This window comes from Aegilops tauschii, chromosome 2 (genome assembly GCF_002575655.3).
Source record: "Aegilops tauschii subsp. strangulata cultivar AL8/78 chromosome 2, Aet v6.0, whole genome shotgun sequence".
In the NCBI taxonomy this organism is placed as follows: domain Eukaryota; kingdom Viridiplantae; phylum Streptophyta; class Magnoliopsida; order Poales; family Poaceae; genus Aegilops; species Aegilops tauschii.
This window is the reverse complement of record NC_053036.3, coordinates 385,293,881-385,365,969: the sequence shown is the minus strand read 5'-3', so window position 1 is coordinate 385,365,969 and position 72,089 is coordinate 385,293,881. Positions and strand designations below refer to the sequence as shown.

The 72,089-nt window shown below is 46.1% G+C and overlaps 2 protein-coding genes and 1 pseudogene across 7 annotated transcripts; 2 read left to right on the top strand and 1 right to left on the bottom strand.

Annotated features, from left to right (window-relative positions):
* Positions 1 to 21,785: 21,785 nt before the first annotated feature.
* On the top strand, positions 21,786 to 26,415 carry LOC109747108 (uncharacterized). Of its 6 annotated transcripts, none has more exons than XM_073508629.1 (7): positions 21,788 to 22,867; positions 23,504 to 23,570; positions 23,730 to 23,839; positions 24,621 to 24,703; positions 25,259 to 25,334; positions 25,402 to 25,517; positions 25,992 to 26,415. In XM_073508629.1, exons 1-2 carry the CDS (start codon positions 21,968 to 21,970, stop codon positions 23,522 to 23,524), a joined length of 921 nt encoding a protein of 306 aa, XP_073364730.1. In that variant the 5' UTR covers positions 21,788 to 21,967; the 3' UTR covers positions 23,525 to 23,570; positions 23,730 to 23,839; positions 24,621 to 24,703; positions 25,259 to 25,334; positions 25,402 to 25,517; positions 25,992 to 26,415. The 6 variants fall into 6 exon arrangements, with proteins under 6 accessions (XP_073364728.1, XP_073364727.1, XP_073364730.1 ...); XM_040399106.2 differs by having other exon boundaries at positions 25,986 to 26,415; XM_073508628.1 differs by having other exon boundaries at positions 24,611 to 24,703.
* Positions 26,416 to 26,641: 226 nt separating this feature from the next.
* On the top strand, positions 26,642 to 30,007 carry LOC109747138 (uncharacterized). The gene is made up of 3 exons (XM_040400403.3): positions 26,642 to 28,270; positions 28,471 to 28,700; positions 29,459 to 30,007. Exons 1-3 carry the CDS (start codon positions 26,788 to 26,790, stop codon positions 29,990 to 29,992), a joined length of 2,247 nt encoding a protein of 748 aa, XP_040256337.2. The 5' UTR covers positions 26,642 to 26,787; the 3' UTR covers positions 29,993 to 30,007.
* A 3,689-nt stretch (positions 30,008 to 33,696) lies between these two features.
* LOC109747129 (UPF0481 protein At3g47200-like) lies at positions 33,697 to 36,067 on the bottom strand (annotated as a pseudogene).
* Positions 36,068 to 72,089: the final 36,022 nt, after the last annotated feature.

The following is a 72,089-nucleotide window of genomic DNA, read 5'->3' as shown; positions in this document are numbered from 1 at the left end:
TGTGGCGTAGGGTTGGCGACGCGGGGGTGGGTGCGTACGCGGCTTACGCGGTTACATAGGGTATAGAGTCATGATTTTTTTCCTCCCGTTGCAACGCACGGGCATGTTTCCTAGTAATATATAATGGCGGTTGCTAGGCGCCATCCCGATGTATGCGGACCAAACAACATCCACATTGATAACCATTAGATCATTAGAGGCTCGACATCTTATCTCATCCTCAGCACGTCACTCTTTTTTTTAGAAAATTTCCGTTCTATTCATCTTCAATCGTGGCAGTACAATGAATACCAGAAATAAATAGAAATTACATCCAGATCCGTAGACCACCTAGCGACGACTACAACCACTGAAGCGAGCCGAAGGCGCGCCGCCGTCATCGCCCCTCCATCGTCGGACTCGGACACAACTTGTTGTAGTAGATAGTCAGAAAGTCGTCGCGCTAAGGCCCTGGAGGACCAGTGCACCAGAATAGCAACCGCCGCAGATGAAGAATATCGTAGATCAGAAAGATCCAATCCGAAGACACATGAACGTGGACGAACAACGACGAGATCTGAGCAAATCTATGAAAGATAAATCCGCCGGAGACACACCTCCACACGCCCACCAACGGTGCTAGACGCACCGCTGGAACGGGGGCTAGGCGGGGAGACCTTTATTCCATCTTCAGGGAGCCACCGCCGTCTCGTCTTCCTGAGCAGGACACAAACTCTAGCAAAACTGAAGGAAACCACTAAAAACAGAGCCCTCCCTCCGGCCCTTGCCGAGATCCACCACGCCCCCATGGCCCTAGGGCCACCGGAGAGGAGGCGGACCTGCGGCGGCGCCGGCGGGAGGCACAAACCCTAGTTTTTTGTGGAGGAGGAGGAGGCGGCGGCTAGAAAGGCTTTCCTCAGCACGTCACTCGCTGCATCGCCTCTCACATGGTCATGGTCTGCCTGTCACAGCTGCAGCAACTCCGTCGTGGAGATGACCGGTATGTGCATGGCTCGGGTTAGCAAATCATGCAACCTCGCAGCAACGCCGCTCTTGTAGTATTAAATCCGGTGACCTGGCAGCAACGCTGCAACCGCAGAGCATCGTAGCGACCAGGTCATCGTCGCGGCATTGCCGTGCCACCATTGCTACGGCCAGCTCGCTGGCAACCATCGCTGTTGCAACCCCATAGTCGCAGCGACTGCCATTGCTGCAACCAAATGTGTCGCTTGTCACCACTATTGCAACCCCCATCGTAGCAGCCAACATTGCTGTAGACGGATTTATGCGGGTCACCGATGCTGCAACCACCCTCGTTATAGCAGTCGGCTCGCCGTTGGCCACCAGTGCTGCAAGGCCTACAACTCATCATTGTAGCAGCCAGTGTTGCTGTATCCAGCTCGCTGTCGACCATTGCTTCAAATCCCCTTGTCGCTGCTTCGTCGCTTCCTCACCTTACTCCGCCGCTGACCTCGCAACATCTCGCTGCCGTTCTTCTTCGGACGATGTTGCAGCATCGTCGGCCCTTTGGTGTGCTGCTTAAAGCTTGTAAAATCCCTGTAGCCGTTTACAACAACCCGCGTCGGCTGGCTGCCGTGACAGCCTCCCATTGCGACAACACCGGGCCTTGCTCTGTGCTAGTCGCCAGTATTTTTTCTCTCCTCCGACATGTAACAACAGTAGCTGCTACAACAAAAGGGTTGTTCGGTGACGGTGATGGTGGGAGTGCGGCCTTGTAGCATGGTGGTGGGAGGGGGATGCGGCAGCGATGGGCAACGACATAGTACATGCATAGTGGTGGTCCGATAAAAGGAGATGGCAAAGGAGATTCAGGAAGAAGACGTGTGTGGACGAAGATAAGATAAGGACGGAGGAGACGTGAGTGGTCCCACGGGACGCATGGTGGACAGAAGAAGCGGCTGCCGAGCGACTTGGGTGCATCTGGATGAAACGAAGTGTTTTCCATATATAATGTATGTGTAACCAACAAAGTGGAATAGCCTAGGTGGATATTTTCTTAAGGATCTCTACTCCTAAACTGAGAGTTGGTAGCCTTCCGTTCACGGTTTATTTTCATCTAACTACTTTTTGTCTCACCTCCCATCATCTGGTTTTTCTCCCTCCCATTAGAAAACCAAATCCCATTAAAAGGGAAGATCTTGTTTGGTGCTTGCCTTAATTCATGTAAATAAATAGGTAATTAAGAATTCAGAAAGCTCTATCTAAAGGGGGATTTCGTAGCCTCTCTTTCATGGTTTATTTTCATCTAACAAATTTTTGTCTGGGTTTTTCTTCTCGCTTCCCACCATCCCGTCCCACTAGATTTTCTCCCTCTCATTAAAAACCTAAATCCCATTAAAGGGGAAGATCTTGTTTGGTGCTTGCTTTACTTCAATCATGTAAATAATAGACAATTAAGACAAACATAAAACTTTCTTGGTAACCCTATGAATAAAAATTAGATATCCCTCAATAACCAATCGCTAATCCCACGCACTATGCTATTTATTATTACCATTATCTTTACTATTAGTTGACAATCACAAGTTTTCTAATATAAAAAATAACATATTTTTAGTTATCAATGTATGCATCCGTGCGCCCCTGAGGACGGACGTCGTGTGTGACACTATGTTGAACGCCAGGGCCGGGCCTAATACCGGCGCGATGCACGACAATCCGGGTCGTGGATCACGGCGTCGAGGGCAGCCATGGTGGAAGGCGGGTCATCGAAATGCAACATACAAGCATTAGTGGACGCAATCATATTATATTTCTTGTCAGTCAAACAGAGAGTCAGACAAACTACATTCTCAAATCAAGTGCATCCATCAAAATATCAAGAAATCCGTTAAGAAAATGTGCCCTACAATACTCGGTAGTCGTCGTTGTCGTTCATAGTGGCCATTCATGCGGAAAAAAGGGAAATCGACATTGAATAAATTCGGAAATCAAACCATCAATGGAATGAATTAGCTTGATAGTTAATTACTTATGCAATTAATTATGCCATTCAAATCGGTTTTTTTGCACCGAATGAATTTGGAAACCGAGTCATTAATACAATTCGTTGATTAGATTTCATTTAATTATGCCTACCGATAATTAGAAGTATGGATTTTTTCCACTTTGGCAGATGATTAATTTATTTGATTGACAGTTAATTAGGCATATTGAGAATTATGTATGCCATTAAGTGTTTATGTTATTAGTTAAGCAAGCAATTAATCATGTTGAATCATTTTGAATGCGCTTATGGGAAAGGACGATTAACAGACTCTCAGTGACATGGCCGAGCACCGCTTGCAAACAAGGACAACGGCGGTCACCATGTGCTCGGAACATGGGTGACCTTGCGTTCACCAAAATGGATGATGGTCATGCTCTACAGGATGTCCACACGCTGATAGTTGCCGAAACATTCACAGGTGAGGATAGCACGACACAACATTGGCCAGATGGTTCATGCTATGGTAGAAAGAAAGTGTATTTCGAGAATAAGAAGGAAATAATGTAAAAGAAGGGAAAAAATTAAAAACAACATAGTGATCCATGATGTTGGAGAAGAAATGAGTATTCCAAAAAATAAAGAGAAAAAATTAAAAAAAAGTATTGTAGAAATAGTAACAAGAACTAAAGCTGGCGAGGAAGGATCAAAAAGATAAGGGGTTGCTGATGAATGCACTGGTTTTGACGTGGTGCTGGTTGGCGCCGACGAAACTGGTCAGTGAAGAGGTTAGGAGTAGAAGATGCAGGGAATGATGGGGATCGAAGAGAAGAATGACAATTATCCCTTCTAGCAATGGATGATATGTGGGTTGAAGGTGAAGCTCATTGGTGATAAGGAATCCGTTCAGGTGTCACTCGCCTCCCACGTTAATATGCATTTGCAAAATTGAATGGACATTCGAGAATGATCTTTATAATTATTTGTTGTTATTTCAATAGTATATGTGTTAGTTTACCCATTCTATTATACTTCAATATGAAAATAAAAATAATTCTTATTAAAACGCATGACAAAGGTAGGTTGGCGTCATCTGGTTTTAACTGAGGAGGCTCTAGCGAGAAATGTCCCACGGCGAAAAGCAGAACGACAAGGGGAGGGCCTGACAGGAAAACAGAAGGATGTGTCGTGGGGTGAGGTTCTTGTGTTGAACCGGTGTGTTGGAGATAACACAACGGATAGCCCGTACCAACGCACGGACATTCTGCTAGTACAAGTAAAAGGGCTTTCGCTCGATCTGTCAACATGTCAGTTTTTTCGCTTTTTTAATTGGCAGCTAGCCCATTATTACGTGTATAACCAATAGGAAAAAACACGAGCGAAAAACAAATACGAGGAAACAAAATCGGGAGCAACTATCTGAGGAGCGCTCCTTCAAGAGCGTCCCAAGGGACACTCTTAGGCGCCGCCACTCGGCATGTTCTCAGTCGTCGCCACGTGCCGCTCCTTGGGTGTTCTCTCCGGATTTATTTTATTATTATTTTTTCGCATGCGTTTATGGTTTTTTAGATGACGTTTTTTGGGTTTTTTTGGCGTTTTGGTTTTCCACCGGTATTTGTTAGCTTTTGGACAAAAAAAACTTGCGTGATAAAACACATTTTTTTCCTTCCACCAGAGGCACAATTTTGCTTCCGTGAGAGGCACATATTTGTTTCCGCGAGAGGCACGGACGTGCCTCTCGCACAAGAAAAAATAGTTTTCTTCCTTCTTCAAGAGGCACGGTTTTGATTCCGCAAGAGGTACGGATTTGCTTCCGCGAGAGGCACGGTCATGCCTCTCAGAAACGAAAAAAATGCATTTTTGCCCTCCCTCAAGAGGAACAGTTTTGCTTCCGCGAGAGGCTTGCCTCTCCAAAACGGAAAAAAAAGTTTTGTTTTTCTTTTACCTTACTCAAGAGGCACGGTTTTGCTTCCGCGAGAGGCACGATCGTGCCTCTATAAAACGAAAAAAAGGCGTTTCCTTTTTTTTGGGCCTCCTCAAGAGGCACGGTTTTGCTTTCGTGTGAGGCACGGATTTCCCTCCGCGAGAGGCACGGTCGTGCCTCTAGTAAAAGGAAAATATAAACACGTTTTTTCCTTCCGCGAGAGGCACGGTTTTTTCCCGATTTTTTTTAAAGATCTCGATGTGAGAGATCCAACGATGAAAATGGTTTAAGATTTGGATGCATGGTTTAAGACATAAAACATTTTGAAATAACGGATCTACGAAAAAGGGGAAACTGTCGGGTCGCAACAAGTGACCCACATGCAATGCGCCACTTTCCGCAACCAGGAGAGGTGGGAGTGATTTTTGAAAGGAGCACTCCTTAGAGCAACTCCAATGCGCCGACCAAACGGACACTCGGTTTGTCTGCTTTTTGTCCGTTTGGGTCGGCCAAGCGGCCAGGCGCGTCCGCTTTCTCATATAGGTCGGCATTAGTGCCCAACGGGAGGCAGACCCAAATTTGCGCGCATAGAAAAAAATGAACTACACATGACACAGATACTAAAATAGGAACTTTATCTACAATAAGTGGCCGGTCAACCTCCGGCCAAAGTCCACTTCAAACTTAATTAAACATTCATAAAAACAAAACAAAATTGATGCCCGCTGGCAGACCTAGACGTCGGCCTAGCCCTTGCCATAGTCGTCGTCATCACCGCCGGTGAGGTCGATGAAGACGAGAGTCGGCCCAGCCTTACCAAAGGCGGCTTGATTGGCCGCCAGGGCTGCCTCCTGCAGCGTCTACTGCGGCAGAGGCAATGCGGCGACGCGGGCGCGCTCCTCCTCTTCCTCCCGCTCCCTCTACATGCGCCACTCAGCGTCTGCGCGCTCGTCCGCCTGCCGGCGCTGCCGCCAATGTCCAAGGTACATGGCCTCCTGCGCCGGCGTGGCACCAAGCCAAGCGCGGGGGGAGGGGGGCTGACAAACTCCTGCACCTGGCCGATCCACACGTACCTCTCGGCCGGCTCGGGCGCATGCGTCGTCGCAGTTAGCCGCGGCGGCCACGACGGTACCATGCAGTCGTCGACCGCAGAGAGGGCCCTGGCCTCCTCCATCTCCTCCTGGTAGGCGGCCTCCTCAGTTGTTGCCACTTCGTCCTTCCGCCGCTCCTCCTCGATGGAGTTGGCGAAGGCCTCGGCCAGCACCGCCTAGTAGGACGCCTCGGCCTCCTCCTCCTCTAGCTTGATGACGAGGGAGGCGGGGGGTTAACGTGGTGGTGCTGCACGCCCAGCCGCCTTTGCTCCTCGTGTTCGACGACAAGCCAGACCTCCCAATTGGGAGAGTCTGTGGCGTACTCGGGTATGCGCCGCTGCGCCGGCGTGAGTTGTGCCCGACGCCTGCGCACCTCCTCCTCGTGCGCCCGCTGTATCCGCGGCACTGATACGTCCATTTTGCATCATGCTTTTATATCGCTATGTATTGCATTATGGGCTGTTATTACATATTATGTCACAATACTTATGCCTTTTCCCTCTTATTTTACAAGGTTTATATGAAGAGGGAGAATGCCGACAGCTGGAATTCTTGGCTGGAGAAGGAGCATATATTAGAGAACTATTCTGCACAACTCCAAAAGTCCTGAAACTCCACGGAAGTCGGTTATGGAATATAATAAAAATATTGGGCAAAGAAAGCACCAGAGGGGGGCCACCTCCTGTCCACGAGGGAGGAGGGCGCGCCCTACCCCCTGGGCGCGCCCCCTACCTCGTGGGCCACCTGGGAGCCCCCCGATGACCATCTTTTGGTATAAGGTGTCTTTTGCCCTGGAAAAAATAAGGAGGAAGCTTCAGGGACGAAGCGCCGCCGTCTCGAGGCGGAGCTTGAGCAGAACCAATCTAGGGCTCCCGCGGAGCTGTTCTGTTGGGGAAACATCCCTCCGGGAGGGGGAAATCATCGCCATCGTCATCACCATCGATCCTCTCATCGGGAGGGGGAAATCATCGCCATCGTCATCACCATCGATCCTCTCATCGGGAGGGGGTCAATCTCCATGAACATCTTCACCAGCACCATCTCCTCTCAAACCCTAGTTCATCTCTTGTATCCAATCTTTGTCTCAAAACCTTAGATTAGTACCTGTGGGTTGCTAGTAGTGCTGATTACTCCTTGTAGTTGATGCTAGTTGGTTTATTCGGTGGAAGATCATATGTTCAGATCCTTTATGCATATTAATAACCCTTTGATTATGAACATGAATATGATTTATGAGTATTTACGTTCGTTCCTGAGGACATGGGAGAAGTCTTGTTATAAGTAATCATGTGAATTTGGTATTCGTTCGATATTTTGATGAGATGTATGTTGTCTTTCCTCTAGTGCTGTCATGTGAACGTCGACTATATGACACTTCACCATTATTTGGGCCTAGGGGAAGGCATTGGGAAGTAATAAGTAGATGATGGGTTGCTAGAGTGACAGAAGCTTAAACCCTAGTTTATGCGTTGCTTCGTAAGGGGCTGATTTGGATCCATATGTTTCATGCTATGGTTAGGTTTACCTTAATTCTTCTTTCGTAGTTGCAGATGCTTGCGAGAGGAGTTAATCATAAGTGGGATGCTTGTCCAAGTAATGGCAGAATCCGAGCACCGGTCCACCCACATATCAAATTATCAAAGTAACGAACGCGAATTTTCCTTTATGTAAGAATTTGTCCAGGCTTGTCCTTTGCTACAAAAAGGATTGGGCCACCTTGCTGCATCTTGTTTACTTTTGTTACTTGTGACCTATTACAAATTACCTCATCACAAAACTATCTGTTACCAATAATTTCAGTGCTTGCAGAGAATACCTTACTGAAAACTTCTTGTCATTTCCTTCTGCTCCTCGTTGGGTTCAACACTCTTACTTATCGAAAGGACTACGATATATCCCCTATACTTGTGGGTCATCAAGACTCTTTTCTGGAGACGTTGCCGGGGAGTGAAGCGCCTTTGGTGAGTGGAATTTGGTAAGGAAACATTTATATAGTGTGCTGAAATTTACTACCACTTGTTACTATGGAAAATAATTCTTTGAGGGGCTTGTTCGGGGTATCTTCACCCCGACCAGTAGAGAAAAGAATGGCTCCTCAACCTACTGAACCTACTGAAATTGTTTACTTTGAAATTCCTTCGGGTATGATAGAGAAACTGCTAGCTAATCCTTTTACAGGAGATGGAACATTACATCCCAATATGCACCTAATCTATGTGGATGAAGTTTGTGGATTATTTAAGCTGGCAGGTATACCCGAAGATGTTATCAAGAAGAAGGTCTTCCCTTTATCTTTGAAGGGAAAGGCATTGACATGGTTTAGGCTATGTGATGATATTGGATCATGGAACTATAACCGATTGAAATTGGAATTTCATCAGAAGTTTTATCCTATGCATCTGGTTCATCGTGATCGTAATTATATCTATAATTTTTGGCCTCGCGAAGGAGAAAGTTGTTGGGGATCGTAGCAGAATTTTAAAATTTCCTACGCATCACCAAGATCCATCTATGGAGTATACTAGCAACGAGGGGAAAGGAGTGCATCTACATACCCTTGTAGATCGCGAGCGGAAGCGTTCCAATGAACGGGGTTGATGGAGTCGTACTCGCCGTGATCCAAATCACCAATGGCCGAGTGCCGAATGGACGGCACCTCCGCATTCAACACACGTACGGAGCAGAGACGTCTCCTCCTTCTTGATCCAGCAAGGGGGAAGGAAAGGTTGATGGAGATCCAGCAGCACGACGGCGTGGTGGTGGAAGTAGCGGGATCCCGGCAGGGCTTCGCCAAGCACAAGCGGGACGGAGAGGTGCTGCAGGGGGAGAGGGAGGCGCCAGGGGCTGTGGTGCTGCTGCCCTCCCTCCCCCCACTATATATAGGGACCCCTGGGGGGCGCTAGCCCTGGGAGATCAGATCTCCAAGGGGGGGCGGCGGCCAAGGGGGAAGGGGGGTGGCTTCCCCCCCAAGCCAAGTGGGGCGCCCCCCACCCCCAGGGTTTCCAACCCTAGGCACAGGGGGAGGCCCATGGGGGGGCGCCCCAGCCCACTAAGGGCTGGTTCCCTTCCCACTTCAGCCCATGGGGCCCTCCGGGATAGGTGGCCCCACCTGGTGGACCCCCGGGACCCTTCCGGTGGTCCCGGTACAATACCGATAAGCCCCGAAACTTTCCCGGTGGCCGAAACTGGACTTCCTATATATAATTCTTCACCTCCGGACCATTCCGGAACTCCTCGTGACATCCGGGATCTCATGCGGGACTCCGAACAACTTTCGGGTTTCCGCATACTAATATCTCTACAACCCTAGCGTCACCGAACCTTAAGTGTGTAGACCCTACGGGTTCGGGAGACATGCAGACATGACCGAGACGCCTCTCCGGTCAATAACCAACAGCGGGATCTGGATACCCATGTTGGCTCCCACATGTTCCACGATGATCTCATCGGATGAACCACGATGTCGAGGATTCAATCAATCCCGTATACAATTCCCTTTGTCAATCGGTACGTTACTTGCCGGAGATTCGATCGTCGGTATCCCAATACCTTGTTCAATCTCGTTACCGGCAAGTCACTTTACTCGTACCGTAATGCATGATCCCGTGACTAACTCCTTAGTCACATTGAGCTCATTATGATGATGCATTACCGAGTGGGCCCAGAGATACCTCTCCGTCATACGGAGTGACAAATCCCAGTCTCGATCCGTGCCAACTCAACAGACACTTTCGGAGATACCCGTAGTGTACCTTTATAGTCACCCAGTTATGTTGTGACGTTTGGCACACCCAAAGCACTCCTACGGTATCCGGGAGTTGCACGATCTCATGGTCTAAGGAAAAGATACTTGACATTGGAAAAGCTCTAGCAAACGAACTACCTGATCTTTGAGCTATGCTTAGGATTGGGTCTTGTCCATCACATCATTCTCCTAATGATGTGATCCCGTTATCAATGACATCCAATGTCCATAGTCAGGAAACCATGACTATCTGTTGATCAACGAGCTAGTCAACTAGAGGCTTACTAGGGACACGTTGTGGTCTATGTATTCACACATGTATTACGATTTCCGGATAACACAATTATAGCATGAACAATAGACAATTATCATGAACAAAGAAATATAATAATAACCATTTATTATTGCCTCTAGGGCATATTTCCAACAAAAGTATCGCTCAAGCTAGGGGGAGGCTTAAGTCAATGTTATATTCATGCCCCAATCATGAGCTCTCAAGAGAAATTATTATTCAAAAAATTTATGCTCGGCTTTCTCTCAATAACCGATCCATGCTCGATACTTCTTGTACTGGTTCTTTTATGATGAAGACTATTGAATTCAGATGGGATTTATTGGAAAGAATTAAACGCAACTCTGAAGATTGGGAACTCGACGAAGGTAAGGATTTAGGTATAACGCCTAAGTTTGATTGTGTTATTTTTTATGGATACCGATGCTTTTCGCGAATTTAGCACTAAATATGGACTTGACTTTGCGATAGTAGCTTCTTTCTATGAATCATTTGCTACTCATGTTGATCTCCCTAAGGAGAAGTGGTTTAAATATCACCCTCCCGTTAAAGTAAAAGTAGTTGAACCTATTAAAGTTTAAGAAAATACTATCACTTATAATGTTGATCCTATTGTTCCTACTGCTTATATTGAGAAACCATCTTTTCCTGTTAGAATAAAGGATCATGCTAAAGCTTCAACTGTGGTTCGTAAGAGTAATGCTAGAACATCTACGCCATCTGAGCAAATTAAAGTTAAACCTAGTATTGCTATGGTTAAGGATCTCTTGGTCGATAATATTGATGGGCATGTTATTTATTTCTGTAATGAAGCTGCTAGAATTGCTAGACCCAATACTAAAAATAAACATAGACCCGTTGTTGGCATGCCTGTTGTTTCTGTTAAAATAGGAGATCACTGTTATCATGGTTTATGTGATATGGGCGCTAGTGCTAGTGCAATACCTCATTCCTTATATAAAGAAATTATGCATGATATTGCACCTGTTGAGATAGAAGATATTGATGTTACAATTAAGCTTGCCAATAGAGATACTATTTCACCAATTGGGATTGTTAGGGATGTTGAAGTCTTTTGTGGGAAAGTTAAACATCCTACTGATTTTCTTATTCTTGGTTCCCCACAAGATGACTTCTGTCCCATTATATTTGGTAGACCCTTTTTGAATACTGTTAATGCTAGGATAGATTGCGAAAAGGATATTGTTACTGTTGGTTTAGGGGATATGTCTCATGATTTTAATTTCGCTAAATTTCGTAGACAACCCCATGATAAAGAATTGCCTAGTAAAGATGAAATTATTGGTCTTGCTTCTATTGCCGTGCCTCCTAATGATCCTTTAGAACAATATTTGCTAGACCATGAAAATGATATGTTTATGAATGAGAGAAGGGAAATAGATGAAATATTCTTTAAACAGGGACCTATATTGAAACACAACCTGCCTGTTGAAATTCTAGGGGATCCTCCTCCACCCAAGGGTGATCCCACATTTAAGCTTAAACCATTGCTTGATACTCTTAAATATGCTTATCTTGATGAAAAGAAGATATATACTGTTATTATTAGTGCTAACCTTTCAGAGCAGGAAGAAGAGAAATTGTTGAAAACTCTGAAGAAGCATCGTGCTACTATTGGGTATACTCTTGATGATCTTAAGAGCATTAGTCCCACTCTATGCCAGCACAAAATAAAACTGGAGAAAGACGCTAAACCGGTTGTTGATCACCAACGACGGTTAAATCCTAAGATGAAAGAAGTGGTAAGAAATGAAAAACTAAAGCTTCTGGAGGCAGGTATAATTATCCTGTTGCTGATAGTCAGTGGGTAAGTCCTTTCCATTGTGTCCCTAAGAAGGGAGGTATTACTGTTGTTCCCAATGATAAAGATGAATTGATCCCACAAAGAATTGTTACAGGATATAGAATGGCAATTGATTTCCGCAAATTAAATAAAGCTACTAGAAAGGATCATTACGCTTTACCTTTCATTGATCAAATGCTAGAAAGATTATCCAAACATACACATTTTGCTTTCTAGATGGTTATTCTGGTTTCTCGCAATACCTGTGTCAAAAGAGGATCAGGAAAAGACCACTTTTACTTGCCCTTTTGGTACCTTTTCTTATAGACGCGTGCCTTCTGGTTTATGTAATGCACCTGCTACCTTTCAAAGATGTATGACTGCTATATTCTCTGACTTTTGTGAAAAGATTGTTGAGGTTTTAATGGATGATTTCTTCGTTTATGGAACTTCTTTTGATGATTGCTTAAGCAACCTTGAGCGAGTCTTACAGAGATGTGAAGAAACTAATCTTGTCTTGAATCGGGAGAAGTGCGACTTTATGGTTAACGAAGGCATTGTTTTGGGGCATAAGATTTCTGAAAGAGGTATTGAAGTTGATAAAGCTAAAGTTGGCGCTATTGAAAAGATGCCATGTCCCAAGGACATCAAAGGCATAAGAATTTTCCTTGGTCATGCCGGTTTTTATAGGAGGTTCATCAAAGACTTCTCTAAAATCTCTAGGCCTCTGACTAATCTCTTACAAAAAAATGTTCCTTTTGTTTTTTATGATGATTGTATAGAAGCATTTGAAATACTTAAGAAAGCCTTAATTTCTATACCTATTGTTCAGCCACCTGATTAGAATTTACCATTTGAAATTATGTGTGATGCTAGTGATTTTACTGTAGGTGCCGTTCTAGGGCAAAGAGTTGATAAGAAATTAAATGTTATCCAATATGCTAGTAAAACTCTAGGCAGTGCCCAGAGAAATTATGCTACTACTGAGAAAGAATTTTTAGCAGTTGTATTTGCTTGTGATAAGTTCAGACCTTATATTGTTGATTCTAAAGTAACTGTTCACACTGATCATGCTGCTATTAAATATCTTATGAAAAAGAAAGATGCTAAACCTAGATTTATTAGATGGGTTCTCTTGCTACAAGAATTTGATTTGCATATTATTGATAGAAAGGGAGTGGAGAACCCCGTTGCAGACAACTTGTCTAGGTTAGAAAATGTTCTTGATGACCCACTACCTATTGATGATAACTTTCCTGATTAACAATTAGCTGTCATAAATGCTTCTCGGACTGCTCCATGGTATGCTGATTATGCTAATTACATTGTTGCTAAATTTATACCACCTAGTTTCACAGAACAGCAAAAGAAAAAATTCTTCTTTGATTTAAGACATTACTTTTGGGATGACCCACAGCTTTATAAAGAAGGAGTAGATGGTGTTATTAGACGTTGTGTACCTCAGCATTAACAGGAACAAATCCTACGCAAGTGTCATTCCGAGGCTTACGGAGGACACCACGCTGGAGATAGAACTGCACATAAGGTATTGCAATCCGGTTTTTATTGGCCTACTCTCTTCAAAGATGCTTGTAAGTTTGTCTTGTCTTGTGATGAATGTCAAAGAATTTATAATATTAGTAGACGTCAAGAAATGCCTATGAATTATTCACTTGTTATTGAACCATTTGACGTTTGGGGCCTTGATTATATGGGACCTTTTCCTTCCTCAAATGGGTATACACATATTTTAGTTGTTGTTGATTACGTTACTAAGTGGGTAGAAGCTATTCCAACTAGTAGTGCCGATCATAACACCTCTATTAAGATGCTTAAAGAAGTTATTTTTCCAAGGTTTGGAGTCCCTAGATACTTAATGACTGATGGTGGTTCACATTTTATTCATGGTGCTTTTCGTAAAATGCTTGCTAAGTATGATGTTAATCATAGAATTGCATCTCCATACCATCCACAGTCCAGTGGTCAAGTAGAATTGAGTAATAGAGAGATTAAATTAATTTTGCAAAAAACTGTTAATAGATCTAGAAAGAATTGGTCCAAGAAACTTGATGATGCATTATGGGCCTATAGAACTGCATATAAAAATCCTATGCGTATGTCTCCCTATAAAATGGTTTATGGAAAAGGATGTCACTTACCTCTCGAACTAGAACATAAGGCATATTGGGCCATTAAAGAGCTCAATTATGATTTCAAACTTGCCGGTGAGATAAGAGACTATTTGACATTAGCTCACTTGATGAATGGAGAACCCAGGCCTATGAGAATGCCAAATTATTCAAAGAAAAGGTTAAAAGATGGCATGACAAAAGGATACAAAAGCGTGTGTTTAATATAGGTGATTATGTTTTGTTATACAACTCTCATTTAAGATTTTTTGCAGGAAAACTTCTCTCTAAATGGGAAGGCCCTTACGTCATTGAGGAGGTCTATCGTTTTGGTGCCATAAAACTTAACAACTTCGAAGGCACAAATCCGAAGGTGCTGAACGGTTAAAGAATCAAACATTATATCTCAGGTAATCCCATAAATGTTGAAACCAATGTTATTGACACCGTAACCCCGGAGGAGTACATAAGGGACACCTTCTAGAACGTTTCAGACTCCGAAAAAGAATAGGTATGTGGTACGGTAAGTAAAGCGACTCCAAAACAGTTCTAATAGCAGTTTTCTCTGTTTTGCAATATTTAAAATAATAGGAAAATAAGAAGTAGTCCGGGAAGGACACGAGGCATCCACGAGGGTGGAGGGCGCGCCCTACCCCCTGGGCGCGCCCCCTGCCTCGTGGGCACCTCGTGTGCTCTTCAGACTCCGTCTTGTTGCACGATACTTCTTTTGGTCGGTAAAAATTCATTATATAATCTCCAGAAGGTTTTGATCACCGTATCATGGAAAAAGCTTCAATTTTTGCTTTGAGTTGTTTCTGCCGCAGATTAGAGCAATATGTCGTCCCCCTCCTCCAACAATGTGAGCGACGATGCTTGGCTAATGAAGATAGAGACAAAGCGAGAAGAAATCGGGGAAGTCAAGGAAGGTGACAAGATCAAGGAGGTCGCGAAGGAGAAAATTCCAACAGAAGAAGGAGAAGGCTTTGCTCAACCTTACTACAAATATCTCACCCCAACTGAGATTGAAGCTTTCAAGATGATTGAGCTAGCTCGCATACAAAACAAGTATCTCACACGTGAAAATATTTTGTTGAAGGAGCATATCACTGCACTCAAGGGCATTATCCGCAAGCTTGAGGATCTCCTACGCTCGATGTGCGACACCCCGTCATCAACAACTCCATCATCACCACCTCTGAAGAAAGAGACATAATCACATGGGTATGGGCACTCCCCTTGGCAACTGCCAAGCTTGGGGGAGGTGCCCCGGTATTGTATCACCATCACACTCCTACCTTTACCATTTTTCTTAGTTCGATCCTTTTGGTATTATCTTGATCTAGTATAATAAATTTTAGTATGATCTAGCTTTGAGTTTTGTGTTGATCCTTATCTATGTAATCAAGTCCGTGAGCTATATAATAAAGATTAGTTTTGAGTCAAGGGCTTTGTTGTCTTACTATGATCTTGAGGTGATAAAAGAAAAAGGAAGAATAAACAGAAATAAAAAGGATCATATTGATCTTATGGAGAGTAATGACTTCACATATAAAGAGTATGATGAATAAAAGTTGTTGAGAGTTGACAAACATAGTTTTGGTCATCGTTGCAATTAATAGGAAGTAATAAAGAAAGAGAGGTTTTCACATATAGATACACTATCTTGGACATCTTCTATGATTGTGAGCACTCATTAAAGTATGATATGCTAAAAAGTTGATGTTGGACAAGGAAGACAACGTAATGCGTTATGTTTTCTTATATCCGAAATAAATTATATTGTCATGGATCATCCAACATGTTGAGCTTGCCTATCCCTCTCATGCTTGCCAAATTCTTTGCACCAAGTAGAGATACTACTTGTGCTTCCAAATATCCTTAAACCCAGTTTTGCCATGAGAGTCCACCATATCTACCTATGGATTGAGTAAAATCCTTCAAGTAAGTTGTCATTGTTGCAAATTTCTCTTTAAATATGTATGATCTATTAGTGTGGAGAAAATAAGCTTTATACGATCTTGTGATATGGAAGAAATAAAAGCGACGGACTGCATAATAAAGGCCCCTATCACAAGTGGCAATATAAAAGAGTTGCATTAAGATTTTGTGCATCCAACCATAAAAGCACATGACAACCTCTGCTTCCCTCTGCGAAGGGCATATCTTCTATTTTTGCCTTATACCTTATACAAGAGTCATGGTGATCTTCACCTTTCCTTTTTACAATTTATCCTTTGGCAAGCACTGCGTGTTGGAAGGATACTGATATATATACCCAATTGGATGTGGGTTTTCATAAAGCATTATTGTTGACATTACCCTTGAGGTAAAAGGTTGGGAGGCGAAACTATAAGCCCCTATCTTTCTCTGTGTCCGATTAAAACTTCATACCCATATATTGCGTGAGTGTTACCAATTGTGAAAGACTAAATGAAAGTTGAAATATGTGAACTTGCTGAAAAGCTCTTATATTGACTCTTTCCGATGTTATGATAAATTGCAATTGCTTTAATGACTGAGATCATAGTTTGTTAGTTTTCAACGAAGTTTCTGATTCAAACTTTACATTGTGAATAGATTGTTACTTCAACATAAGAAATCATATGACAATACATATATGTTGCTATTCTAAGAATGATCCTGATGCCCTCATGTCCGTATTTTATTTTATCGACACCTCTATCTTTAAACATGTGGACATATTTTTTGATATCGGCTTCCGCTTGAGGACAAACGAGGTCTAAGCTTGGGGGAGTTGATACGTCCATTTTGCATCATGCTTTTATATCGATATTTATTGCATTATGGGCTGTTATTACATATTATGTCACAATACTTATGCCTTTTCCCTCTTATTTTACAAGGTTTACATGAAGAGGGAGAATGCCGGCAGCTGGAATTCTGGGCTGGAAAAGGAGCAAATATTAGAGACCTATTCTGCACAACTCCAAAATTCCTGAAACTCCACGGAAGTCAGTTTTGGAATATAATAAAAATATTGGGCGAAGAAAGCACCAGAGGGGGGCCACCTCCTGTCCACGAGGGTGGAGGGCGTGCCCTACCCCCCTGGGCGCGCCCCTCTGCCTCATGGGCCACCCGGAAGCCCCCCGATGCCCATCTTTTGGTATAAGGTGTCTTTTGCCCTGGAAAAAATAAGAATGAAGCGCCGCCGTCTCGAGGCGGAGCTTGAGCAGAACCAATCTAGGGCTCCCGCGGAACTGTTCTGCCGGGGAAACATCCCTCCGGGAGGGGGAAATCATCGCCATCGTCATCACCATCGATCCTCTCACCAGAAGGGGGTCAATCTCCATCAACATCTTCACCAACACCATCTCCTCTCAAACCCTAGTTCATCTCTTGTATCCTATCTTTGTTTCAAAACCTCAGATACATGTGGGTTGCTAGTAGTGTTGATTACTCCTTATAGTTGATGCTAGTTGGTTTATTCGGTGGAAGATCATATGTTCAGATCCTTTATGCATATTAATACCCCTCTGATTATGAACATGAATATGATTTGTGAATAGTTACGTTTGTTCCTGAGGACATGAGAGAAGTCTTGTTATAAGTAATCACTAGCACACATGCCCGTGCGTTGCAACGAGAAAGAAAAATAGCATGCATTCGAATTTAGTGGGAATTGCATATGCAAAACGCATTATCTCCTCATTGTTTGTGTTTAAATATAGAGCAGAGCAAACGCTCCCTGAAAGAGTAGCTCTTGTTTATCCACATAACTTTCTACCATCAATTATAAGTAGTGAAGAGTCTGTGCACATCGCGGGCAGCCATCATAAAATATCTTATTTCATGATGTACAAATCTTGTAATAATCAGTATTATATATACCATCTAATTTTGTAACTTTTTTATGAATTCGTTCTAGCTAGCTAACAAAATCACTTTGAGGTCATTACAAAAAAATCATAATTTTTGTGTTCAGATATGTCCCACCAGCCTGCCCCACCAGCTCATCCCACGCATCAAACCCGGACACCTAGAGCTCATCTGACCAGAACCCCACCCCCTTCACGATCGCGTCTCTCGGGTTCTTCAGCACTTATCCGACAACTGCGGGGCTGGTGGTGGTGACGCTGTCCGATCGATGTGAACATGAACAACTTCAGGCCTTTAGGGTTGCTTACCAGGAGCAGTTCAGCCCCAAGACCGAGGACGCCGTTGCTGGTAACGGGCACAGACACTTCAAGGACGCGCTCATCTTGCTCATCTTCGGCAGGTAAAGTAAACAAATACGGACGGATGGGTTCTGGTTCTTCTTCCCGTCATGGTTATACATCGTGCGTATGCCCTATGTAGATGAACATCGCCACGGACAGCATGAGGAGCCGCCACCGGGCTCAGGTGGCGTTCATTGGCGCTCCTGGCATCTCTCATTGGTCTTCAGAAGAAACGTCCCCCTCCTCAAACTCGATCGCGGCGTCAGCAAAACTCGATCCTGGCACCGCCGATAGCTCAACCTTATTGCCATTGGAGGCGGTGGTCCGTGGTTTCCACATGGCGGCGAGCGTTGCCGGGTTCCTGATTGCGCGCAGCGTCTCCCACATCTTCTGGCAGGGGTGGTGTGCGCTGTCCGAGACGCCGTAAAGCTTGGTGGTACAGTCGTCGTTGCCATGGTCGACAGCAAGGTATGGCAGCAACGACGCCGTCTCCATGGATGCGTGCCTGCGTGTTGCTCGATAATATGTCACACATCTCGTGATGGCCTTGTTTTTTCCGTCGTGTGTATTCATAGGTGCCGTGGATGAGCCGATCGATGCCGAGTAGGTCCCATGCCGCTATATAGGTGTATTTTTCCTAACCGCTTCGCTCCACGAGAAAAGCGATCGTGGAGGCGATCGCATCGGAGGCCAACTCCACCGGCCGCCGCCGGACCCCGCCTCTTCCGTTTGGCCACTCCGGCCACGCGAGGAGGTGGGGACCACGGTGCTTCGACGCCGGCCTGTAGTTAGGGTTTGTCTAGTGTCTTCTTAGAGCGCCGTTGGGGGTGGTGGAAGCGACGCCCGGGCAAATAAATCTGCCTCAACTCTACTCCCACATCGGCGGCGACCTTCATGGCGGCGTCTCGGAGTTGATGGCAACGTATGTTGTTCGGTCCTGTAGATCGGCAGCTTGGTCTTCTCGTCGTTCTTCAAATCTGGCGATGGATAAAAGTATTTCAGTTTCTTCCCCGATGCGGTGTTCTACACTGTTGTCGGTGAGGGATCTGGACGGAAGTGTGTCCAAGCGCGGATGGTGTGGCGGCGGCATCTTCCCTGTGGTGGAATTGTGTTCTGGGGCTTCGTCGTTGCGACGACGTTTTCTCCAACGTCGGAGTAGAGCCCGGGAGGTCGTCCAAGAGTACGCACATACTGCTGTTTGCGCATGTCATAGCTGGAAGATGGTGTATCCTGTGCTGGTTTTGTGGTTGGAGGCTGACAGTTCTGGTTTCTTCCTCCGACGTTGTAGTTGTGCGGGGATGTCAGTTCTGAAGCTTGATGGCGTGTCCGGGGACATGTTGCCCCGGTCTGATTCGTTCAACGACAATGGTTTTGCTTCTGGCAAACGACTTTGGAGGTCCGTAAAGCTGTTGATCAGCGATGGAGCCGCGTCGAGCTCGGGTGTAGAGGTGATCTGTCTTCCGTCCCTTTGGTGGTCGCTTCGGTGGTGTCGAAGGAGGGAGATAGGCGCTGGTTTTTTGCATAGGTTTATCCTATCTTTTCAGGTCTGTAAGGTCGGTGTGTAGGTGCCTTGTAACTTGATTTCATCTTATAAATAAGACATGTATTATCATGAAAAAAAGGTCCCATGCCGCTCACGGATTCCATCTAAGGTGTTGGGAGCTTTTTGTGGGTTGGTTGGCTGTTATGCCGTGTGGGTTTGTTAGATATCCTGGTTTTGTGGACTGTTTTTCTATTGATTTTTTAACATAAAGATGTAGCAGAGGAGCGGCTTGGACGTAGCTGAGTAGGACTCTGTATGAGAAAACCAGATTGTTTGCCATAGTGTCGTACGGACGAGATCGTACCAAAATTTGCGAGAAATTCTTTTAAATCTCAGCCGTCAATCTTTATGGTTAACATAAAATCAACGGATATAAAAGGATGACTTATGGAGAACTATGAAATCCTCCGTCCTTTAATATTAGGTAAAGATGTGAATTTGGTATTCGTTCGATATTTTGATGAGATGTATATTGTCTTTCCTCTAGTGGTGTCATGTGAACGTCGACTACCTGACACTTCATCATTATTTGGGCCTAGGAAAAGGCATTGAGAAGTAATAAGTAGATGATGGGTTGCTAGAGTGACAGAAGCTTAAACCCTAGTTTATGCGTCGCTTCGTAAGGGCTGATTTGGATCCATATGTTTCATGCTATGGTTAGGTTTACCTTAATTCTTCTTTCGTAGTTGCGGATGCTTGCGAGAGGGGTTAATCATAAGTGGGATGCTTGCCCAAGTAAGGGCATCACCCGAGCACCGGTCCACGTATCAAATTATCAAAGTAACGAACGCGAATCATATGAACATGATGAAAACTAGCTTGACGATAATTCCCATGTGTCCTCGGGAGCATTTTACTTTATATAAGAATTTGTCCAGGCTTGTCCTTTGCTATAAAAAAGATTGGGCCACCTTGCTGCATCTTGTTTACTTTTGTTCCTTGTTACCTATTACAAATTACCTCATCACAAAACTATCTGTTACCGATAATTTCAGGGCTTGCAGAGAATACCTTACTGAAAACTGCTTGTCATTTCCTTCTGCTCCTCGTTGGGTTCGACACTCTTACTTATCGAAAGGACTACGATATATCCCCTATACTTGTGGGTCATCAGGCACCGCTGGCACTGGAATCTGCTGCGGATCGAGGTGCTAGTGCTGCGGCAACGTGACGTCCGGGTACGGGAACGGTTGCCTGAAGTCCCAGTGCCACCGCGCTTGGTGCACCGGGATGTGCAGACGCTGCCAACCTGAGTGGGCAGGCGCCGGCATTGGAGGAGGAGGAGAGGATAGGAAGAGTACGGGAGGATGAGGCGTCGGGGGTGAACTTCCCCTTGCCCCTGCTGGAGCTACTGCCGAAGAACCCCATGGCTAGGGTTTGGGTTGTCGCCGGCGAGGAAGCACGAAGGGGGTGGTGGGGGCCAGATGTAGACGGAAGTGGATGAAGCCGCCCCCCTCCCCGGCACATGTGGATTAAAAAAGGAGCTGGTGTCGGTGGTCCTCATAAATTTGACCGCGGGCGGTAGTTGGGTGGCCACCAAGTGGGACCGCGACAGACACCAAGGGGACGCGCAGCGTGTCCACCTCGCATCCGCGCCGACGCATTTGAAGTGCAATTTTGGGCTAGAAATGGGTCCCCGCGGACGCGAAGCTGATAGTTTTTGGGAAATGATCGTGGCGTTGGGCCAGCGTTTTTTCTGCAGCGACCCAAATGGATGTGGGCGGATGAAATGGGTCGTCCGGTTGGAGTTGCTCTTAATTAGTGATTTTGAAAACAAAAATCGTGACAAGCATGGAGAGAAGGAAATCCGGAAAAAATGCAAGAAGCGCTGGTTCGGATCAATGTCGGGAAACTCCCGAGTTACCACAAGTGGCCCGCATGCAATGCGCCACTTGCCGCAACCGGAAGAGCTGGGAGTGATTTTTGAAAGGAGTATTCCTTAATTAGTGATTTTGAAAAAAAAATCGGGACAAGAGCGTGGAGAGCAGGAAATCAGGGAAAAAAGAACCAAGAAGCGTTGGTTCGGATCGAAGTCGTTTGGTATATATTATTTCCTTAAAAACAGAACGGACGCTAGTTACTTAGTATAAGAAAACCAACATATTTCTCGACCGATTCATAGTCGTTCTCCGTTATTGGATGTATATATAAAAAGCGATCCAGTGGTCCGGTGCCTGGCTGAGCGTGAGACCGTACGAAACCCCCTAAATTACCACTGAGCGTGAGATCAGGCGAGCGAGCGGCGGCGGCGGCAGTGAAGCCTTCTCTTCTCAACACCCCAGCCCCCAACCAGGGATCCACAGCCGGAGGCGGCGGAGTGGAATTCTGACAAGAGATGGAGGGGGGACTCAGGAAGAAGACGGAGATCAAGTCCGGGAAGATGGAGGCCGGCCAGGGGACGGAGATGGAAGGGGAGCTCAGGAAAGAGCAGGAGAGGATCAGGAAGCTTCGGGACCAACTCATCAAGAGTTGTGAATCCTCCACGGACCCGGCGACGCAAAGGATATTCTTGGATCAGCTGGATATACTCTGGAGGGAGGAGTACGCACTCCGCACGAAGATGAGTAAGTCCGGGATGGAGATTCAGAGGGCTCCCGGTTCCGATACCGATTCCGATTCCGATTCTGGCAATGAGATGGGCAGTTCGGGGGTGCACCCATACCTCATAAGGATGGAGTGGAGACTGAGGAAGGAGACGGAGAGGGATTCCAGCAAGGGGACCGAGATGGAGTCCGGCAAAGAGCAGGAAATGGAGGGGAAACTCAGCAAGGAGCACGAGAGACTCAGGAAGGTTCGGTACCAACTCAACAAGAGGTGCGACTCCACCAAGGACCCGGCGACGCAAAGGATACTCTTGACTCGGCAGGAGATACTCTGGACCAAGGAGCAAGCACTCCTCACGGTGATGAGGCAGTCGGGGATGGAGATTGAGAGGGATCCCGATTCCGATTCCGGCAATGAGATGGGCAGAGATTCGCCCCTCATAAGCATGGAGTGGGGACTCAGCAAGGGGACGGAGAGAGATGCCAGTGGCAAGGAGATGGGTCAGATGGGTCATGACGACTTGGTTGTTGCTCTTTCTAGCCACCTTGAGGTGCTTAGGAGGGAGATCTCGTTCCTGAGGACAGAGGTCACGTCCCGGGGCAATGGGTTGGCTGGAAATGGAAACAAGGCTGATCAAGAGCACATCATCATGTCTAACCTGTCCCTCGATGACACTCTACTCAAGAAGAAGGTGAATTTGCCTTACCTCGGTTGGGTGCTAATGATTCTAGCTTAATGGTTGATGAGGTGGCAGATCCAACTCTGAGGCTGTAGGAAACCATCCATCTCTGTGATAAACGTGTTTAGGTTTTATGATGAGCTGTAATGTTCTGCATGTGCAACTTCTTTATGTGTGTGTGTGTGTGCATTTTTGTTGAACTTGATGCTGTTGCTACTCTTGTTAAATTATCATGCTTGTCATTTTGGATTGTATGGAAAATAAAAAAAGGAGTCATAAGCAGTGAGTTATGCACTTGTTTTATTGAATGCCCACAGTATGTAAACATGCTAGCGTGTGTTACGTCATACATGGTTTACTTTAATTTCTGATATGTTGATCATGTCCTTCCCTTTACTAGATTATTAGCTTAATTTGCTTACTTATCTGCTAGATATCTTCTTCTCTGCTTGATAAACGTTTCTTGTACTATGTATAGAAGACTAAATAGCTCAACTCTAAACTCTGAATAAATAAATACCTGATCCTGTTACTTCATTCTTCACAACTGTCAGTGATGATGGGCACCCTGCTGCTTTGTTTTGTTGTGAGTGGCTGATACTTCTTCTCCGAATGAACTATATACATTCATAAGTGGTCCTGGTGCAGGGGGCGAAGGAGAAGATCTGATCTGGTGGGGAGGGACAAGGCCTTGCTCGAGTTGCTGCTGTTCATGGTTGGTTGCCCATCCAACACTTCCTTTCTTCATGTGGTCAACACCTTACCATAGCTACCTAAATAAACTCTTGAAAGATCATTCATTTACATGGTCTGTTTTACTCTCTATTGTTCATTGATATTGCTGATTAATTCTGTGCTATCTATTTCGCCCAAGGTCTTGGAACAACAAACGCAAGGGAAGATGCTCAATGGTAAAGAGGGGGCAGAGAGCTATCTGTGAGGCCTACAGCGGGCAGCGCCGCAGCGGCACCAGCAGGCGTTTGGGTAATGATAGCCAGTTTCTGTTTTCTCGCGCAAATCGATTGATTTGCTGGTTATTCTGACCTCAATTGAATCACATTTGATTGGTTGTTTTACTTGTGTGATCACAACAATTTCAAGTGTTCAACGTTGTCTGAGACTAATCGCCTGTCTCCTCTCTATTTGGTTCCGTTTTGCTTCGGTATTTGTGTGCAATGTCCTTTCTACTTGAAGGGATTTTGTTATCTTAATCTTATGTTAATGATGAAACTGAATGTTCTGTTTGAGCTCCAACTCTTTGAGCTTGATCTTTAGTTGAATTGGTGGTTCAGGTATATAGAGAACCCGTGATATCATACGCCAATCATTTCTGGAACCAAGTGTTGTGTTTATATTGGAACTTTTATCAGCTAGCCAGCCTATCATTTTTCTTCTTCGTAACCAACAAAACTTGGTACATTTTGGAGGTCACTCAAACATTCATAGATTTTGTATTTATTTCCATTGCCAATATGGCTTCTCTTTCAGCTTGAAATTGTTTAAAATCCTGCATGTTGCAATCATTATTGATGCTGCGGTTCATCACCAAGTTTATGCAACATTCTGTTTTGCATGTTGTTTTTAGTTAACCACTTCTGTCTAGATTATCTTAGGCCAGCATTTCCTCGGGTCTCTTGGTAGCTTTGGTATTACGATGCAGCCACTTTTCGTCCTTAGTATACAATCTGTGTATTATGTGTTGTTCATTCAGAAGTAGCTTAGCATGGCTGATGTGATGAATTAACTATCCAACAGTTTTACGCAGCCGCAGGTGCTGGACAGGAGCAGCGGAGCGCGTTTGGCGGCATGCCGGATCTGCTCCTGGTCCGCGTGAGAAGGCTGACCAAGGTATAGCTCCTTCCCCACCTCCCCTGCTCCATGTTTGTGCTTGTGGCGAGGTCCTTGCTGGCGATTAGATTTTCCGTCGGTTGCATTGCTCCAGCTTAGCTCCAGGAAGGAGATGTGTCATGCTGGCTGTTTGGTGGCATGCTAGTTGGTGGTTCTTGATGCTGTAGAAATTTGTCCTCTGATATTTTTAGTTTGTGTCTTATTGGGGTCAGCTTATAGCAGCAGCAGCAGCATGGTTGCAACACACTTTAGTAAAGGTAGCTTGCTTGGTTTGTGGTGATGATGCATCGAGTATATATATGACTCTGTTGCTGCTGACCTCGAGATGAATACGTACTTGGAACCAAGCATGATTGTGGATAAAGTATTTGTAAGCGTAATCCAAATGAGGTGGGGTTGCTCCTGTTTAGAAGCATGGTTTTTGTTCTTTATTCATGTATGTCCCTTGGACTTGGGAGCCATGTTCTTGCGTGTCATGAGTTTGGTTACCGTGGTAGAAAGATACTAGAGCGTGATGGATTTTTAACACCCCTGTTGGTTGTGGGTGGGTTGCAGCAAGGGCAAGCAAAAGGAGAATGTGAACAACGTAATGATGTTCGACCAGGCCACCTACGACAAGCTGCTCAGTGAGGTAACACTTATTCTTGGTTGGCTTTGGCTGGTAAGACATTAACCATTAGCATTTCCTTGTAATGCAGTGAATGGGATGTAAATATCCGAAGAGACAGGTATGCATCTTGGACACTTTCTGGCATACGTTACCATTGCTGAGAATGAAGCTACCGGAAGGGAGTGTTATGAATTTATGCTGCTGGTATGTGTGAAAGCAATTCACTTTGACTCGTCTATTGGGTTTCTGTTGCAAATTATGTACTCCCTCCGTTCCATATCAGCGACGAGTAATATGGAATGGAGGGAGAGTAGAACTGAACTACTCCCTCCGTCCCATAATATAGGACGTTTTTTGACACTACACTACATTATGGGACGGAGGGAGTAGTTTGTTCGGAATTGATGTAAAAGCATTGTATGATTGATGCAAAGAAAAGAAAAGTGATTTGCTAAGTGAAAAATCTGTAGCAGCGGCTAGTTTGTTTGACTTGCCTGTGCACTGAGAGAGACAGAACTGTTTGGGTTTCTGGAGGTTTAGCTGCATGGAGCTGTCAGTGATTTTGCTATAAAATGCAGTGCAAAGTGTTCCTGTGCAGGTCATTTTCCTATCGGTAATTTTTAGAGATTGAGGAATGTTGTCACATTGATTAATCTTGTTGTCTCTGCCCAGGGACAGGGAGGGGGCTAATTTGATGATGGTTAGGACGGCAACGAAATCTCGTATGCGCTGGAGATGGACGGAAGGCTGTATTTGATCTTGTGGAGGGAGGGCTCCGGGCGGGAATACTGATGGGTGGAGCTTTGTCGGTGTCTTGTATTATTTATTGCAGTATATATCCGAGCTTGTCGTTTGGGTTGCTGTAGAATTAATGTGATGTTGTGGAGAGTGCTACTCGTCCTAGGTTTTCCTTGTTTTGTATCCACACAGGTGATGCCACGCGGCAAGGTCCTGCTTCTTTGAGGAGTAGTGTATATAGGAGAGGTGCATTTCGGAATTGAGGAAAGATATGCTTGTTGCAGCTGTGTTTCATATATCAGGCTAATGTAAATTTTGAAGTTTATTATCAGCAACACTTTTGCACTTGTTGAAAAAAAGAAAACCCTGTCTTGATACGTGTGATTGATTGATTGGCATGCTCAGAAATTCTTGGCTTAAATGTGAAAAATGATGACCGTGTGTTTGTGGAATCCTTCCGCTTGATTGTGTTGGGCAAAATCCAGTGGGCCGGTGCTGAGCGTGAGACCCCCCCGGCCCGACCCGGTCCCGGGGGGTGCTCGAAAGTTGAAACCCTAGGACACTAGAGCACTAGTAGTGAGCGTGAGACCAGGCGAGTGGCGGCGGCGAAGCCATCTCTTCTCTTCTCTTCTCTTCTCAACACCCCCCACCCCAACCAGAACCCAAACCAGCTGGGATCCACGGCCGGAGGCGGAGAGAGGAGGGGGCTGGGATCCACGGCCGGAGGCGGAGAGAGATGGAGGGGGAACTCAGGAAGGAGACGGAGATGGAGTCCAGCAAGGGGACGGAGATGGAGTCCAGCAAGGGGACGGAGTATGAGAAGAAACTCGAGATTCTCATGAAGGCTCGGCACGATGTCACGAGGCTGCTCAAGAAAGGCAAGTACCCGGCCAGGCATAGGGCACTCTTGCATACCCAGCAGCATTTCTTGTCGGAGGAGCGAAATATCCTCAGGATGATGGGCAAGTCCCAGAAGGAGATTCATAGGTATCCCGATTCCGATTCTGGCGATGAGATGGGCAGAGCTTCAGGGTCCCTCGTAGGTATGGAGCCCCAATTGGGAATCAGCAAGCGGACGGAGATGGATGGGGAGCTCAGGAAAGAGCAGGAGAGTATCAGGAAGCTTCGGGACCAACTCACCAAGACTTGTGAATCCTCCACGGACCCGGCGACGCAGAGGATATTCTTGGATCAGCTGGATATACTCTGGAGGGAGGAGGACACACTCCTCACCATGATGAGCGAGTCCGGGATGGACGTTCAGAGGGCTTCCGGTTCCGATACCAATATCGATTCCGATTCCGGTTCCGGCGATGAGATGGGCAGTTCGGGGGTGCACCCATCCCTCATAAGGATGGAGTGGAGACTCAGGAAGGAGATGGAGAGGAATTCCAGCAAGGGGACCGAGATCGAGTCCGGCAAAGAGCAGGAGATGGAGGGCAAACTCAGCAAGGAGCACCAAAGACTCAGGAAGGTTCGGTCCCAACTCAACAAGAGGTGCCAGTCCACCAAGGACCCGGCGACGCAAAGGATACTCTTGACTCAGCAGGAGATACTCTGGACCAAGGAGCAAGCACTCCTCACGATCATGAGGCAGTCAGGGATGGAGATTGAGAGGGATCCCTATTCCGATTCCGGCAATGAGATGAGCAGAGATTCTCCCCTCATAAGTATGGAGTGGGGACTCAGCAAGGGGACGGAGAGAGACACTGGTGGCAAGGAGATGGGTCTGAGGGCCAATGGCTTGGTTGTTGCTCTTTCTAGCCACCTTGAGGTGCTTAGGAGGGAGATCTCGTTCCTGAGGACAGAGGTCATGTCCCGGGGCAATGGGTTGGCTGGAAATGGAAACAAGGCTGATCAAGAGCACATCATCATGTCTAACCTGTCCCTCGATGACACTCTACTCAAGAAGAAGGTGAATTTGCCTTACCTCGGTTGTGAGACTCAGGATGTAATGGATTTCCTGCTCGTCGAGACGCAGCAGTTGCTCTATCGCTTCAACTCTTTCGCGTCCATTCAACAAAAATTCAGAATCCCCATATCTTCGGACAAGATTGAGAAGCTGCGTCTCATATCCAATGCACTTGTGGGCATCTCGGAGCTTATCAAAAGGCACAAATCTGCTGCTGCCAAGGGTCATGGAGATCATTTGGACCGTGCAGGCTGGGATGCTACGTGGGGATGCTCGACGAGAAAACATGGTGCCTTTGACGACATAAGTAAGCCAAAAATACTGCTATATAGCTATCTTAGTTTTCCCTCTCTCTAATTAATTGTGCCTCGGTCAATGAAATGCAATGCCCTTCTTCTATGTCACCGCAAAATACAGCTCTTCTTATATATGCATAGATTTCAATCTGCCAACTTTAGCAGTAGCTCAATTTCTAACAGTCCTCAATCTCTTGATTTTGTGCTGCAGCGACATTGAGTCCTATGCAATTCACGGCTTGCACGCCTGGAATCTTCCCATTCTCGTCCGTGGCAGGCCCTGCCTTGCAGATCTATTCAGTCAGGCTCGTTAATCTTAACCGGAATCTGAGTTGGCCACTTGATGTCTACGGCGTGGTCGCTGCACGGGACGATTTTGACCACAACCTTAACATTCTCTTCCGCCGGTCAAGTGCAAACTGCCAAAGAATTAAGAAAGAGGTCTGTACAATGTCTATCTTCTCGTCTAATTGTTATAAGATAAAAGTATGTTTTTGGTCCTTCAAGTTCCCCAAAAGTATTATATGAAGAGCATTTGATGTGTGACAAAGGATTAAGTTATAATGGTTGCATCATGTTTGTAGTTTAACCTGAGTTGATTGGTTACCTGCATACCTTGGGATTGTTTTGTTTAACCAGATTCTTTTAAGGTTCAAACTAGTCGGTATCAGCTTTAGGCAAGTTATGCAGGCCAGGCCGTATGTATGTTGAAATTTTTCTGCCATATTTAGCGAGCGTAGAGCAAATCAGCAACAAAAAAAGCCCATAATTAAAGTAGTCTCCCACATGCTGAGGCTGTCTCTGGATGATGGCAGGGCACATGCACCTGTTATGTTTATTTCTGTATATCACACAAGCAATGCAGCATACACATGGGCAAAGGCTGAGCGAATCCGGCCGACATTGGCCGCCTGATTGGGTGGCCGTGTGATTGACGGAGGGTAGAGATACCCAAAGGTTGTCAAATCGACTGTGGATATTGACCTGCTGTTTCTTTGGGTGTGAAAGCAGTACGTGCCGGTTGTAAATCCAAATTCAAACGGGTGTATTATAGTGGTAGAGATTAGTAGGATCTGTTTGGGAACTATTTCTTTGAGATTCTTTCCGAATTATGGCCATGGTTAGACTATGTCTAGTTAAACTGAACTGTTATTTTGCCTGATGTGTGTGACTGACGTTGATGAATATGATGCTTGCAGGACCCTTTCTTGCACTTGATTGGCCCGTCTCGTGCAATTGTGGCTGGCGAACCTGTTTTGTTTCAAATTGACCTGAAATTGAAGTATGGAGCACAGTTTGAACATACAGCATCGTTCACTGCCAACCAAAGTTACCGCTCTATCAAGCGGTGTGACACCATGCAGATCCGCAACTCCTATTGTACAGCGAAGATAAGACTCGGGCGAGTTGCTCCAGCAATCCAGGCCACAATAGTAGGTGTTCGTGTGGTTGAAGGGGAGTGGCCTTTTAAGTATGGATGTAACGTTTCTTGCTTGTTTTCTCCTGCTGATGCAACGGAGGGATGCGCCGCAGAAGTCGTCTTGCTTGACTGTCGTGCTAAAAAGATGCGTGCAGCATCAGATGGGTATCTTTCTTTGTCAAGAAATGTTGTGGCAGTGGGATTGCAGGGCACACTCCGAGTCATCACAGGAGCATACTCAAAGTCCGGTGAAAGATCGTGGATGTCGCCTAGAGGGGGGGTGAATAGGCGCTTTAAAATAATTACGGTTTAGGCTTGAACAAATGCGGAATAAACCTAGCGGTTAATTTGACAAGCACAAAACCTACAACAACTAGGCTCACCTATGTGCACCAACAACTTATGCTAAGCAAGATAAACAACTAAGTGATAGCAAGATATACGACAAGAAACAATATGGCTATCACAAAGTAAAGTGCATAAGTAAAGGGTTCGGGTAAGAGATAACCGAGACACGCAGAGACGATGATGTATCCCGAAGTTCACACCCTTGCGGATGCTAATCTCCGTTTGAAGCGGTGTGGAGGCACAATGCTCCCCAAGAAGCCACTAGGGCCACCGTAATCTCCTCACGCCCTCGCACAATGCAAGATGCCGTGATTCCACTAAGGGACCCTTGAGGGCGGTCACCGAACCCGTACAAATGGCAACCCTTGGGGGCGGTCACCGAACCCGTACACTTTGGCAACCCTTGGGGGCGGTCACCGGAACCCGTCAAATTGCTCGGGGCGATCTCCACAACCTAATTGGAGACCCCGACGCTTGCCCGGAGCTTTACACCACAATGATTGAGCTCCGAACACCACCAACCGTAGGGCGCCCAAGCACCCAAGAGGAACAAGCTCAAGGGCACCAAGCACCCAAGAGTAATAAGCTTCTCAACTTTTAACTTCCACGTATCACCGTGGAGAACTCAAACCGATGCACCAAATGCAATGGCAAGGGCACACGGAGTGCCCAAGTCCTTCTCTCTCAAATCCCACCGAAGCAACTAATGCTAGGGAGGAAAATGAGAGGAAGAACAAGAAGGAGAACACCAAGAACTCCAAGATTTAGATCCAATGGGTTCCCCTCACATAGAGGAGAAAGTGATTGGTGAAAATGTGGATCTAGATCTCCTCTCTCTTTTCCCTCAAAAACTAGCAAGAATCCATGGAGGGATTGAGAGTTAGCAAGCTCGAAGAAGGTCAACAATGGGGGAAGAACACGAGCTCAAAAGATAAGGTAGAATGGGGAAGAAGACCCCCTTATATAGTGGGGGGAACAATCCAACCGTTACCCCCACTTCAGCCCCGCAGAGAGCGGTACTACCGCTTGCCCCCATAAGCGGTACTACCGCTCCCCCTCGCGGTACTGCCGCTGGGCCCAGAGCGGTACTACCGCGGTGGCAGGGCGGTACTACCGCATACGAGCGGTACAACGGCCCCCACTGCCGTGGCCGGTACCGTAAAACCCGACACGAAAAAAGACCCCTCGAATCGAGGCGGTACTAGCACGAGACCGCAGCGGTGCTACGGCTGGGGGCTACCAGCGGTACTACCGCTCCGGCCCGCGGTACTACCGCTAGGAAACCAAAACTGCCATAACTTCTGCATATGAGCTCCGAATTGAGCAAACACAAGCTTGTTGGATAGAGGAAGACGAGTAGCATCAAAACATCATAGAGGAGTGAAACCTCCAACCGTGAAGAACCGGCATAACCTCCAACATCGAAAACATCATAGAAGATGCGAGTGAACTCCGTTTTCGATGAACTCGAGCTTGTCATCAAGATGACCATAAGCTCCAAAACTCACAAAGAGAAGAACCAAACAAGAACCCCAAAAAATGATGCAAGGATGCAATGGTTTGAGCTCTCTATGAACGATACGATCAAGCTACTCATCGAGAGCCCCCCTTGATAGAACGGCAATCGATCCTATAACCCGGTCTCCCAACTACCATCATGAGACCGGTAAAATAGAAAACCTATCAAGAGCAAACCTTTGCCTTGCACATGGTCCACTTGAGCTAGATGATGACGATCTTGACTCCCTCAAGTTGGACCACCTTTCTTGGTTGCGTTGGCTCGATGAAGACTAGTTGATTGCTCCCCCATGCTCCATTATGGGTGAGCCACTCTTCCACACATCTTCACAAGTCCATTGTCACCACAATGGACGGCAAGCTTCAAGCATTTGATCTCTTCATGATGCTTCACTTGAGCTTGCACACCGCAACATCTTCACAAGTCCATTGTCACCACAATGGACGGCAAGCTTCAAACATTTGATCTCTTCATGATGCTTCACTTGAACTTGCACACCGCAACCACACCATGGGATCGCTTGATCCCTCTCGGTACATCTTCTACCCTTTGTGAGTTGATCAAGTTGATTCACTCTTGACTTAGTCTTGATCAACCATGAATCTTTCCAACTCTCTTCATTTGGATGATGTCTTGAAGATAAACATGAATGATCACACAATCTTCTTCTTCAAAACATGCTTGCAATAAGCTCTACTCTCACATGACCAATCTTTGGATAATTCCTTAATAACACCTTGGTCACCACATAAACTCCTTGAAACCAACACATGGACTTCAAGAAATGCCTATGGATAAATCCTTCAAATATAACTCAAGGCAACCATTAGTCCATAGAGATTGTCATCAATTACCAAAACCAAACATGGGGGCACCACATGTTCTTTCATCCGGACTCAATATTGTTTGAAAATATCATGTCGAATTTCCTATCCAGCAGTGTCAGACAAATAGTTGTAGATGCTCAGTTGACCGCTCTACATTGGAGATAGTTGTTGCTTGGTCTCGCCTTGTCATGGACAAGCATGATCATGTACTCGATGGTTATTGAAGGTGTGAGGAGTGGCAGTGGCTTAGGCTTTTACCTTGATTTGTGAGCTTAGCTTAGGCTTGGTCTCTTTTCCCCAGATATATGATACTAGTTTCCCACTTTGGTCTCATAACTTGGTTACGCAACATTTTTAATGTGCAGGTCCAAGCAGGGTGGTCTAATGGAGAAAAGGTGTAAGAGCTTAAGTTATTAATTTAGTAAGTCTGATGTATCGATAAAGCAACATAAGTCTGAACCAATGGCTAATTTTTTAACTTATGGTCTTTGATTTTGCAAGCAGCATTGTTTGAACCAGTAGCTAATATGAAACAGTAGCATGCTTAGCTAGTCTGAAACACTAGCATTTTTAGTGGGATTACTCGAGTTCCATGCTGCTGGTCTCAGTTAACCTGTGTTGCTCTCTGTTACATCAATCTTCCACTAAGTGTGCTTGACCACTTGAGCCTTTTTATGTGATGGAAGTTGCATGTTCAGTGCCTCCCATGTTTCGATGTGGAAAAGCTAATGTTCCGGCTATATAGTACTTGAGCATTTTGTGAACAAGCTTTTGTTTATTGATAATTCAAGGCAGAGCCCGGTGAACAGTATCCCAATTTGAAATAAAAAAAGTTCAAAAAAGTCGGAATTTTTTTGTAGTGCAAGATGTTTCTGTTCAAGCACTCGTTAGATATGAAACTATCACACGTGGACCCATTTTTTAACCAATGCATTATACATGAACCGTACTAGTGGTCCACCAGATAGCAATACGTTTCTTTGTTTGAAAAGAGGAGTGCCCCCAACCTTTACATCATCACGATGCATTGGTGTTTTTAGGTATTGTGTCCTATTTTTATCGGTTATGGCGGCTTTTATACTTTTTCACCTTTGTTCACATACTTGAGATGGTACTCGATTTTTACACTATGTTTGATTAAACAAATGATTGTGTGCATTGCTCGATTCTTTTCAAAAAAAAACACACACACATAAATATACATTATTTGGCATTTCAAACACACGATGGGAGAGAAAGAGGGAGAGAGATATATTTTCTTGAGTTGTGCACAATTCTTCAACTTCTCTTCCACTTTTTATTCCTTGCAAAAAAAATATCAGGTTAATTCATTTTGGGCTTGCCCTTCTCGTTAGGATCATAGGATATGACTGCATACACGGCTTGCACGATATCTCCAACGACGAGCAGGATTGCGGTGACAAGGGCGAGGAGTGTCCACAGGCTCTTGAAGTACTTGTTCCTGAGGTTTGACCACGCCCCGTAGAGAAAGACACGCAAATGGTTGTTGCGGTAATGGTGATCCACGTCCTGACGCACCTGGCACAGCTGACTCTTCCAATTCTTGGAGACGTCTCTGGTGAGGCTGTTGAAGAGCCTCACCACAGCATTGTCGTCGTCAGCGAGGTCGTGCTCCAGGATCCCCTTCCTCTCCAGTAGTTGCACGTCGTCGGCAGAGTTGATGAGGTCCTTGACGAACAACACGTATGTCGTCACGTCATTGCCAGTGCCGACGTGCATCGCCTCGAACGCCATCATGTTGTGGATCCTGTAGGTGGTGGAGTCGTCCATCTCGACCTTGGGCATGTAGAGCTCTATGTTGTCGAGGCAGCTCGTCTTGCTAGGCAGGAACTGGATTCCTGCCTCCGACAGCTTCCAGGCGGATCGGGGCACCACACTCTCCGGGCGAACGACCCTGACGTCCTTTGTTGCCTCTGTGAAGAACCTTTCTGTTACTCTTGATCTGACTTGTGTCCTTGAGTCCCAAGCCGGTCCCTTCCGGGGCATCTTCCCTTTCGAGGAACTTGAGCACCATGGAGTTTATCGAAGCCACGCTCTGCATGCATGCATGCATCATCATTTATGTCCATACATAGGCAAATTAAGCGGCCTGTCAGAATAGGTGTCTGTATCGAATGTACAGAGTGTCGCAATGATAGATACGAGTATACGTTAGCAGTCAGTAACCAACGTACCGGACATGTGCCATCCTCCATGGCGACGATCGTCTCGAGCAACCTCAGTGGCAGCTGGTTCTCGACCATGAGCATGTCACGCTGGATGAAGGGCTTGATGTGCTGGATGCCGTACCAGCTGAAGATAGGGTCGCCATGAGCGTAGTCCTTGGGAATAGACTCCTTCCCTGCAACAGTCCTCATCACCTCCAGCAGAAAGCAGCCGTCCGTGATCATCATCTCAAGGAATTTGCCCCTCTTCTCACCCTGCCACTCATCGCCCAGGTCCATGTAGGCATCCTCCAGCTCGTCGGCCACCTTCTCCACGGCGGCGACGAGCCCGCCAAGGGTCAGCTTGCTGGCCCGACCAGCATGGTCCCGACTGAGGAGATGATGGACGGCTCTCAGCTTGTGCTCCTCCATGGGTTTCAGGTCCTTGTCATCGTGGTGAAATGGGCCGAGAGACACTGTCTGCAGCTTGAATACGCTGCTCGCGGTGCCATTACATTTTCCCGTAAAGAAAATACATGCCATCAACCGTCTTCATCTTGAAGCGCAGCGGGACGCGGAAGATGCCGTGCTTCGGCCATCTCAGCACCTTCGCCGGCGGCTCCGCGTCCTCCAGCTTCTTCTCCATGTCCATCACCCATCCCTCCATGTTCGCCTGCGGCTCAGGGCAGTCGACATCCACCACCCACGATGACGACATCCTGCAACCAAGTGAAGTATATGTAGGGGAAGACATAAGAGGAACATATTCCTTTTTGCTGCATTATCACGGGATTATACCTTACTTACGCAGGCCGGTTATAGGGACATGATATATATACATAATGAATTATATATTATTATAGGACGGTGTCACTTGCCTTGTCCCCTAGAGTTAGGCACAACGTTAGGTGCAAAGGAACTTAATTACACCAGAATTATGCTTGACTTCATTTAGTCTAGCGTGTTTTGCAGAAAGCATTGGCTGGAAGGATGTTTTGTACTACTATTAAACCAGGCTTTACCAAAAGGAAATAGCAGGATGCTTCTGGCAGAGCCAAACTAAGGCCATGTACGTACCACTATGCTTAACTTCATGGAGGTGGCATCGCTACTGCCCTTGTATAATTAACACAATGCTAAAGCCTCTGCCGGGCAAAGCCCCGCGCGGATCCGGCGGCGGCGGGGCTCTAGCGCGCCGGAGCGGCTCGTCTTCGAGTTGGGGGCTCGTGTGGCGGCGGCGGCGGTGCGTCGCTCCTCCGCGCGCGCCATTCGCTTCGGGCGCGGCGGTGGCTCGGCGGCCGGCGCGTCGTGGCGCGCGCTAGGTGCGGGGCGGCGCGGCCTGCTGGCCGGTGGCGGCGTGGAGCGCACGGGCCGGTGGCGGCGGCGTTCTTCGCGGAGGAGATTGGATCTGAGGCGGCGGCCTCGCTGGTGCGGACGGCGCTCCTCCGGCGCCGGGGAGTGCTCGTCGGTGAGGTAGGCCGGATCTCCTCGGCTGCGCGGGCAGCGAGGTCCCGGTGGGCGCTGGTCATGGCGCGGGGAGGCCCCGGGCTCCCCTCGTCAGTTCGGAGGCGATCTGGTCCGCTCGTGATGCATGACCTCCGGCCGGCCTGGATCTCCAGCGTGCACGCGCCTGCTGACGTTGTGGCTGGTTCGGAGGTGGCGGCAGGGTGCTTGGCCGGGGGAAACCCTTGGCCGGTGGCGGTCACGGCGTCGATGGCGTCCCGGACGCCATTCCCTCCTTGGTGGCGGCGCCGAGGCTAAACCTCCCTTGCCTCCCCCCTTCCCCTGTGCCCAGGTGAAAACCCTAGCCCTGGTGGTTAAGCGGCGGCGGCGCCACAGCGTCGTCACCTTCTTGAAGGCGCCGACTTGGGAATGGGGATGCTGGGCGTGCATGGCGAGCTTGCCTGGATCCTGGTGGCGGCCCGTCTGATCTACCGCGTCGCAGCTCCGGGCATGTCTCGTGACTGCGGTGCTTATCTTCCGGCCGTGTCTCCGACGGCGACCTCGCCCTTCCTCACCTTGTACTTGCCGTGGTGGAGCGGTACTTCATCTCACTCATTGATGGCGGCGGAGATCGGCGGCATGGTGCTGTGGAGGCTCGGCGTCCGATGCGCGGAGATGGACTCGCGCAGGAGGAGGTAGCTGTCTGGCGTCATGGTGACGTCGATGGCAGAAGTGGCCTTCACAAGGTAGAAGACTCAATATAATCTGAAGACGGCCCGGTGGAAGATGGCGGCAACGGCACAAGAGTGCGTCTGACCGGATTGTGCCCCAGACCCAGTATGTGGCTCGGCTGGGGCTTCCGGCTTTTGATGTTAGGTTTAGGTGAGTGGTTTGGGTATGTGGCCCAGCTAGCATCCCTTCATCATATGGATAAGAGTAGCGGCATATATTGCCAAGATGGTGGATTCAGGTATATTGTTTGTAATACTTTGTAAGGTCCTCGAGAATAATTAATAAAGTGGCCGTATGCATCTCCCAGATGCAGAGGCCGGGGGTCATCCTCCTTTTCTAAAAAAAAGCTAGTTAATCCACCTTACTACCACAACGTCATCTTTGATGCGTCATCTGACCACTTTAGCACCAAATAATGACATATGCCAATAATCACTCGATTCACATCGGTGCGCTGGAAAACCGCATGTGATAGGTGGTGCATGACGGTGACTTCCAGATGAATGATGTGGCTCACCGATGCGGATTTTCCTAAAGCAATCATAAGAGATGAAACTATCGCACGTGGACTATTTTTCATCCCACGCGTTACACTTGAACTGCTAGCGGTTTACCCGATAGTAATTGATTTTTATTTCAAAAATGTGGAGTGCCTCGACCTCAACATCATCACTATGCACACAACCATCTTTATTAAGCAAAAGAAATAGTTTGAGTAGTCCACAAAGTCAACTAAAGGAAAAAGAGAGATAGACCCAATAGTAATACATGCCCAACGACATGGCAAGAACCACCAAGGGCGTGCTTACAACCACCCCCGAAGGTATGTATCTCTCTATAATGATTTCATGGTGTTTGACCGGCTCGAATAGATTGCTAGCCATGCCTGCTTTGCCACAAACTACCCCAGATTCAGTTGGAAATTAGGCAGAACTAACCGCCCTTTGTGGCCATATCACCTACACACAACACACATATTCGAGTGATTACACATTACATATATGACTTACAACATTATGAAACGACATGTTTTGCGCCCCCCCCCCCCACCCACCCACCCTGTGGGTTTTTATGTTCGTAAGAAGTAACTGGGGGGCAACAATATTCATGGGTGCATGAACCTATTTTTAGTCTGATAGAAATGAAGTAAAAGTGGTCGGATATCTTTTGTGTTTATGATTGAGTTATATGGAAGCCGTATTATCAAGAGAGATTTTGCAAAGAACAAAGAGCGAGTGAGAACCAATGCTTACACAAATCCAAGATACAATCAATATCCATGAGAGGATCCCACTAGTAGAAAACTGGGCTTTGGTCACAGGGCAATATTCACATTAGTCCCGGTTCAGTCACGAACCGGGACTAATGTGAGCATTGGTCCCGGTTCGTGCGGCCAGGGGCCTGCCGGGCCTCGTGGGGGCATTGGTCCCGGTTCGTCCGGCCCCTTTGGTCCCGGTTGGTGGGACAAACCGGGACCAATGTGCCTCGCTCCTGGCCCACCACCATTGGTCTCGGTTGGTGGCTTGAACCGGGACCAGAGGCTCACCCTTTAGTCCCGGTTCATACCACAAACCGGGACTAAAGGGTTGGTCCTAGTTGCGGTCAGAGTTTAGTCCCACCTCGCCAATCGAAGGGCGCTCACACCGGTTTATAAGCTCGTCCCTCTCTGCCTTGTTGAGCTCCTCTCAAAGTGAAAATAGATGCCCTTATACAGGGAATTTGACCTAAATTCAGAGTAAATTTTTTTGAATTTCATAGAAATTTATTATGAATTTAGGTTGAATTTTCTCTATAGGCGCATCTATGTTCATTTTTTTATAGTAAATAAAATAAATAAACCTTAATAAAATAAATAAAAATAAATAAACCTTAATAAAATAAAATAAAATAAACTATAGTAAATAAAATAAATAAACCTTAATAAAATAAATAAAAATAGCAGCAGTAAAATAAATAAAAATAAAATAAATAAAGTAAAATACATAAGTAATTAGAAACAAAATGGAATAAAATAAATAAGTTTTTTGTTGTAAGTAGAAACAAAATAAATAAAGCAAAAGAGAAAACAAAAAACAGGGAAAAAAATTATGCCACCTACTAGGCCACCACGGCCTGAATACGACTTGAAACCCATCCATGGGCCAGGATTCAGGCCCGCAGAAGGCCCAGTATGCCCCACGGGCAAAGAGAACGGTTAGGCCCGAAAGCCTGCAGTTGAGAGGAGCTCGAGAGGGTGGGCGCAGCAGCGCTTATAAACCACTCTCGAGCTCTCTCAACTAGCAAGGTGGGACTAAACTTTTGACGCGGGGCAGTACAAGGCCTTTGGTCCCGGTTGGTGCCACCAACCGGGACTAAAGGGGGGCATGCGTACCGGTTCGTGGCACCAACCGGGACCAATGCCCCCCTTTAGTCCCGGTTGGTGCCACGAACCGGGACCAATTAGTTGCCTATATATACCCCATCGCCACAGCAGAGCACTCCACAGTGCTCTGATTTTTCTGGCTGGCGAGGGGAGGGCATTTGGGTGCTCTAGCTCACCTCCTATGCACATGAGGTGTTCGATGAAATGTCTGAGCCACACTAGTTAATCTTTCTCCTCTCGAAACTCGACCTCCGTGCTCCATTTTCCCCGAGATTTGTCTAGGTTTAGCGGTCCGTCACGTCCCGTCCCCGTCTTCACCGCCGTCGATCGCCCGCGCCGATCTCGTCGCCAGCACCACCGTGGTGAGCCTCTTGTTCTTATCTTCTTTATGAAAGAAAAAAGTTCTTACTTTAGATAGATACTTGTCTAATTTTGTTACTTTTATTATTCCTTCTTATTACATAGTGCGATGGTTTTGGTATCCGCCCCCGTCGGCCCTCGTCCTGTCTATGATTCGGATGTGGTATATATTATCTTTTTATAACTATTTGGTTCATTTATTGTTTATGACAAATATGCCGACCAACGTAACATAGATTTTATTTATCTAGGAGGTGGTTGAACCGGAAATTCCAACCGACCCTATTGTCGAGAGGTTAAATTTAGTTGAAGAAGAAAACAATTACTTGAAGGATAAAATAAAAAAAATTAAGGAGGAGAAGATGATATTGGAGTTGCATGTTGCGGATGATCACAAGATCAAGATGGATGCAATGCGCTTGAAGATTAGAAAGATTAGAAAATATGCCATTCATACCGAGGCTTGGTATCATTATGCCGTTGGATCAATTGTTACCTCGGTTGCGATTATGATCGCATTTGTTTTCGCATTGAAATGTTTTACATAGTTTCAATGTATGGTTTAATTAGTTAGATGCTCTGGAGAGCTATATATATGTTGTTAGATGAGAACTATGTATGTACTTTGGTTTTAATGTGATGATGAACTTCTATTAATTTGGTCACTTAATTATCTATTCATGATGTTCTGTAATGGTTTTTGACACACTTAATTATATATAATGCACGCAGATGAACCGGCAATGGATGTACGGTGACAGACACACCTCCGAGTATATTAAGGGCGTGCATGATTTTCTCGAAGTGGCTGAGGCAAACAAGCAGAATGGTTTTATGTGTTGTCCATGCCCTACATGTGGGAATACGAAGTCTTACTCTGACCGGAAAATCCTTCACACCCACCTGCTTTACAAGGGTTTCATGCCACACTATAATGTTTGGATGAGGCACAGAGAAATAGGGGTTATGATGGAAGACGGCGAAGAAGAAGAGGATGATGACAACTATGTGCCCCCTGAATACGGTGATGCTGCAACGGGGGAAGCTGCTGAAGATCAAGAGGAACCAGACGATGTGCCCAATGATGCTGCAAGGGGGGAAGTGTTGGAGATCGTTGTAGAAATTAAAAAAATTCTACGCATCACCAAGAACAATCTATGGAGTCTTCTAGAAACGAGAGGGAAAAGAGTGCATCTACATACCCTTATAGATCGCGAGCGGAAGCGTTCAAGTGAACGGGGTTGATGGAGTCGTACTCGTCGTGATCCAAATCACCGATGATCCTAGTGCCAAACGGACGGCACCTCCGCGTTCAACACACGTACGGAGTGGGGACGTCTCCTCCTTCTTGATCCAGAAAGGGGAGGGAGAGGTTGATGGAGATCCAGCAGCACGACGGCGTGGTGGTGGAAGCAGCGGGGATCTCGGCAGGGCTTCGCCAAGCTCAGCGAGAGGGAGAGGTGTCACGGGAGGGAGAGGGAGGCGCCAGGGGCTTGGGGTGCTGCTCCCATGCGCCTCCCCACTATATATAGGGGTGGAGGGGGCTGGTTTCTTGCCCTCCAAGTCCATTGGGGCGTTGGCAAAGGTGGGGGAAAGAAATCCCATCATTTCCCTTCCCCACCGATTGTTATCCCCCTTTTTTAGAGATCTTGATCTTATCCCTTCGGGATATGATCTTATTCCTTCTAAGGTGGTATCTTGGTGCGCCTTGACCAGGGGTGTGGGGCCTTGCCCCCACTACCCACGTTCATGTGGGTCCCCCCATGCAGGTGGGCCCCACTTTGGAACCTTCTAGAACCTTCCCGGTACAATACCAAAAAATCCCGAACATTTTCCGGTGGCCAAAATAGGACTTCCCATATATAAATCTTTACCTCCGGACCATTCCGGAACTCCTCGTGACGTCCGGGATCTCATCCGGGACTCCGAACAACTTTCGGTTAACCGCATACTAATATCTCTACAACTCTAGCGTCACCGAACCTTAAGTGTGTAGACCCTACGGGTTCGGGAGACATGCAGACATGACCGAGACGACTCTCCGGTCAATAACCAACAGCGGGATCTGGATACCCATGTTGGCTCCCACATGTTCCACGATGATCTCATCGGATGAACCACGATGTCGAGGATTCAATCAATCCCGTATACAATTCCCTTTGTCAAACGGTACGTTACTTGCCCGAGATTCGATCGTCGGTATCCCAATACCTTGTTCAATCTCGTTACCGGCAAGTCACTTTACTCGTACCGTAATGCATGATCCCGTGACCAAACACTTGGTCACATTGAGCTCATTATGATGATGCATTACCGAGTGGGCCCAAAGATACCTCTCTGTCATACGGAGTGACAAATCCCAGTCTCGATTCGTGCCAACCCAACAGACACTTTCGGAGATACCCGTAGTGCACCTTTATAGCCACCCAGTTACGTTGTGACGTTTGGCACACCCAAAGCACTCCTATGGTATCCGGGAGTTGCACAATCTCATGGTCTAAGGAAATGATACTTGACATTTGGAAAAGCTCTAGCAAACGAACTACACGATCTTGTGCTATGCTTAGGATTGGGTCTTGTCCATCACATCATTCTCCTAATGATGGGATCCCGTTATCAATGACATCCAATGTCCATAGTCAGGAAACCATGACTATCTGTTGATCAACGAGCTAGTCAACTAGAGGCTCACTAGGGACATGTTGTGGTCTATGTATTCACACATGTATTACGATTTCCGGATAACACAATTATAGCATGAACAATAGACAATTATCATGAACAAGGAAATATAATAATAACCATTTTATTATTGCCTCTAGGGCATATTTCCAACAGTCTCCCACTTGCACTAGAGTCAATAATCTAGTTACATTGTGATGAATCGAACACCCATAGAGTTCTGGTGTTGATCATGTTTTGCTCTAGGGAGAGGTTTAGTCAACAGATCTGCTACATTCAGGTCCGTATGTACTTTACAAATATCTATGTCTCCATTTTGAACATTTTCATGAATGGAGTTGAAGCGACGCTTGATATGCCTGGTCTTCCTATGAAACCTGGGCTCCTTGGCAAGGGCAATAGCTCCAGTGTTGTCACAGAAGAGAGTCATCGGGCCCGATGCATTGGGAATAACTCCTAGGTTGGTAATGAACTCCTTCACCCAGATTGCTTCTTGTGCTGCCTCTGAGGCCGCCGTGTATTCCGCTTCACATGTAGATCCCGCCACAATGCTTTGCTTGCAACTGCACCAGCTTACTACCCCACCATTCAAAATATACACGTATCCGGTTTGTGACTTAGAGTCATCCAAATCTGTGTCGAAACTAGCATCGACGTAACCCTTTACGACGAGCTCTTCGTCACCTCCATAAACGAGAAACATATCCTTAGTCCTCTTCAGGTACTTTAGGATATTCTTGACCGCTGTCCAGTGTTCCATGCCAGGATTACTCTGGTACCTTCCTACCAAACTTATGGCAAGGTTTACATCAGGTCTGGTACACAGCATGGCATACATAATAGACCCTATGGCCGAGGCATAGGGGACGGCACTCATCTTTTCTCTATCTTCTGCCGTGGTCAGGCATTGAGCCGTGCTCAATTGCACACCTTGCAATACAGGCAAGAACCCCTTCTTGGACTGATCCATATTGAACTTCTTCAATATCTTGTCAAGGTACGTATTTTGTGAAAGACCAATGAGGCGTCTTGATCTATCTCTATAGATCTTGATGCCTAATATATAAGCAGCTTCTCCAAGGTCCTTCATTGAAAAACACTTGTTCAAGTAGGCCTTTATGCTTCCCAAGAATTCTATATCATTTCCCATCAACAGTATGTCATCCACATATAATATGAGAAATGCTACAGAGCTCCCACTCACTTTCTTGTAAACACAGGCTTCTCCATAAGTCTGTGTAAACCCAAACGCTTTGATCATCTCATCAAATCGAATGTTCCAACTCCGAGATGCTTGCACCAGCCCATAGATGGAGCGCTGGAGCTTGCATACCTTGTTAGCATTCTTAGGATCGACAAAACCTTCCGACTGCATCATATACAATTCTTCCTTAAGAAAGCCGTTAAGGAATGCCGTTTTGACGTCCATTTGCCATATCTCATAATCATAGTATGCGGCAATTGCTAACATGATTCGGACGGACTTCAGCTTCGCCACGGGTGAGAAAGTCTCATCGTAGTCAACCCCTTGAACTTGTCGATAACCCTTAGCGACAAGTCGAGCTTTATAGATGGTAACATTACCATCCGCGTCTGTCTTCTTCTTAAAGATCCATTTGTTTTCTATCGCTCGCCGATCATCGGGCAAGTCTGTCAAAGTCCACACTTTGTTTTCATACATGGATCCTATCTCGGATTGCATGGCTTCAAGCCATTTGTTGGAATCTGGGCCCGCCAGTGCTTCTTCATAGTTCGAAGGTTCACCGTTGTCTAACAACATGATTTCCATGACAGGGTTGCCATACCACTCTGGCGCGGAACGTGTCCTTGTGGACCTACGAAGTTCAGTAGGAGCTTGATCCGAAGTACCTTGATCATCATCATCATTAACTTCCTCTCTAGTCGGTGCAGGCACCACAGGAACATCTTCCTGAGCTGCGCTACTTTCCGGTTCAAGAGGTAGTACTTCATCAAGTTCCACTTTCCTCCCACTTACTTCTTTCGAGAGAAACTCTGTCTCCAGAAAGGACCCGTTCTTGGCAACAAAGATCTTGCCTTCGGATCTGAGGTAGAAGGTATACCCAATGGTTTCCTTAGGGTATCCTATGAAGACGCATTTTTCCGACTTGGGTTCGAGCTTTTCAGGTTGAAGTTTCTTGACATAAGCATCGCATCCCCAAACTTTTAGAAACGACAGCTTAGGTTTCTTCCCAAACCATAATTCATACGGTGTCGTCTCAACGGATTTCGACGGAGCCCTATTTAAAGTGAATGCGGCAGTCTCTAAAGCATAGCCCCAAAATGAGAGCGGTAGATCGGTAAGAGACATCATAGATCGCACCATATCCAATAGAGTGCGATTACGACGGTCGGACACACCATTTCGATGAGGTGTTCCAGGCGGCGTGAGTTGTGAAACTATTCCACATTTCCTTAAGTGTGTGCCAAATTCGTGACTCAAATATTCGCCTCCACGATCTGATCGGAAGAACTTTATTTTTCTGTCACGTTGATTCTCAACCTCACTCTGAAATTCCTTGAACTTTTCAAAGGTCACAGACTTGTGTTTCATTAGGTAGACATACCCATATCTACTCGAGTCATCAGTGAGAGTGAGAACATAACGATAGCCACCGCGAGCCTCAACACTCATTGGACCGCACACATCAGTATGTATGATTTCCAATAAGTTGGTTGCTCGCTCCATTGTTCCGGAGAACGGAGTCTTGGTCATCTTACCCATGAGGCATGGTTCGCACGTGTCAAATGATTCGTAATCAAGAGACTCCAAAAGTCCATCTGCATGGAGCTCCTTCATGCGTTTGACACCAATGTGACCAAGACGGCAGTGCCACAAGTATGTGGGACTATCATTATCAACCTTACATCTTTTGGTATTCACACTATGAATATGTGTAACACTACGTTCGAGATTCATTAAGAATAAACCATTAACCAGCGGGGCATGACCATAAAACATATCTCTCATATAAATAGAACAACCATTATTCTCGGATTTAAATGAGTAGCCATCTCGAATTAAACGAGATCCTGATACAATGTTCATGCTCAAAGCTGGCACTAAATAACAATTATTGAGGTTTAAAACTAATCCCGTAGGTAAATGTAGAGGTAGCGTGCCGACGGCGATCACATCGACCTTGGAACCATTCCCGACGCGCATCGTCACCTCGTCCTTTGCCAGTCTCCGTTTATTCCGCAGCTCCTGCTTTGAGTTACAAATATGAGCAACCGCACCGGTATCAAATACCCAGGAGCTACTACGAGTGCTGGTAAGGTACACATCAATAACATGTATATCACATATACCTTTGGTGTTGCCGGCCTTCTTGTCCGCCAAGTACTTGGGGAAGTTCCGCTTCCAGTGACCACTTCCCTTGCAATAAAAGCACTCAGTCTCAGGCTTGGGTCCATTCTTTGGCTTCTTCCCGGCAACTGGCTTACCGGGCGCGGCAACTCCCTTGCCGTCCTTCTTGAAGTTCTTCTTACCCTTGCCTTTCTTGAACTTAGTGGTTTTATTCACCATCAACACTTGATGTTCCTTTTTGATCTCCACCTCCGCTGATTTCAGCATTGAATATACCTCAGGAATGGTCTTTTCCATCCCCTGCATATTGAAGTTCATCACAAAGCTCTTGTAGCTCGGTGGAAGCGACTGAAGGATTCTGTCAATGACCGCGTCATCCGGGAGATTAACTCCCAGCTGAGTCAAGCGGTTGTGTAACCCAGACATTTTGAGTATGTGCTCACTGACAGAACTATTTTCCTCCATCTTACAACTGAAGAACTTGTCGGAGATTTCATATCTCTCGACCCGGGCATGAGCTTGGAAAACCATTTTCAGCTCTTTGAACATCTCATATGCTCCGTGTTGCTCAAAACGCTTTTGGAGCCCCGGTTCTAAGCTGTAAAGCATGCCACACTGAACGAGGGAGTAATCATCAGCACGCTGCTGCCAAGCGTTCATAACGTCTTGGTTCTCTGGGATGGGTGCGTCACCTAGCGGTGCTTCCAGGACATAATCTTTCTTGGCAGCTATGAGGATGATCCTCAGGTTCCGGACCCAGTCCGTATAGTTGCTGCCATCATCTTTCAGTTTGGTTTTCTCTAGGAACGCGTTGAAGTTGAGGGCAACATTAGCGTGGGCCATTTGATCTACAAGACATATTGTAAAGATTTTAGACTAAGTTCATGATAATTCAGTTCATCTAATCAAATTATTCAATGAACTCCCACTCAGATAGACATCCCTCTAGTCATCTAAGTGAAACATGATCCGAGTCAACTAGGCTGTGTCCGATCATCACGTGAGACGGACTAGTCAACATCGGTGAACATCTTCATGTTGATCATATCTTCTATACGACTCATGTTCGACCTATCAGTCTCTTGTGTTCCGAGGCCATGTCTGTACATGCTAGGCTCGTCAAGTCAACCTAAGTGTTTTGCATGTGTAAATCTATCTTACACCCGTTGTATGTGAATGTTAGAATCTATCACACCCGATCATCACGTGGTGCTTCGAAACAACGGACTTTCGCAACGGCGCACAGTTAGGGGGAACACTTTCTTGAAATTATTATAAGGGATCATCTTACTTACTACCGTCGTACTAAGCAAATAAGAAGCAAAATATGATAAACATCACATGCAATCAAATAGTGACATGATATGGCCAGTATCATATTGCTCCTTTGATCTCCATCTTCGGGGCGCCATGATCATCTTCGTCACCGGCATGACACCATGATCTCCATCATCATGATCTCCATCATCGTGTCTTCATGAAGTTGTCACGCCAACAATTACTTCTACTTCTATGGCTAACGTGTTTAGCAATAAAGTAAAGTAATTTACATGGCGTTATTCAATGACACGCAGGTCATACAAAAATAAAGACAACTCCTATGGCTACTGCCGGTTGTCATACTCATCGACATGCAAGTCGTGATTCCTATTACAAGAACATGATCAATCTCATACATCACATATATTTCATTCATCACATCCTTTTGGCCATATCACATCACAAGGCATATGCTGCAAAAACAAGTTAGACGTCCTCTAATTGTTGTTGCATGTTTTTACGTGGCTTCTATAGGTTTCTAGCAAGAACGTTTCTTACCTACATAAAACCACAACGTGATATGCCAACTTCTATTTACCCTTCATAAGGACCCTTTTCATCGAATCCGATCCGACTAAAGTGGGAGAGACAGACACCCGCTAGCCACCTTATACAACTAGTGCATGTCAGTCGGTGGAACCTGTCTCACGTAAGCGTACGTGTAAGGTCGGTCCGGGCCGCTTCATCCCACGATGCTGCCGAAACAAGATAAGACTAGTAGTGGCAAGAAAATTGACAACATCTACGCCCACAACAAGTTTGTGTTCTACTCGTGCATAGAAACTACGCATAGACCTAGCTCATGATGCCACTGTTGGAGATCGTTGCAGAAATTAAAAAAATTCTACGCATCACCAAGAACAATCTATGGAGTCTTCTAGCAACGAGAGGGAAAAGAGTGCATCTACATACCCTTGTAGATCGCGAGCGGAAGCGTTCAAGTGAATGGGGTTGATGGAGTCGTACTCATCGTGATCCAAATCACCGATGATCCTAGCGCCGAACGGACGGCACCTCCGCGTTCAACACACGTACGGAGTGGGGACGTCTCCTCCTTCTTGATCCAGCAAGGGGAGGGAGAGGTTGATGGAGATCCAGCAGCACGACGGCGTGGTGGTGGAAGCAGCGGGGATCTCGGCAGAGCTTCGCCAAGCTCAGCGAGAGGGAGAGGTGTCAAGGGAGGGAGAGGGAGGCGCCAGGGGCTTGGGGTGCTGCTCCCATGCGCCTCCCCACTATATATAGGGGTGGAGGGGGCTGGTTTCTTGCCCTCCAAGTCCATTGGGGCGTTGGCAAAGGTGGGGGAAGAAATCCCATCATTTCCCTTCCCCACCGATTGTTATCCCCCTTTTTTAGGGATCTTGATCTTATCCCTTCGGGATATGATCTTATTCCTTCTAAGGTGGGATCTTGGTGCGCCTTGACCAGGGGTGTGGGGCCTTGCCCCCACTACCCACGTTCATGTGGGTCCCCCCATGCAGGTGGGCCCCACTTCGGAACCTTCTAGAACCTTCCCGGTACAATACCGAAAAATCCCGAACATTTTCCGGTGGCTAAAATAGGACTTCCCATATATAAATCTTTACCTCCGGACCATTTCGGAACTCCTCGTGACGTCCGGGATCTCATCCGGGACTCCGAACAACTTTCGGTTAACCGCATACTAATATCTCTACAACTCTAGCGTCACCGAACCTTAAGTGTGTAGACCCTACGGGTTCGGGAGACATGCAGACATGACCGAGACGACTCTCCGGTCAATAACCAACAGCGGGATCTGGATACCCATGTTGGCTCCCACATGTTCCACGATGATCTCATCGGATGAACCACGATGTCGAGGATTCAATCAATCCCGTATACAATTCCCTTTGTCAATCGGTACGTTACTTGCCCGAGATTCGATCGTCGGTATCCCAATACCTTGTTCAATCTCGTTACCGGCAAGTGACTTTACTCGTACCGTAATGCATGATCCCGTGACCAAACACTTGGTCACATTGAGCTCATTATGATGATGCATTACCGAGTGGGCCCAGAGATACCTCTCCGTCATACGGAGTGACAAATCCCAGTCTCGATTCGTGCCAACCCAACAGACACTTTCGGAGATACCCGTAGTGCACCTTTATAGCCACCCATTTACGTTGTGACGTTTGGCACACCCAAAGCACTCCTATGGTATCCGGGAGTTGCACAATCTCATGGTCTAACGAAATGATACTTGACATTTGGAAAAGCTCTAGCAAACGAACTACACGATTTTGTGCTATGCTTAGGATTGGGTCTTGTCCATCACATCATTCTCCTAATGATGTGATCCCGTTATCAATGACATCCAATGTCCATAGTCAGGAAACCATGACTATCTGTTGATCAACGAGCTAGTCAACTAGAGGCTCACAAGGGACATGTTGTGGTCTATGTATTCACACATGTATTACGATTTCCGGATAACACAATTATAGCATGAACAATAGACAATTATCATGAACAAGGAAATATAATAATAACCATTTTATTATTGCCTCTATGGCATATTTCCAGCAGGAAGTTGCTGAAGATCAAGAGGAACCAGTGCCCGATGATGATGATCTCCGCCGGGTCATTGGCGATGCAAGGACGCAATGCGAAAGTCAAAAGGAGAAGCTGAAGTTCGATCGCATGTTAGAGGATCACAAAAAAGGGCTGTACTCCAATTGCGAAGATGGCAACACAAAGCTCGATACCGTACTGGAATTGCTGCAGTGGAAGGCAGAGAATGTTGTGCCTGACAAAGGATTTGAGAAGCTATTGAAAATATTGAAGAAGAAGCTTCCAAAGGATAACGAATTGCCCGACAGTACATACGCAGCAAAGAAGGTCGTATCCCCTCTAGGATTGGAGGTGCAGAAGATACATGCATGCCCTAATGACTGCATCCTCTACCGCGGTGCGTACAAGGATCTGAACGCATGTCCGGTATGCGGTGCATTGCGGTATAAGATCAGACGAGATGACCCTGGTGATGTTGACGGCGAGCCCCCTAGGAAGAGGGTTCCTGCGAAGGTGATGTGGTATGCTCCTATAATACCACGGTTGAAACGTCTGTTCAGAAACGAAGAGCATGCCAAGTTGATGCGATGGCACAGTGAGGACCGTAAGAAAGACGGGAAGTTGAGAGCACCCGCTGACGGGTCGCAGTGGAGAAAAATCGAGAGAAAGTATTGGGCTGAGTTTGCAGCTGACCCAAGGAACATATGGTTTGGTTTAAGCGCGGATGGCATTAATCCTTTCGGGGAGCAGAGCAGCAATCACAGCACCTGGCCTGTGACTCTATGTATGTATAACCTTCCTCCTTGGATGTGCATGAAGCGGAAGTTCATTATGATGCCAGTTCTCATCCAAGGCCCTAAGCAACCCGGCAACGACATTGATTTGTACCTAAGGCCATTAGTTGAAGAACTTTTACAGCTGTGGAATGGAAACGGTGTACGTACGTGGGATGAGCACAAACAGGAGGAATTTAACTTGCACGCGTTACTGTTTGTAACCATCAACGATTGGCCCGCTCTCAGTAACCTTTCAGGACAGACAAACAAGGGATACCAAGCATGCACGCACTGTTTAGATGACACTGAAAGTATATACTTGGACAAATGCAGGAAGATTGTGTACCTGGGCCATCGTCGATTTCTTTCGACCAACCATCAATGTCGAAAGAAAGGCAAGCATTTCAAAGGCGAGGCAGATCACCGGAAGAAGCCCGCCATGCGTACCGGTGATCACGTACTTGCTATGGTCAATGATTTACACGTAATCTTTGGAAAGGGTCCCGGCGGACTAGCTGTTCTGAATGACGCTGAGGGACACGCACCCATGTGGAAGAAGAAATCTATATTTTGGGACCTAACCTACTGGAAAGAGCTAGAGGTCCGCTCTTCAATCGACGTGATGCACGTGACGAAGAACCTTTGCGTGAACCTGCTAGGCTTCTTGGGCGTGTATGGGAAGACAAAAGATACACCTGAGGCACGGGAGGACCTGCAACGTTTGCACGAAAAAGACGGCATGCCTCCGAAGCAGTATGAAGGTCCAGCCAGCTACGCTCTTACGAAAGAAGAGAAAGAAATCTTCTTTGAATGCTTGCTCAGTATGAAGGTCCCGACTGGCTTCTCGTCGAATATAAAGGGAATAATAAATATGCCAGAGAAAAAGTTCCAGAACCTAAAGTCTCATGACTGCCACGTGATTATGACGCAACTGCTTCCGGTTGCATTGAGGGGGCTTCTACCGGAAAACGTCCGATTAGCCATTGTGAAGCTATGTGCATTCCTCAATGCAATCTCTCAGAAGGTGATCGATCCAGAAATCATACCAAGGCTAAGGAGTGATGTGGTGCAATGTCTTGTCAGTTTCAAGCTGGTGTTCCCACCATCCTTCTTCAATATCATGACGCACGTCCTAGTTCATCTAGTCGACGAGATTGTCATTCTGGGGCCCGTATTTCTACACAATATGTTCCCCTTTGAGAGGTTCATGGGAGTCCTAAAGAAATATGTCCGTAACCGCGCTAGGCCAGAAGGAAGCATCTCCATGGGCCATCAAACAGAGGATGTCATTGGGTTTGTGTTGACTTCATTCCTGGCCTTAAGAAGATAGGTCTTCCTAAATCCCGGTATGAGGGGAGACTGACTGGAAAAGGCATGCTTGAAGGGGACTCAATAATATGCAGGGACGGATATTCTTGGTCTCAAGCACACTACACAGTTCTACAGAACTCTACCTTGGTGACCCCGTATGTCGATGAACACAAGAACAGTCTGCGCACCAAACATCCGGAGCAGTGTGACGACTGGATTACATGTGAACACATCAGGACTTTCAGCAGTTGGTTGGAAACACGTCTCAGAGGTGACACCACTGTTTGTGATGAGTTGTACTCGTTGTCCAGGGGACCATCTTCGACTGTATTGACTTACAAAGGATACGAGATAAATGGGAATACATTTTACACGATCGCCCAAGATCAAAAGAGCACCAACCAAAACAGCGGTGTCCGCTTTGATGCAGCAACCGAGAGGGGAAAGGACACATATTATGGTTACATAATGGACATATGGGAACTTGACTACGGACATGATTTTAAGGTCCCTTGTTTAAGTGCAAATGGGTCAATCTGTCAGGAGGCGGGGTACAGGTAGACCCACAGTACGGAATGACAACAGTGGATCTGAACAATCTTGGGTACACTGACGAACCGTTCGTCCTAGCCAATGATGTGGCACAGGTTATCTATGTGAAGGACATGTCTACCAGACCGAGAAAAAGAAAAGATAAGGAAGCGAATACATCATACGATGAGCCAAAGCGCCACATAGTTCTTTCAGGAAAAAGGGACATTGTGGGAGTGGAGGGCAAGACAGACATGTCTAAAGATTATGAAAAGTTTCATGAAATTCCTCCCTTCAATGTCAAGGCTGACCCAAGCATCCTGATAAACGATGAATATTATCCATGGTTACAGCGCAATAAGCAAATGACACAAGCGAAGAAAAAGTGAAGACTTTCTCCCGCAACTATTATGATGATACCATGCCAACTTTGTAACAGACGAGTATGATACCATTGTCCGTTTTGTACACGAAGTGCATCTAGTTTTTGCCGTAACTCTCTCAACTTTCTTGCACATGCTATGTGGATGAAATGATGATACCATGCCAACTTTCAACCTTTTCAGAGTTCATTTGAAATGCTTTTCAATTTTAGGGTCTTATAGCTCAAAATAATTAGTAAATGCATGAAAAATAACAAATGAATTCAGAAAGGGTTGAAAATTGATGATGTGGCTTTGAATGGTGCATTTTGAACACACAAAAAGTCAGGAGTTCAAATAAGTTTAAAAAGATGAAATCCCTTTGTAACAGACGAGTTTCCGTATGAAATCCTGATACTTCGAAAGAGATTGTCCGTTTTGTACACGAAGTGCATCTAGTTTTTGCTGTAACCCTCTCAACTTTCTTGCACATGCTATGTGGATGAAATGATGATACCATGCCAACTTTCAACCTTTTCAGAGTTCATTTGAAATGCTTTTCAATTTTAGGGTCTTATAGCTCAAAATAATTAGTAAATGCATGAAAAATAACAAATGAAGTCAGAAAGGGTTGAAAATTGATGATGTGGCTTTGAATGGTGCATTTTGAACACACAAAAAGTCAGGAGTTCAAATAAGTTTTAAAAAATGAAATCCCTTTGTAACAGACGAGTTTCCGTATGAAATCCTGATACTTCGAAAGAGATTGTCCGTTTTGTACACAAAGTGCATCCAGTTTTTGCCGTAACCCTCTCAACTTTCTTGCACATGCTATGTGGATGAAATGATGATACCATGCCAACTTTCAACCTTTTCAGAGTTCATTTGAAATGCTTTTCAATTTTAGGGTCTTATAGCTCAAAATAATTAGTAAATGCATGAAAAATAACAAATGAAGTCAGAAAGGGTTGAAAATTGATGATGTGGCTTTGAATGGTGCATTTTGAACACACAAAAAGTCAGGAGTTCAAATAAGTTTTAAAAAATGAAATCCATTTGTAACAGACGAGTTTCCGTATGAAATCCTGATACTTCGAAAGAGATTGTCCATTTTGTACACGAAGTGTATCCAGTTTTTGCCGTAACCCTCTCAAATTTCTTGCACATGCTATGTGGATGAAATGATGATACCATGCCAACTTTCAACCTTTTCAGAGTTCATTTGAAATGCTTTTCAATTTTAGGGTCTTATAGCTCAAAATAATCAGTAAATGCATGAAAAATGGTGCATGAAAAATAACAAATAAAATAAATAAGTAATTAGAAACAAAATAATATAAACTTTAATAAAATATATAAGTAGAAACAAAATAAATAAACTTTAATAACATAAATAAAATTTATGAAACTAAAATTATCAAAGTATTTTCTGTTCAAAACATTATATGCAACCTCTAGTATTATTGAAACTAAAATTATATAAAATTGATGCAACTAAAATTATCGAAGTATTTTCTGTTCAAAATCATTGAAAGCAAAAATAATTTTCATAAAGAACTTTTTTTGTTAGAAACTTTAATAGGAAAAAGAATTATCATAAAGTAAAATAAATAAGTAATTAGAAACAAAATAAAATAAAATAAATAAGTTATTTGTTGTAAGTAGAAACAAAACAAAATAAATAAAGCAAAAAAGAAAACAAAAAAACAGGCAAAAAATAAAAATTATGCCACCTACTGGGCCACCACGGCCTGAATACGACTAGAAACCCATGTTAGGGAACATAGTAATTTCAAAAAAATTCCTACGCTCACGCAAGATCATGGTGATGCATAGCAACGAGAGGGGAGAGTGTTGTACACGTACCCTCGTAGACAAGCGGAAGCGTTATCACAACGCGGTTGATGTAGTCGTATGTCTTCACGATCCGACCGATCAAGTACCGAACGCACGGCACCTCCGAGTTCAGCACACGTTCAGCTCGATGACGTCCCTCGAACTCCGATCCAGCCGAGTGTTGAGGGAGAGTTTTGTCAGCACGACGGCGTGGTGACGATGATGATGTTCTACCGACGCAGGGCTTCGCCTAAGCTCCGCAACGATATTATCGAGGTGTAATATGGTGGAGGGGGGCACCGCACACGGCTAAAATATCGTATATCAATTGTGTGTAGAGGTGCCCCCCTGCCCCCGTATATAAAGGAGCAAGGGGGAGGCCGGCTGCCCTTGGGCGCGCCAAGGAGAGGGGGGGAGTCCTCCTCCTAGTAGGAGTAGGACTCCCCTTTCCTAGTCCAACTAGGAAGAGAGGGGAGGAAGGAAAGAGAGGGAGAGGGAAAGAGGGGCCGCGCCCCCCTCCCCTAGTCCAATTCGGACTCCTCATGGGAGGGGGCGCGCCACCTCCTGGCTGCTGCCCTCTCTCTCCCCTCAAGGCCCACTAAGGCCCAATACTTCCCCGGGGGGTTCCGGTAACCCCTCCGGCACTCCGGTTTTATCCAAAACTTCTCCGGAACACTTCCGGTGTCCGAATATAGTCATCCAATATATCAATCTTTATGTCTCGACCATTTCGAGACTCCTCGTCATGTCCGTGATCACATCCGGGACTCCGAACAACCTTCGGTACATCAAAACATATAAACTCATAATATAACTGTCATCGTAACTTTAAGCGTGCGGACCCTACGGGTTCGAGAACTATGTAGACATGACCGAGACACCTCTCCGGTCAATAACCAATAGCGGAACCTGGATGCTCATATTGGTTCCTACATATTCTACGAAGATCTTTATCGGTCAGACCGCATAACAACATACGTTGTTCCCTTTGTCATCGGTATGTTACTTGCCCGAGATTCGATCGTCGGTATCTCGATACCTAGTTCAATCTCGTTACCGGCAAGTCTCGTTACTCGTTCCGTAATACATCATCCCGCAACTAACTCATTAGTCACAATGCTTGCAAAGCTTATAGTGATGTGCATTACCGAGTGGGCCCAGAGATACCTCTCCGACAATCGGAGTGACAAATCCTAATCTCGAAATACGCCAACCCAACAAGTACCTTTGGAGACACCTGTAGAGCACCTTTATAATCACCCATTTACGTTGTGACGTTTGGTAGCACACAAAGTGTTCCTCCGGTAAACGGGAGTTGCATAATCTCATAGTCATAGGAACATGTATAAGTCATGAAGAAAGCAATAGCAACATACTAAACGATCAAGTGCTAAGCTAACGGAATGGGTCAAGTCAATCACGTCATTCTCCTAATGAGGTGATCTCGTTAATCAAATGACAACTCATGTCTATGGCTAGGAAACATAACCATCTTTGATTAACGAGCTAGTCAAGTAGAGGCATACTAGACATGTATTATGTTTCCGGTTAATACAATTCTAGCATGAATAATAAACATTTATCATGATATAAGGAAATAAATAATACTTTATTATTGCCTCTAGGGCATATTTCCTTCAACCCATCCATGGGCCAGGATTCAGGCCCGTAGAAGGCCCAGTAGGCCCACAGGCATGTACAGAGAGGTTAGGCCCGTAAGCCTGCTTTAGAGAGGAGCTCGACAGCTCAAGCGCAGCGCACCTTATAAACAGGTGCGGCTCTCTCTCAGCTAGCGAGGTGGGACTAAACTCCCACCACCACGCCGTTGTGCAAGGCCATTGGTCCCGGTTGGTGGCACGAACCGGGACCAATGCCACCCTTTGGTCCTGGTTCGTGGCACCAACCGGGACCAATGCCCCCTTTAGTCCCGGTTGGTGCCACCAACCGGGACCAAAGGGCGCCGCTTCCCGCCCTTTGGGCTGCTGAAAAGAGGCCTTTGGTCCCGGTTGGTGGCACCAACCGGGACTAAAGGGGGGCATTGGTCCCGGTTGGTGCCACGAACCGGGACCAATGCTCTGAGTATATAAGAAAACACTTAGCGTTTTTCAGATTCATCTCTGCAGTTGCCCCACCCCGACGACGCCGCCAGGCTGCCCGAGCTCGCCCCGTCGACGCCGTCCCCGCCCTCTGCTGCCTCGTCGACGCGCAGCCACCCCTTCCCCGAGCACGCCGCCGGCGGCCCGCCCCGACCACGCCGCGCGCCCCTGCCCCGACCACGTCGTCCTCGCCCCAGCTGCCCCGACCACGCCGCCGTCGCCTCTGCCTCGCCCTGCCCCGACCACGCCGCTGTCGCCTCTGCCCCGACGCGCCGCCGTCGCCTTGGTCAGGGCCGGCACTGCCCCCTTCCTCCCGATTTTTTTCTGCACATATATATGATTTTTTTCCTGATTATATGTATATGTATGAGTATATGTATGTGTGTATATCTGTTTATATGTCCTTTTTTAGATCTTTTTTTGCATTTTTATAAAAATGTATATATGTATGTATATATGTTCTCTGTGTATATATATATGTTCATGTATATATGCAAAAGATAGATTTTTAGAAAAGTTAGGATTTTTTTTTGTTCATAGATTTTTTTGGTGATATTAATTATTGTAGAATATGCAAATGTTTGTATATTCATATGAACAATGCATTAGGGAAAACCTTTACTTTTTTTCGAAATTTTCTATTTGAACATTTTTTTATGAATGAGAGGAAAAAGGAAAATAAGAAGAGGAAGAAAGGAGAAGAAGAGGAGAGGAAGAAGAGGAGAAATAAATAAGAAGAGGAAAAAAGAAGAAAAAGAAGAGGAGAAGAAGAAAGGAATAGAAGAGAAGAAGAAAAAATAGAAAAAATCTATTCTTTTTTTCTTCTTCTCTCCTCTATTCCTTTCTTCTTCTCCTCTTTTTTCCTTCTTTTTTTCCTTCGATCTTCTCCTCTATTCCTTTCTTCTTCTCCTCTTTTTATATCTTCTTCGTTTTCTTATGTTTTATCGGGTCTGTCGTCGTCGATATACCCCTCTCCCGATAACTTCAACACGAGGGGGGTCAATATACCCCCTCCCCGATAATATTATTTTCCCATGTATGTATGTCGTCATTGTCGATATAACCCCTCCCGATAACTTCAACACGTGGGGGGGTCGATATACCCCCTCCCCGATAACATTATTTTCCCATGTATGTATGTCATCGTTGTCGATATATATAACTCCCTCCCAGATAACTTCGACATGATGGACGGACGATATTTATACCCCCTCTCGATCGTGATAACTTATACCACGGGAGCACCCCCGGGCCCTCTCGCTCGACCAAACCTCTCGAGGACACCCAAACCCTAGAAAAAAACGATGTCGGTCTCCTACCCCCTCCCGCCGCGCCCCTACCCTTGAAGCGTTGCCGAGGCCACCCCAAACCCGGAATAAGCTAGGTCTACGTTTGCACTAATATATCCACCTGCTGTCATGTTTGCGTAATAATTGCCATGTTGTAATATTTGCAGAAACAATGGAGCACGGACAAGACGAGCAAGCAGAAGAGGTGTTGGGGGACATAATCTTAGCCGGAGGTGATATCTTGTCGTATCTTAACGACAATGATGGTCTGGAAGAACAGGGTGAAGAAGCAGGCTACGGTGATCGAAGAGTGGAGGAGGAAAGACATGATTATGATGGCTCCGGTGACCCAATGCTGGTGCAAGAAGGAGCCCGTGGTGACGGCCCCGGTGACCGAACAGAGTCCGGCCAGGTAAATATATTAGTTAAGCCTGTGCTGACTAGCTAATTGATGCATTCATCGTTTTGGTATGTACACATATTAATTAACACTCGTCTTTCTTCCTTTTTCTAGCCCTCCGGATCGAGCACAACTTCGGTAAAGAGACGAGGCCCAAAGAGAAAGTTGCGCTCGGATGAAAGGTTTGAGATCACAGCAATCGCACGCGACGGCCAACCGATTGAACCCATCCGGACAAAGGATGCATTTGCTGCTCAGTGCAGGGTTCTAGTTAGGGACAAGATCCCGATCAGCATCCACCAATGGTATAAGCCTAAGAAGGAAGACCCTGAGGTGTCTTATGTCAATGATATGCAGAAAGATGATCTTTGGACTGAGCTGAAGGCAAATTTCACCCTAGCGCAAGAGGAGGATCCGGAGAAGCCAGTTAAAGAGCAATTAATCAAGTCTCATGCTCTTAAGAACATGGCAGACCTATTCAGGAGGTGGAAGAATGAGCTGAAAACGTTTGTCGACAAAGAAGAGACACCAGAATTCATCGGCCGGTCTGAGAAGATCAGAGATCACTGGCCCGCATTTGTGGCCCACAAGACATCGGAAAAGAGTAAGAAGATGTCAGCGACAAACAAGAAGAATGCTGCGAAGAAGAGGCTTCACCATCGCACGGGGTCAGGTGGCTACCTCAAAGCCCGGCCTAAGTGGGCCAAGGCTGAGAATGATCTGCTTGAAAAGGGATCGAACCACAGACAATGAACTGGACAGACCGTTGCCGGACTTGGTTCTTCGGGGCTGGCGGAACCTTGGACCCTGTATCAGGGAGGTGCGTTTGGACGAACGAGCTTTTGAGAATACCAGTCAAGAAGATTCAGCAATATATCGATGCAGCGCGGGAAGGGACGTTCGTTCCAGACAGAGAGAACGACGAGCTCACAATGGCCCTCGGGAATCCTGAGCACCCTGGACGGACACGAGGCACGCCAGGCTCCGTTCCGTGGAAGGCTGGTTTTCCGGACGCAGGTGGTTACAAAAGCCAGGAGAGGAGGAAAAAAATGGAGCAGACCCAAATTCAGAAGCTGCACGAAAGGGTTCAAGCGCTAGAGGAACGAGACGGCAATCGACATGCCGAAACTACCCCCGAAGCTACCCCGCCATCTCAGCGGAGAAGCAGCGTGGCTTCCACCGAGCTGCTTCAGCCGGAGCATGTCTTGACGGCTCCTGCTAGCTACCCCGTGGATGCTATCACAGAGTCTCAACATTGCCACCTTATGGCGGAATGGCAGAACTTCAAAGTCAAGGCGGCTGTTGGCTCTGTTTTACCTCCTGAACCCGGCGCAACCTACCACTGCCGGCCGATTCCAGAAGGATATGCTAGGGTGATGGTGGATGAAATAACGGAGGGATTTGAGGACCTCCGGCTTGACCACCCTACCGGTGAAGGGGAGACTCGGCTGGGTTTAGCTCTGAAGACTCCGTGCCTATGGCGGAAGGAGCTCATTAACCTTCCGAACTGGATGCCTCCGGCGAGTAAGGGCACTCCGCCGCCGCTTCCTCCCCCGGTGAGTGATCAGGGCACTCAGCGTCCTTCTCCGGCGCGTGGCGGCACTCCGCCTCCTCCTCCGCCTCCTCCTCCGGCGAGTGATCAGGGCACTCAGCCTTCTTCTCCGGCGCGTGGCGGCACTCCGCCTCCTTCTCCGCCTGCGCCGGCGTGCCAGAGTAGCCAGCCTCCTCCTTCTCTGCCTCGTCAGCAAGGGCGGAAGAGACCCGCCGCCGCTCCGGCTGCTCCGGCGCGTCGTAGTCCTTCTCCTCCGCCTCGTAAGCAAGGAAAGAAGACAGCCGCAGCCGCTCCGTCTGCTCTACCGGCGTCTAGCAGTACAGCTGCCAGAGGCGGGAGGCAATACAGATTCGGTCCTTCTCTGAAGACTCCAGAGAAGTTACCATACGAGAGGACCGAGGAGGAGAACGCGAAGATCGTGTGAGCCGAAGTGAAGAACTTCTTTGAAGGGGTGAAAGCAAAGAAACATCCACCTCCGGAGGAGAAGGTAGATCCGGCGAAAGCGAAGCGCACTCTGGATGCCCTGACAAAACCACCAAAGTCTCCGCCGAAAGGCAACTATGAGCGCATTATTGCAAAGACATTTGTCGAAGCGGAGCGGTCGGGAAGTACTGTCAGTGATCAAAGGTTAAAAGAACGACGAGCTGGGAAAAAAATTCCAGCCCGGCGAACAAGCGAACCAATCGTGCCCCCCGCTCAATGTGTCTAAAGATATCGTCGCTAATGATCCGAGGATGGTGCCGGTTGTAGCAATCTTGGAGATTACCTGCCCGACGATGTACATTATGAAATCATGGAGGTGGACGAACACAAATACCATTACGGGAAGCCTCTCGTCAAAGATGAAAGATCTCTAACAACGATGATGCGAAGATTACTTGATTGGTAGATGAAAACCTGCAGAGAGTCTGATGGGATGAATACTTTGACGCTCAGAGTTAAACTGGAGCATGACCTCGTTGGAATTGAACTGCTGAATGTTCCATTTGAGGAGTTCTTCCAGTTGTTCAATCAAAAGGCCCTCGATAAATCAATGATCACTTGCTACTGTCTGTAAGTAGTACTACTTCTGTCATTAAGTCTCTCTATATAGGTCAGCTCTTTCATTGCATGTATTTATAATTATCCTCACTATATTATGCAGATTGAAGATCGCCGAATTGAAGAAAAGACGAATAGGTGATATTGGGTTCATTAACACAAATCTCATAGATGCATATACGGTTGAAAAACATGCCAAAGAAGCCGAGGCCAACTTGCTACGATCGTTGGTATTAAATCAAAACAAAGATATAATACTCTTTCCTTACAACTTCAAGTGAGTGTTACTGTCTTGTGCATATTCGGTTTCCCTTATTAGTCCAGGTTATGGTAATGTAATTGATGACTTATGCATGCATGCGCAGCTTCCACTATATTCTCCTAGAGATTAAGCTTGAGCAGGGAGTAGTAACCGTCTTAGACTCGAGACGAAAAGATCCCCAGGACTATGCGGACATGACTCAAATGCTCGAGAAGTAAGTTAAATCGATCATTATCCACCATATCAGCAACTTTGTTCATTTCCTGATATCGAGTAATTGTTTTCTTTGTTTGGCAGGGTTTGGAGAAAATTCACCACAAAAGCTCCGGGACTGCCGAAGAAGCTGCAATTTAGACACCCGAAAGTAAGTACTATAGTAGCATGTTCCGCACATCTCCTAGTGATTCAAGTGCTAGTTTCATCAATACCATTTAGCATGCTTGCTTATCAGTTAGATTGACCTCTATTTCTTGTAAAGTGGTTGTGGCAGGAACAAGGGAATGATTTCTGTGGATACTACTTCTGCGAGTCTATCCGCCACACGACCTGTGAGCGGGGCTACTCTGACGAACAATATGAAGTGCGTAGGCAATAATATTCACAGTTTGATTTTATTACCATCATTTGTGTCGAGTTCCATTTATTCATATATATATATATATATATATATATATATATATATGTATTGACCCCCTTCTTCAAATTAGATGTTTCGGATGCGGGATGAACTCCTAGCAGAAGATCGTATGCGAGCAATTCAAGAGGAATTGGCGGCATTCTTCCTTGACCACGTGATCGCTGAAAACGGAGAATACTATGTGGACCCTGTGTTCTTACAATTTAATTAGGAGATTATATTGTAAGAGATAATTATTGTATATATGTAGCCGGTAGTGTCAGATAGATATACGAGAACTTGTTGTTCGACAATCTCTCGGAGAAGGAGAGGTGGTCGATATCACTTCTCTCTGTATGCATATGTTCATGACGATCTTCTGTTTCCTTCATTTGCTTACTAGCTAGCGTGTCTAGTCCTCTCCATACGTATATAGTACGTAGCGTCGACCAAGCACGGAGATAAGAGAGGACACTTCTCTCTATTAATTAGCTAGCTAACACAATATATGAAACACCTAAATTAACCCCCCACAACCCCCCAACCCCCCCCCCTTTCAAAAAAACAAAAACCCCAGCCCCTGAAATGCTGACGCGTGGATGCCTATTGGTCCCGGTTGGTGACACCAACCGGGACATAAGGCCCTGCCTATTGGTCCCGGTTGGTGGCACCAACCGGGACCAATAGGCCCCCCTGCCTGGGCTGGCAGCAGCGGCCACGTGGAGGACCTTCTGTCCCGGTTCGTGTAAGAATCGGTACTAAAGGGTTAGGGCTTTAGTAACGACCCTTTAGTCCCGGTTTGAAAACCGGGACAAAAGGCCCTTACCAACCAGGGTAAAAGCCCCTTTTTCTACTAGTGGTACAAGTAGTGCAATAAGTAAAAAATATTACTATTTGACATGTCCTATCCAAGGGCAAGCTGCGTGTGGGTATGTAAAACAGGTATAGCGATCGTTATCAGAGACCACCTGAGGATTCCCTTCTATGTCAAAGCTTCTTGCTTCCTTGGTGTTTCCTTCCCGTGACGAGTCCGATAATCAGGCGATCGGAGAGGGCCTTCAAAGAATAGGGGCCTGAAAGGAAGAAAATGTTAAAGATATACGGGTCCTGAAGCGGTTGAGCCGCATTGTGGGCCGTGCCATAGCTGTGCCTCCGCCTATGCCCATGGTATCTTGAGTGCGTAATTATGTACGCGCGGCGCAAATTTCGCCGCTTGACTGGGACTAGGACGGAGGCCGAATTGCTAGGCGAGCTCTGAACGTGCCTGGCGATCCTGTTGCAGGGTACTCCGGACTCGCTTGAAGGTGTCCGGGGGCTTTTTCGCCGAATTGGCGGTTTGCCTCAGAAGGCTGCTTTGCGCTTCTGCTGCGAGGGCGCAGTGTGCTCCTCCGTGCGGAGCGAGCATTCTGTGTTTCCATTAACTGTTATAACCCCGCGAGGTCCTGGCATTTTAAGCTTGAGGTATGCATAATGCGGTACCACATTGAATCTGGCAAATGCGGTTCGTCCGAGCAGTGCGTGATAGCCACTGCAGAAGGGGACAGTATCGAAGATTAACTCCTCGCTTCGGAAGTTGTTCGGAGATCCGAAGACCACTTCCAGTGTGATTGAGCCCGTGCAACAGGCCTCTACACCTGGTATGACACCTTTAAAGGTGGTTTTTGTGGGTTTGATCCTCGAGGGGCCTATACCCATTTTGCGCACTGTATCCTGATAGAGCAGGTTCAGGCTGCTGCCACCATCCATAAGGACTCGAGTGAGGTGAAATCCGTCAATGATGGGGTCAAGGACCAATGCGGCAGAACCGCCATGACGGATACTGGTGGGGTGGTCCCTGTGATCGAAAGTGATCGGACAAGAAGACCATGGGTTGAACTTTGGGGCGACTGGCTCCATCGCATAGATGTCCCTTAGTGCACGCCTCCGTTCCCGCTTGGGAATATGGGTTGCGTATATCATGTTCACCGTTTTCACTTGGGGAGGAAATTTATTCTGTCCTCCTGTGTTCGGCGGCCGGGGCTCCTCCTCGTCGTCGCTATGCAGCCCCTTTTCCTTGTTTTCGGCATTCAACTTGCCGGCCTGTTTGAACACCCAGCATTCTCTGTTGGTGTGGTTGGCTGGTTTATTGGGGGTGCCGTGAATTTGACACGAGCGATCGAGTATGCGGTCCAAACTGGACGGGCCCGGATTGCTTCTTTTGAACGGCTTTTTTCGCTGACCGGATTTAGAGCCACTGAATCCGGCATTGACTGCCGTGTCTTCGGCTTTGTCGCCGTTGTTGCGGCGCTTGCGTCTGTTGCGACGTGGCCTGCCGTTGCTATCTTTGGCATCTGAATTGCCAGGATTTCTTGATGTGTTGTTGCTGCGAGCCAGCCAGCTGTCCTCGCCCGCACAAAAGGAGGTCATGAGTGTCGTGAGGGCTGCCATGGACTTCGGCTTCTCTTGGCCGAGGTGTCGGGCGAGCCACTCGTCACGGATGTTATGCTTAAATGCCGCTAAGGCCTCGGCATCCGGACAGTCGACAATTTGGTTCTTTTTAGTTAGGAACCGAGTCCAGAATTTCCTGGTTGATTCCCCTGGCTGTTGGGTTACGTGACTCAAGTCATCGGCATCCGGTGGTCGCACATAAGTGCCCTGGAAGTTGTCAAGGAATGCGTCTTCCAAATTCTCCCAACTGCCAATGGAGTTTGCCGGCAGGCTATTCAGCCAATGCCAAGCCGGCCCTTTGAGTTTTAGTGGGAGGTACTTGATGGCATGTAGATCGTCACCGCGGGCCATGTGGACGTGGAGGAGGAAATCTTCAATACATACCGCGGGGTCTGTTGTACCATCATATGATTCAGTGTCCACGGGGTTAAAACCTTCTGGGAATTCGTGATCCATTACTTCGTCAGTGAAGCATAGGGGGTGTGCGGCGCCTCTGTGCCGGGCTATGTCATGACGCAGTTCATACGAGTCTTGTCTGCTGTATTCAGCCCGGCCGGATTTGCTTTTAGTATATCTGGCGTGATGGTCGTCGTCACGCGTTGGGGCGCGCCCCCGTGATCCGTAGATCGATCTTGTATGTCCTGCTTTGTTTTCCAATACGTCTCGCAGGTCCTGCGTGTTGCCCCGGGCCTTGGTGTTTTTGTTTGACTGGCGGCGGGTGCAGGCTGGACTTCGGGCTGATATGCCGCTTTGTCTCGGCCATGAGGTGGCCGGTCAGCCGCATCATACGCTGGAAGTGTAGGCTTTAATGCTTCCTCCTCGAGTTGGGGTAGCAACCTGCGCTTTGGGTAACTTTTGGTTGGGCGCTCGAGTTCGTATTCCTCGGCCGCCAGGACCTTGGTCCATCTATCCGCTAGCAGATCTTGGTCAGCTTGAAGCTGTTGTTGATGTTTCTTCAGGCTTTTTGATGTGGCTATAAGCCGGCGCTTGAAGCGCTCCTGCTCGACGGGATCCTCAAGTACGATAAATTCTTCGTCGCCGAGGCTCGCCTCGTCTTCGGAGAGGGGCATGTAATTGTCATCCTCTGATTCTCCGCCTGCTGCCTGTTCCTTAGGGCTAGCTTGCCCATCCTCCCGCTCGAAGCATGGTTGGAGGGGATTGTCTTCGTCCTCGGCACTATCCGCAGCGTTTTTGTCTCTTGTGCCGGTATTGCTGCTTTTGCTATGGCGGGGCTTAGAGCGGCGCCGATGACGCCGGTGCTTAGATTGCTTCTCGAGGGGATTATCCTCCGTTGCCTTAGTGCCATCGCTTTCTTTGGGGGTGTCCACCATGTATATATCATATGATGAGGTGGCAGTCCAGCGCCCTATGGGTGGTGGTTCCTGTTCTTCTCCTGCATCGTCGTCCATACCGTCGATGTCTTCGGAGCCGAAATCGAGCATGTTGGTTAAGTCGTCGACAGTGGCTATTAAGTGGGTGGTGGGTGGGGACCAAATTTCTTCGTCGTCCGCTTCCCACTCAAGCCGGACATAGTTCGGCCAAGGGCCTCCTGACAAGGAGAGAGACCTTAATGAATTGAGCACGTCGCCCAGGGGCGAGTGCTGAAAGATATCCGCGGAGGAAAACTCCATAATCGGTTCCCAATCAGATTCGATAGGCACGGACGCAGGCGGTTCGGAGCCCGTGGCCGGGGACGAATCCAAGGGTCTGGCAACACATGTCTCATAGGAGGTGAAGTCTGTATTCGGCTCTATCGCCGCTGAGTGTGCGGCCTCCGTGGCGGGGTCCATCCTCCCGTCCTCGGATGGCGCAATCTGCTCCGGATTGAGGGCCGGAGTAGCCATAGGTGTGATCTCCCGAACACCGTCCGACGGCAGAGCTAAGTCATGCTCGTCGTGACTGTGCGGCGCACCTGACATGGGATCGAATCCGTCGAAGATCAAGTCTCCGCGGATGTCGGCATTATAGTTTAAGTTTCCAAACCTGACCTGATGGCCAGGGGCGTAGCTCTCGACCTGCTCCAGATGGCCAAGCAAGTTGGCCCGCAGTACGAAGCCGCCGAATATGAAGATCTGTCCAGGGAGAAAAACCTCACCCTGGATCGCATCGTTGCCGATGATCGAAGGAGCCATCAAGCCTTTATCGTGACGGCATAGTGGAACTCTCAATGAAAGCACCATTGTCGGTGTCAAAACCGGCGGATCTCGGGTAGGGGGTCCCGAACTGTGCGTCTAAGGCGGATGGTAACAGGAGGCGGGGGACACAATGTTTACCCAGGTTCGGGCCCTCTCGATGGAGGTAATACCCTACTTCCTGCTTGATTGATCTTGATGATATGAGTATTACAAGAGTTGATCTACCACGAGATCGTAGATGCTAAACCCTAGAAGCTAGCCTATGATTATGATTGTTGTTGTCCTACGGACTAAACCCTCCGGTTTATATAGACACCGGAGGGGGCTAGGGTTACACAGAGTCGGTTACAAGGGAGGAGATCTGCATATCTGAATTGCCAAGCTTGCCTTCCACGCAAAGGAGAGTCCCACCCGAACATGGGACGAAGTCTTCAATCTTGTATCTTCATAGTCCAACAGTCCAGCCAAGGTACATAGTCCGGCTGTCCGAGGACCCCCTAATCCAGGACTCCCTCAATACCCATAGGGTTTTATATGCAGTTCTATAGGCCCATAATGCATCATCAAGTTTCTTGGACCAATTCTTTCTAGACCTATTAACAGTCTTTTGCAAAATTAATTTGAGCTCTCTATTACTCAGTTCTACTTGACCACTAGACTGTGGGTGATATGGAGATGCAATTCTATGATTAACATCATACTTAGCAAGCATTTTACGAAAGGCACCATGAATAAAATGTGAACCACCATCAGTCATTAAATATCTAGGGACTCCAAACCTCGGAAAAATAACTTCTTTAAGCATCTTAATAGAGGTGTTATGATCAGCACTACTAGTTGGAATAGCTTCTACCCACTTAGTAACGTAATCAACAGCAACTAAAATATGTGTATACCCATTAGAGGAAGGAAACGGTCCCATATAATCAAAGCCCCAGACATCAAATGGTTCAATAACAAGTGAATAGTTCATAGGCATTTCTTGACGTCTACTAATATTACCAATTCTTTGACATTCATCACAAGACAAGACAAACTTACGGGCATCTTTGAAGAGAGTAGGCCAATAACAACCGGATTGCAATACCTTATGTGCAGTTCTATCTCCAGCGTGGTGTCCTCCATAAGCCTCGGAGTGACACTTGCGTAGGATATGTTCCTGTTCATGCTCAGGTATACATGTCTAATAACACCATCTACTCCTTCTTTATAAAGGTGTGGGTCATCCCAGAAGTAATGTCTTAAATCATAGAACTTTTTCTTTTGCTGGTATGTGAAACTAGGTGGTATAAATTTAGCAATGATGTAATTAGCATAATAAGCATACCATGGAGCAGTATGAGAGGCATTTATGACAGCTAATTATTCATCAGGAAAGCTATCATCAATAGGTAGTGGGTCATCAAGAACATTCTCTAACCTAGACAAGTTGTCTGCAACGGGGTTCTCAGCTCCCTTTCTATCAATAATATGCAAATCAAATTCTTGCAGCAAGAGAACCCATCTAATAAGTCTAGGTTTAGCATCTTTCTTTTCCATAAGATATTTAATAGCAGCATGATCAGTGTGAACAGTTACTTTAGAATCAACAATATAAGGCCGGAACTTATCACAAGCAAATACAACTGCTAAAAATTCTTTTTCAGTAGTAGCATAATTTCTCTAGGCACTGTCTAGAGTTTTACTGGCATATTGAATAACATTTAATTTCTTATCAACTCTTTGTCCTAGAACAGCACCTACAGCATAATCACTAGCATCACACATAATTTCAAAGGGTAAATTCCAATCAGGTGGTTGAACTATAGGTGCAAAAATCAAGGCTTTCTTAATTATTTCAAATGCTTCTACACAATCATCATCAAAGATAAAAGGGACATATTTTTGTAAGAGATTAGTCAGAGGCCTAATTTTTTTGAGAAGTCTTTAATGAACCTCCTATAATAACCGACATGACCAAGGAAACTTCTTATACCTTTAATGTCCTTGGGACACGGCATCTTTTCAATAGCATCAACTTTAGCTTTAGCAACTTCAATACCTCTTTCAGAAATTTTATGCCCCAAGACAATACCTTCATTAACCATAAAGTGGCACTTCTCCCAATTCAAGATGAGATTTGTTTCTTCACATCTCTGCAAAACTCGATCAAGGTTGCTTAAGCAATCATCAAAAGAAGTTCCGTACACGGAGAAATCATCCATGAAAACCTCAACAATCTTTTCACAAAAGTCAGAGAATATAACAGTCATACATCTTTGAAAGGTAGCAGGTGCATTGCATAAGCCAAAAGGCATACGTCTATAAGGAAAGGTACCGAAAGGACAAGTAAAAGTAGTCTTTTCTTGATCCTCTTTTGACACAGGTATTTGAGAGAACCCAGAATAACCATCTAGAAAGCAAGAATGTGTATATTTGGATAATCTTTCTAGCATTTGATCAATAAAAGGTAAAGGGTAATGATCCTTTTTAGTAGCTTTATTCAGTTTGCGGAAATCAATTACCATTCTATAACCTGTAACAATTGTTTGCGGGATCAATTCATCTTTATCATTAGGAACAACAGTAATGCCTCCCTTCTTAGGGATACAATGGACAGGACTTACCCACTGACTATCAGCAACGGGGTAAATTATACCTGCCTCCAGAAGCTTTAGTATTTCTTTTCTTACCACTTCTTTCATCTTAGGATTTAACTGTCGTTGGTGATCAACAACCAGTTTAGCGCTTTCTCCAATTTTATTTTGTGTTGGCATAAAGTGGGACTAATGCCCTTAAGATCATCAAGAGTATATCCAATAGCAGCACGGTGCTTCTTCAGAGTTTTCAATAATTTCTCTTCTTCTTGCTCTGAAAGGTTAGCACTAATAATAACAGGATATATCTTCTTTTCATCAAGATAAGCATACTTAAGAGTATCAGGTAATGGTTTAAGCTCAAACACGGGATCACCCTTGGGTGGAGGAGGATCCCCTAGGATTTCAACAGGCAAGTTGTGTTTCAAAACAGGTCCCTGTTTAAAGAATACTTCATCTATTTCCCTTCTTTCACCATAAACATATCATTTTCATGGTCGAGCAAATATTGTTCTAAAGGATCATTAGGAGGCACGGCAATAGAAGCGAGACCAATAATTTCATATTTACTAGGCAATTCTTTATCATGGGGTTGTCTACAAAATTTAGCAAAATTAAACTCATGAGACATATCCCCTAAACCAATAGTAACAACATACTTTTTGCAGTCTATCCTAGCATTAACAGTATTCAAGAAGGGTCTACCAAATATAATGGGACAAAAGTAATCTTGTGGGGAACCAAGAACAAGAAAATCAGCAGGATATTTAACTTTCCCACACAAGACTTCAACATCTCTAACAATCCCAACTGGTGAAATAGTGTCTCTATTGGCAAGCTTAATTGTAACATCAATTTCCTCTATCTCAGCAGGTGCAATATCATGCATAATTTCTTTGTATAAGGAATGAGGTATTGCATTTGCACTAGCACCCATATCACACAAGCCATGATAACAATGATCTCCAATTTTAATAGAAATAACAGGCATGCCAACAATAGGTCTATGTTTACCCTTAGAATCAGGTCTAGCAATTCTAGCAGCTTCATCACAGAAGTAAATAACATGCCCATCAATATTATCGACCAAGAGATCTTTAACCATAGCAATACTAGGTTCAACTCTAATTTGCTCAGAGGGTGTAGGTTTTCTAGTATTACTCTTACGAACCACAGTTGAAGCTTTAGTATGATCCTTTATTCTAACAGGGAAAGGTGGTTTCTGAATATAAGCGGTAGGAACAACAGTATCAACATTATAAGTGATAGTCTTTTCTTCAACTTTAATAGGTGCAAGTACTTTTACTTCAATGGGAGGATTATATTTAAACCACTTCTCCTTAGGGAGATCAACATGAGTAGCAAAGGATTCACAGAAAAAAGCTACTATCTCAGAGTCAAGTCCATATTTAGTACTAAATTCACGGAAAACATCGGTGTCCATAAAAGATTTAACACAATCAAACTTAGGTGTTATACCTGACTCCTTACCATCGTCGAGGTCCCAATCTTCAGACTTATGTTTAATTCTTTCCAATAAATCCCAGTTGAATTCAATTGTCTTCATCAAAAGATCCAGTACAAGAAGTATCGAGCATGGAGCGATTATTGAGAGAAAGCCGAGCATAATTTTTTTGAATAATAATTTCTCTTGAGAGCTCATGATTGGGGCATGAATATAACATTGATTTAAGCCTCCCCCAAGCTTGAGTGATGCTTTATCCTTCGCGAGGCCAAAAGATATATATATATATAATTGCGATCACGATGAACAAGATGCATAGGATAAAACTTCTAATGAAATTCCAATTTCAATCGGTTGTAGTTCCATGATCCCATATCATCACATAGCATAAACCATGTTAATGCCTTTCCCTTAGAAGATAAAGGAAGACCTTCTTCTTGATAACATCCTCGGGCATACCTGCAAGCTTAAATAATCCACAAACTTCATCCACATAGATTAGGTGCAAATCGGGATGTAATGTTCCATCTCCTGTAAAAGGATTAGCTAGCAGTTTCTCTACCATACCCGAAGGAATGTCAAAGTAAACATTTTCAGTAGGTTCAGTAGGTTGAGGAGCAAATCTTTGCTCTACTGGTCGGGGTGAAGATACCCCGAACAAGCCCCTCAAAGGATTACTTTCCATAGTAACAAGTGACAGTAAATTTCAGCACACGATATAAATTTTTCCTTACCAAATTCCACTTACCAAAGGTGCTTCACTCCCTGGCAATGGTGCCAGAAAAGAGTCTTGATGACCCGCAAGTGTAGGCGATCTATCGTAGTCCTTTCGATAAGTAAGAGTGTCGAACCCAACGAGGAGCAGAAGGATATGACAAGCGGTTTTCAGTAAGATATTCTCTGTAAGCACTGAAATTATCGGTAACAGATAGTTTTGTGATAAGGTAATTTGTAACGGGCAACAACTAATGAAAGTAAATAAGGTGCGTCAATATGGCCCAATCCTTTTTGTAGCAAAGGACAAGCCTGGACAAACTCTTATATGAAGGAAAACACTCCCGAGGACACATGGGAATTTTCGTCAAGCTAGTTTTCATCACGCTCATATGATTCGCGTTCGTTACTTTGATAATTTGATATGTGGGTGGACCGGTGCTTGGGTAGTGCCCTTCCTTGGACAAGTATCCCACTTATGATTAACCCCTATTGCAAGCATCCACAACTACAAAAGAAGTATTAAGGTAAACCTAACCATAGCATAAAACATGTGGATCCAAATCAGTCCCTTACGAAGCAACGCATAAACTAGGGTTTAAGCTTGTGACACTCTAGCAACCCATCATCTACTTATTACTTCACAATGCCTTCCTCTAGGCCCAAATAATGGTGAAGTGTCATGTAGTCGACGTTCACATAACACCACTAGAGGAGAGACAACATACATCTCATCAAAATATCGAACGAATACCAAATTCACATGACTACTTATAGCAAGACTTCTCCCATGTCCTCAGGAACAAACATAACTACTCACAAATCATATTCATGTTCATAATCAGAGGAGTATTCATATGCATAAAGGATCTGAACATATGATATTCCACCAAATAAACCAACTAGCATCAACTACAAGGAGTAATCAACACTACTAGCAACCCACAGATACCAATATGAGGTTTTGAGACAAAGATTGGATACAAGAGATGAACTAGGGTTTGAGAGGAGATGGTGTTGGTGAAGATGTTGATGGAGATTGACCCCCTCCCAATGAGAGGATCGATGGTGATGACGATGGTGATGATTTCCCCCTCCCGGAGGTATGTTTCCCCGACAGAACAGCTCCGCCAGAGCCCTAGATTGGTTCCGCCAAGGTTCCGCCTCGTGGCGGCGGTGTTTCGTCTCGAAAGCTTCCTTCTGATTTTTTCCAAGGTGAAAGACTTCATATAGCAGAAGATGGGCACCGGAGGCCTGCCAGGGGGCCCACGAGGCAGGGGGCGCGCCCAGGGGTAGGGCGCGCCCCCCACCCTCGTGGCCAGGGTGTGGGCACCCTCTGGTTGATTCTTTCGCCAGTATTTTTTATTAATTCCAAAACGTGCCTCCGTGAAGTTTCAGGACTT

Bases quoted from the DNA above. Each gene is read 5' to 3' on its own strand.
- LOC109747138 (XM_040400403.3), top strand. From the start codon at position 26,788: ATGGAGGGGGAACTCAGGAAGGAGACGGAGATGGAGTCCAGCAAGGGG. The intron at 28,271-28,470 runs GTAAGCCAAAAA...TTTGTGCTGCAG, and splicing joins TGGTGCCTTTGACGACATAA to CGACATTGAGTCCTATGCAA. The intron at 28,701-29,458 runs GTCTGTACAATG...TGATGCTTGCAG, and splicing joins GCCAAAGAATTAAGAAAGAG to GACCCTTTCTTGCACTTGAT.
- LOC109747108 (XM_073508627.1), top strand. From the start codon at position 21,968: ATGGAGGGGGGACTCAGGAAGAAGACGGAGATCAAGTCCGGGAAGATG.